Here is a 72,089-nt window from a genome sequence, read left to right on the forward strand (position 1 = left end):
TACCTTTTATTTAGCACCTCCACTTCTGGAAGTTTAGCTTGTGAAATGGCCTGAATAAGAACACGAAGATGTATGTGAGACCAGACAGAACCATTCCAGCCCGTTCACAGAGCTGCTAAACAGAAGGCGAGAAATCTAGTTGTTCTGACAGCTTGTGGTGGTGTTCCAGCGAAGAGGACAGGGGCAGATCTCCATGCCCAGCATGACCCTATTTATGCTAAAAAGTATAGAAGTTAGAGATGTACACAAGTACTTTAGAAGGACCCATGTCACATCCTGGGGAGTAGGCTTGCAGACGCGGTGCGGCGGGGAAGGAGAGGTCTCACATTTTGCCCTACAGATCTCTGTATGTTTTAATTGTGTACGATGACCACACAGTACTTTTTAAAAATCGAGGTTAAAGTCATGTAATAAAAAAACTCACCCTTTCCAAGTATATAATTCATGGTTTTTAGTATATTCACAAAGTTGTGTAACCATCACTACTACCTAATTCCAGCCGTTTGCATCACCCCAAAAAGAAGCCCTGTACCTGCTAACAGTTGCTCCCCAGGGCCCCCTCTCTGCACCCACTAATCTGCATTCTGACTCTGTGGACTTGCTGCTTCCGGACATTTCACATAAAGGGCAAACGGCAGGGGTGCCTGGGTGGCTCAGTCGGTGAAGCGTCCGCCTTCGGCTCCGGTCCTGGTCCTGGGGTCCTGGGATCAAGCCCAGCATCGGGCTCCCTGCTCAGCGGGGAGCCTGCTTCTCCTTCTCCCTCTGCCCCTCCCGACTCTCGTGCACTCATGCTCTCGCTCTCATAAATAAATCAATTAAATCTTTAAGGGAAAAAGAAGGGCACCATACAAGATGCGATCCTTGGTGCCTGGCTTCTTATCATTAAGTCTTCAAGCAGGGATCAGTTCTTTAGCTCTTTAAACAGCCATGCCTGACTTCAATAAAGAAAACAATCTGTAAATAGCTCTGATTAAAAAAAAAAAAAAAAGACACTCGGAAACCGCCTCACCCTTTTGTACAAATCACTTTGTAGAAGCTCAGCAGTTCTAAATCCAATGTCCATATTAAAGCACGGTTTATTTCTATCTTCCTCCTCCTAGCGCTCACTTGAATAGACTCTCTCTCAGGTCCCAGTTCAAAGGTTTGGCCCTTCACAGAGCATTTTTGTTTCTGCCTGTTTATGAGATCATTTATCCCAGCATCATCTTCCCTATCTCCCTGGCACTACCCCCACCCCCACTGTAAAAACACACTTATAGCCACAGAGAGGTAGAGACAAAGGCATAATCTGGGTGTTTATGGACCTCCTATCTTTTGACAAAGATCCAGGTCTAAATGACTTCGGTACACTGACCACGTACAGAACATGGCCGCTTACTTTCCTAAGTGACTTTCTAGTTTCCACCCCCTGAACAGAAATCAAGAATGCATTTTTGCTTTAGGTCCTTAATGTCCAGATGCCTCATTATCTAAACAAGGCAAAATTATGTGAACGTTGGTTGATCTACAAAGCAGCACCGTCTCTGCAGCTGAGGACTCTGATACATAAATAAGGAGGGTTTTCCCTAAAAAGATGGACCAGCCCTTTGCTGGCCATAGAATTTTCCTAAGAAATTCTACCAGTTTCATACGTTAGAATGGTCTCAGCACCTGCTGATGACTGAAGCTGGAAAAGGAGAACAACCCCCCCCCCCAAGGCCCCCAGCTGCCAATAGTTTCAGTTAGCTGAAGAAAAGCACAGAATCTCCCTTCTCTAGGTCTTTATGGTGGTAATAAAAATGAAATAAAGTAATAGGGAGGCCTGCCTGGCTCAGTGGATATAGAGTGTGCAACTCCTAATCTTGGGGTTCTGAGTTCGAGCTCCACCTCGGGTGTAGGGATTACTTAAAAATAATTTCTTTTTAGATACAATCTTAAATTAAAAAAAAAAAAAAAAACGGGGCACCTGGGTGGCTCAGTGGGTTGAGCCTCTGCCTTCAGCTCAGGTCATGATCTCAGGGTCCTGGGTTCAAGGCCCATATCGGGCTCTCTGCTCAGCAGGGAGCCTGCTTCCCACCCCCACCCGCCTGCCTCTCTGCCTACTTGTGATCTCTGTCTGTCAAATACATAAATAAAATCTTTAAAAAAACAAAAACAAAAAAACAAAAAAACGAAACTAAGTAATATATTTTAAGCACACGCACCAAGCACGACTAGGTAATGTCTGCAGTCAGGCACGCCGTCCCACAGTTCTGGTGTTAATCGGAACCTGTTCCGTAATTTTTTTTCCTCTCGAGTAGGAATGCAGGTGAGGACTTTTCTGTATGGAACGAGCACCTTCCACTGACTGAAAACTGCTTTCCGCCCTGGCTACACCTACCTCACTGTACGAGCGTGCTACTAGAAGTCAGCTGCCCATGATAAGGGTTAAATTCATAAGTTGGAATCCCTTCACCCTTATTACCAAGCAGATAAACCACACTAGGAGTTTTGGCTTATTTTTCAAAAGCACCTTCTACCTAGGTTCCAAGGACCCAGTAGAAGCCAGGGTTCTCCCCGAATCACGTAATAATAAGAGCAGCGAGGAGTCACGCACTTGTGCTGTACCCGGCAGACTGCCGGTTCTCTCCATGGTGAAACCTCTGTGCTGTGACGCCTTGAACTGGACTCGAATGCACTTTCTGACCACCAGTTCCTACGCCAACTAGGCATCTCGTCTCTAAGACTAAAGGGAACACCGTCCTATTGTCGCTGTGCGCGTCATTAGACCCTCTCACAAAAAAGACAAGCGTACAAACATGAAAGTCGTAACTCATTTATTGAATGAATAGTATATGCAAGGATACCAAGAAAAGGAAACTAATACTACAAACTACCATTTTGAAAATAAAGCCAATATAACAGGAACAAAATATACATAACATGAGAGGAATGTTTGATTTTGACCCATAATGCATTCCTTATCTTTACAACGAACCTAAATGCCTGTTAGAACAAAACTGCATACCTTGGTCTAACCTTTAGTGCTTTTCAAAAAAGCAACAACATTCTAGAACACATTTCTTTTTCTTTGAGATATTTAAGATTCACACATTTGTTCAAGTACATAGATTCTGATTCAACAGTAGATCTACATAGCTTGTTACTCTCTTAATATCTTGAGTAGCGTGTACTCCTGAGCAAGTACTATCTGAAATTCTAAAATTGCTGATCTTTGAAATAAAATCTATTTCAGCTGTGGGTTTTTAATAAATTGAGATGAAAGTAAAATTCACACCCCACCCCCCCCGCCCCCCAGGAACAAAGAGCTCTTATTAAAGTATAGAAACTCAAGTCTATCTTTCTACGCTAAAGAACATTTCTTACTAACAGTTCTGGTAAGGCAATAAATGCTCCAGAATAATCTTCAATATACGCTTGCAAAGATTACACTGTTGAATATCAATAACGAAAACAGAACAAAAAAGAAGAGGGGGGAAAAAAGGAAAGAAAGAAAAGACGCTCTGAAATTTCAAGCTAAAATATGCGTAAAAGACAGTCATGGCAGTATTTTTTTGAAAGGATGTACATGTTATATACTTATCAAATAATGTCATGCTTATTAAAACTACAGTTAAGGACTTAAGAGATGAACAGTAAATACACTGCTGAGGTCCATTTTCCTAAATATTCATACCACAATGTAATTACTACCCAGAAGATGATGACTCTACTTGGGAACATAAGTACTGTACAATTTTTACATTGTAAGGCACTTTTTACTCAGCATGTGACGAAAACATGGATGGAGAATCAAAGTATTGGAGGTTTACAACCAAAGGTGATTTTTCATGTGACTTCAGTTTACATTTCAACTTTGAATGAAAGACTGTTTAGCCAATCACACCACAGTGAGAAAAATAGGTAGCCAGCCACTTAATTCTAGCCAACCAAAAGGTAAAGTGCTATTCTGGTTGCTAGTGGCAGAGAAAGGGGTGAAGACACCCAGAGGAATTGACGCACTTGATTACATAACAAATCCATTGACTAATAACTACAGTATGTGAAGTCTATGATATGATCATTGGCTGGTCACTATTACCCCGGCACCTTCCATTTTTCCTAAAAACATAATTACAGTAGTTGTCCGAAAATGAAGGTGCCCTACTGTTCCACGGGTAAGTCTATGGCACACAATGTAAAAATGATCAAGACACAGTGATTCGAAGATTTTAAAATAACAGGTTTCAAGCTGTTGTAAGGAAATAAAGTACAGATCCTTTGGGAAAAGTCACATAGCTCGGTAAACAAACATCTAGATCTGTCGTTGCACTTCAAGTCATGGTGAATTTTGAAAATTCATCACATACACACACACAAAAAAGCCCAATGGCATATTTAGAGCAAAAAGAGAAAAACACATAGGGCAACCCCACTAAAGCTAGTTTCCTTCTAAAAATAATAAAAGATGGTTAAAATAAAGCAATCATTGAGTCCCTTGATTGAAGTGAATGTGTAAATAACACACTTGACAAATGTGACCTTAAGGGACTAGCAGTTAAAAAAAATCAGTCATTAAGCACAGTGTAATTTTCCACCTGTTACATTTTAAAAACGCTTCTCCATAAGCTGCAGAATATCATGATGTACAGTCAAGTTAACATATTATTTCTTATTTGCTGATTTGCTTTAATGTGGTAGGTTAACGAAGAATTCAGAAATCAGAGTCCCTACCCTTGGTACTGAGGTGCTATGGTAATATTAGGCAGACCACAACTAAAGTTTTTTGGTTTTGCCATAAAGAAATACATAAATGTGCTTCAGCAGGTACGTGGAAGAAAATATCCCTAGCTGGAAATGCCAGTGTGAAAATCCTTTCTAAACAGCTGCATTCTTAGGCTTCGATAAACAACTCTGATGATTAAGAAAATACCACCGAGCCCTACCAGGAAAAAACAAAACACGTAGGGCACCGAAAGCCTAGTCAACAGATAAGCAAAGCAATGCATGAAAACATGAGAAGTATTAAATAATTTTTTAAAAAATAGTGGTCACAAAATGAAAAATAAATACTGTTTTATGCAGACTTTTTTTTTTTTTTAATTCCAACAGCGGCTGAGACCTCCTCGTGTACTTTGGGCCAATATATGAAGTGTTCCACACCACACGGCACCTGAGAGAAACCAGTTTCAGACATGGTGGCTGAAGTCCTTTGTGAGTGGTAACCCTTTCAATCTTAAAGAGGTTTAATTTGCTGCTGCCAAATCTTAGTTTAAACTTGAAAGGATCCAATCATTTTGCTAGAAGCTCTTTGTAGGACATGATAAGAGAAGAGGTTTACTGTCAAGGGAATTTTGGCGTAAGCACCGGAGCTCACAACTTAACATCGCCAGTCGCCCGAGTGCATGCTGGTCAGTGAGAACAACTTTAACAGGAACGAAATGAAAAGCTTTAGCACACTTCTTGGAAGAGATTTTAGCATGTGCTGTCAAAGCCAAGAGAAAAAGAAGGTTCTCTTCATTTCTAGCCTCCGTGACTTGAGTGTGAAAAAAAAGAAAATCACAAATTCCCATGTGTTGCCCCCAGAGGCGTGTTACTGTAAAGTGAAATTTGCTTATGCTTTCCCTTGAGTATGAGTCCACTAAACAAACTTAGACACTCTAAACAGTAGAACTTTTGTTCAGTCCAGAAATATAGCTTACTTCATTTCAATGTCTGCTTTAACTGTTGACACTATACACAGGGTTAATAGTGTTTCGATTGCTTCCCAGAAACTGCAAACTACAGCTAGTAATATCAACATGTTAAATTCTGCCATCTAGTGAAGGCTCATAAAACAAACAAGACGTTTTTAGGCAGTTCAATGAAGGATCTAAGAGTTGGGCAGTAAAAAGTGACAAACCCTTTTTGATTTTAGAAAACAGTGATAAAAGAATAGTAGTTATGGATGTCTTATTCATTCCCAGTTTTCTAACTCTGTCCCATGAACCTGTTTAAAAGATGATAAAAAATTGTAAAATATGATGTTTGAGGGGAGCACAATAAATAATCAAGTTACTGAGGAGCAAGAACATCTTACTGGTTCGACATTACAGCTACGCTGATTGATAAAGCAGATCGCTTGTTTTTACGGTTACAAAATCAGCTAGTTAAAAAAAAAAACTATGCAAGCCTACACAATCCTTTAGCATTCTAGTAACATGCTGAACTAAACATAATAGCATTAAAAAATCATACTGCATATACCATTACTCCAACAACGTTATTTATCAGCGAGTACTGTATCCCGACAACAGATCCGACACACGTAACGTTCATACCTAGTTTCCATTAAGTTGCTGCTGAGTTAGTTGCTGCTGGTCAATTTCTACTTTTCCCCGGCTTTTACTCTCTCGTTCCTCATCTTCTTCATCTCTCTCATCATTCCCACTATGATTTTTACAGTACAGTCTACAATGAGGAAAGATAAAAATCTCAAAATGTTTTTTCGCTGTTGATGAGAATATATTTATGCCATTAATAGATGAGGTCGGTGCCCACTTAAAATAGCTATGCTTTTAAAGAATGCTACAATTAGTTACAGGTCGTCCATTTCTATCTGAATGATAGGAAAGCACACTATTAATAAGAACGTAAAAAGTTCATCTGAAATAAAACCTGTGGTTTAGGATAAAAGTTGTCGTGTATGCCCAAAGATATAGACATTTCCTCATTTTACGCATTGAGATTAAAAATAAAGCTTCCAGCCTACTTGAACATATAAATTTGCAGGTATATAGACGAATAGTCCAATTCTACATTTCAGATACAGAATTCAAAAGCACATTTTAGGACATAATATAAACTCTATAGATACTGCTGCTTTCTGCTCGTATTACATGAAACACTTTTATTCAAACTCCCCACAATGTCATTTCATCATTTGTGTCCTGGCCCTTCATGAGCCCCCTAACAATTTGGCTCGGTCTCTATTTTCATTCATTCATTCATTCATTCATTTGGCTCGGTCTCTCTTGATCTAGACTGGCTCCTCCCAACTTCTTTTTTCCCCATGACATTGACTTTTAGGGAAAAGTTAGACCAACTACCTTTTCAACTGTACCATTCTGGATTTGTCTAACTGTGGGCCTGTTTCATTTGGTTCTCTCTTACCCCATATTTCCTATAAACTGGAAATAAGGTCTAAGGATTTGGTTAACTCTAGGTTCAACTTTTCCTTGTGAGTCCAGGATATTTGAGAGGGGACCCTGCACACTTCAGGAGGCATGTTAATTTCAGAATGCCCCACTATTAGTGATGCTGTTGGATCATTTGGTTAAAGTGGTGGTGATAGCCAGACTTTTCCATTGTACAAGTAGGTCTTCCTCCTTTAAAATCAGCAAACAACCTCTGGAGTGGTTTGACGTCTGGCTATTCTGACAACCTTTTATGTGGGTATATACACTGTTTATTTGGCATTCATTGTTTTTAATTAAAAAAAAAAGCAATGCGTGTTATTTAGGACAAGGGCGTAGGTAGGCCAATTAATGTATATGTACCAATAGTTTTTATAGTCAAGTGCCCCACCGTAATCAATGGGTGAGCTGACATCAGCTCAGTTTTAGGTAAATTATATATACCAAGACAAGATGGAACAATGCTTTAAAAATGTTCAGTGGGTGCCCTCTTGTGGTCCGCAATAGGTAAGACATTCATATACGAATTCTGACACAAATGACCTAAAACTAGTTTTAACATGAAGAGTTTCTAACGTGTGAGTAGAATAAAAGGCAGGGAGGGGGGTGGGGAGCAACAATAACAACGGACTTCCAACCTAGTTTTGCTTATTTTTAAGTTTTTAAAACATTTTCAATGATTTCCAAAGAACTATGGAGAATCTGTATTCTTCAAATGCTACATGTTGGCAACCACTTAAAAATAAACCAACAGCCTGAGTTCAAATTATCAGGAGTGAATTCCTTTATAGTGTACCTATAAAGAGTCTTCCTCCAAAGTATAACCTGAATTAAGCCTTTAAGCCAACTTGTAAATTACACGATAGAGGAACAAGGTGAATGGCATCATGAAAAGACAAAAAAATCAATCTAGAAGGTGGGGCTTTCACAGGACGACTTAATCAGGGTTCTGCAAAAATAGGGGGGAAGGCGGGATGGAGTGGGGATTGCTCTATTTTGAGAGACTTACCAGACATATTCATTAAATGCAGTGTATGGGCCTTGTATGTATTGAGATTTGAACAAATTGGGTCTGGAAAGGCATTTCTAAGACAACTGGGGAAATGTGAATGTGGACTTGGGAGATGACACTAAGAGCTTCCTGCTGATTTTACAAAGTGTGGTAATGCATAGTGATCCTGATGTATGTAGGGACACACTGACAAGAGGTGTGGGATTCTGCTTCAGCAAAAAGAAAAAAACAGTAGATGAAAGCAAGTGTGGCAGTAACTCGGGAGCTGCTTAGATGGGGAGCGGCTACAGTATCCTATTTTTGTATACTTTTGAAAAATTTCAGTAAGAGCCCTTAGTTGTTAAAACAGATTTTAATCTTTTTATGGCATCACTTTTCACTCCCATAGGCCCATTACGTGTCCTTTGCCAATCTAGACACCAAGACCACAGGTGACATCCTGTCAAACAAGATCCCTGTCACATAATTTACTTTTTTATGGTGGGGAACTCACTTTTTAAACATACATATTTTTAAAATTTTAGTAATACAACAGAGACCATAAAACAGGATAAGCAGAGAAACTATGTATGGAATCTTCCCTCACCTTCTTAAGGAACAAATACATTTAATCTAATGTATAGATTAATGTAATAATTTAATGAATATATTCAGGATCCAGAAGGAGCCAGTAAAGAAGGAAAGCCACATGCCGGAGAGGGAAGCCACTTCATTCAGAAGTATTTCTCCTTGCATTTCCTATTTGTGCATTCTTTTATCCCCAAACTACTTGCACACGGACTCATTTGAACTCAACAGTCTCTATGAACGAAATCTGGAATCCTCACCATAAGCAGATTTCAGAAACAAATTTCAATGTGAAAAAATAAAAAGTAATTCAAATCACTGTGGATTCTGGTGTAAATATTTTCTTTAGAGACGGTCACTGAAACGTGGTTTCTTAATAGCTAAAGATTAAAAACCATCTGAATGTCTAAAAAAGGAACTGATTACACTGATAGACCCGTACAATGGAATACTATGCAACCATTAAAATGGTGATATAAAACTGTTTAATGTCACAGAAAAATGTCTCAGATATAGCAAGTGGAAGACAGATTACAAAAGCATATATAAGATCTTTTTATGAATAAATGTACATACACAATCACATACATGTCTAGAAAATATCCTGGAAGATTTAAAATTCTCTCTGCTGGTAGAATTGAAGTTCACATTAGGCCTTTTCCCCTTATCTTTATTTTCCATTTTTTTTCCCCCCTCAAGGTGAAAATGGGTAAATATTACAGTATGTAAATGGAGCTGAAATTTAAATACAAGAATTTTCCACATATCTGATTTTAGATGTTTAGCACGGGCCTGTTTTTAAATCTTAATGCCACTTTAAATAACGGACTGCTTATAAAAATATTCAGCCACTGAACTATATAAATATAAAACTGCCGAACAGTAAGTTGTATAAAGAAAATTGCTTCTCTCCCATCTCCATGCAGTGAATGAGGTAACAACTGGTAAAGTACGTTTATGAACACAGACACGTATCTTGTACATGTGTGTTTTTTATATGCCAGAACAGGTCACACAACTCGGTTGCTTCACCTTTCTCGACCCCAGAACACCTCTCCATGACTCTCCACATGGATCGACTTCAGTCTTTCATTGCTGCATAGTATTCCATTAAATGCACCTACTAAAACTTGAGTCTCTTGATAGACATTGTTTTGGGCTTGATTTTTGCTGTTGTGGGTTAAAGGGTAAAAAAAATTCCTTTCCCATTTCACCTTTGGTTAACTCTAGCTGTTATTCCCTTGGCAACTGCGCCAAAACTGGCCCGGTGCGTCAGCTTCTTTACTAAGCCGCTCCCGCCCCTTCCACCTGGTAGATGGGAGATGGCTCAGGAGAATTCTACTCTGATGAGCCGCCTCTCTGGCCCTGGGTGGTGTGACCTGAAAATGCCCTAGGCCTAGACGACTATCCCGTAACAGGTGCTGGCTCAATGGGGTAAGCAGCTTTTAAGGCGGGGGGGGGGGGGGGGGGGGGGGGGCGGCGGCGGAGGGATCCCCTGTGGCCCCACCCACAACTTGAATCCAAACTTACTGGGCCCGCCCTACCGCAAGCACTCTCTCGAGGCAGCAGATGTTGCCCTGCCGGCCAGCTGCGCTTCCTGTCTCTATCCCCAAGCTGACTGATGCCATCTGCGCTAATCACGCCAATCTCAGCACAGGTGCGTCAACAGGGTACCCTAGTGGGTAGTGCGGTTATCCTTCACGGGGCAACGGAACTGCGTGCGCATACATCTTTGAGCTGTTTTCTTGCTTCCCTGGCAGAAATCCCTACTAAGCATACCAGTAGCAAAATACATTATTTTCTTAAAGGCCGTGGTCTCCAATGCTAAATTGCTCTCCGAAATTGTAAGTTACATTCTAATTCACTATCAAATGCAAATACCAGGTCTCCAGAACCTGGTCAACAGGTGAATCCTACTCATCTTTGCCCATCAGATAGGCAAAAACTAGTAAGACCTTGTTTAATTTGCATTTCTTTCATTACTAAGGGTGAGTGGCTTTTCACATGCTTATAACCCCCGGCTAGTTCTCCTATAAACTGCCTTTTCATGTTCTTTACCCATTTTATCCCCCCTAAACTGGGTTCTTTCTCTTAAGGATTTGGAGTTCTTTTTAGCCCAATTTTTAATGTAGTCAAAAATTCCAAGTTTCCTAACACGTTTAGAAAGGTCATCTGTACTCAAAGAGATTCTAGAAAATTTCTCCTACATTTTCTGTTTTACTTAGGGTTAGATTTTTAAAGCCCAGGAGGTATTCCTGGGGTACAGTCTGAGGTAAGGATTCAAACTGTTTCCTAAATGGAGCCAATTATATAAACTGTACAGAGATCAGATACTGAATAATCAATCCATCCTGCCTCCACAGATCTAGAACCACCGAAATTACCCAGCAAAGACATGGATCAGTTTCCTGTGATCTTTGTCACTGTGCCAGTACCAGTTTAATTACTGGGTGAGTGGGTTTGATATCTAATAGGTGATCTCCCCTCTTGATCTCATTAAACTTGTTCTTGGCTGCACGTAATAAAGACTAGTCCACAACCCCAGTACCTACTTTCCCCTCTTCCCTTGGTAGCACTGAAGCAGATTTGGGTAGCCTGGTACCCACCAGGGGTGCATTTCCCAGCCCCTGCTGGAGAGGTGACTGAATTCTGGCTAATGAGATGCTGAGCAGAAGTGTGTGTGGAACCTCCTGGAAGGACGATTAAAAACCCATCAGCTGGAGGAACTGCCACTTCGTCCTTCCGCTTTCCTTTGCTCCCACTTCCTCCTACTGCCTCCGGAAGGACACCCCACGGATGAGAGAGCAGAAAGATGGTAATCCGGGTCTCTGATGACACAGAGAAGAGGCTAACACATTGGACTGCACTCCTTGGGACATCTTGCAGGGAGAAACAAATTTCTATCTTGTTTAAGCCTCTAGTTCTTCCCTGTTCATAAGGGAACTTAATCATTACCAGTAGAAAATAATAACCCACTCACTCTTCTAGATTAAAACATCAACATTTTATATTTCATCAAAATTATACTTGATGTATAGATTAATTTGAGAACAGGTATCTTTCAGTGTTGAGTAACTTTCCATCAGGGAACATAATACATTTTACTATCCATTTGGGTCCCATGTAAAACACTGTTTTTTGTTTGTTTGTTTGTTTGTTTTAAAGGTTCAACTGTGGTGTGCGAATGTCTGTGGGGAACGGGTAGAGGGTGACATTTTTCCTTGCTATTTTCTAACTAATTGTTATTGGAGCTGTTTTTAAAACTTCATCTCATAGTCAGCAACCTTACTGAGCTCTTATTAATTTTAGTAAATGGAGTTGGTCCCTTTGGATTTTCTTGGTAGACAATGACATCAATAACAAATACTGACAATTTTATTTTGCTCCTTCATGGTATTTATTAGACATTTTTCTTCCTTCTCTTGTTGCAGCGGCTTAACCCTCCAGAAGAACGCTGAAAAGTAACATTGGTAGTTGGTAGTATAGTGGTTCTCAGTTACAGGTGAACTTGAGAGTAACCTGGAGAGTCATCGAAAAACATGGTTTGGGCCTCAATCCACTGAGTTTAAAATCTCTGGGGCCCAGGCACGAACATTTTTAAAGAGGGCCCTATCCACCCTCAGGTGGTTCGAGGCTCAGCCCTGGTTAAAAACCACTGTCCCTTTAACACTTCACTGTTGTCTTCTCATAAATGCTCCATCAGGACCCCCCGCTTCCCACGGGGACCCTTGGTACTGCACTTTAAAGTTCAGAAATGGGTCTTGAATGCTATGAAATGCCTTTTCACCATCCACCAGGAAGGTGATAGGATTTTTCTTTCTCTGTTGATGGCAATGGATCACATTAATAGATTTCCTAATTCTGAACAGTCTTCAAATTGTTAGAAGACAGCACTGCGTTTGATGTTCTAACATTTTATTAGGACTTTGGTATATTATTTATAACAGTGAGACTGGTCTATAGCTTTCTTATTTGCTTTTGTTTTAAATGCTATCTTTGTCAGGTTTGGTCTCTCAGTTATGCAAAGTTTTAAGGAATGAACCAAGCTAGGCGCTCGACCTATTTAAATAGTACTGCAATTCTCTGTTCCTTAAAGGCTTGATAGAACTCACTTGAAAAACAGCTCTGCCTTTATTATTAAACAGAGTTTGGCAAATTTTATAATACAGCCCTCGCGCCTCATCCAGTTACCCAAATGCATGGCGGCTGTCTGTATAAACTACTTTGTATACGGGGCAGTAGGGTGTTTACTCATTGGCCTACTGCGTCCTGGGAATGTAAGGAAGTGCTTTACAACTCGCAAAGGCAAGTCGAAAAATCCACGGATCCCCACCAACTTCTTGTCATTCAAGCAAACAAATGGAACCATTATAGATGCGCACTGATATGAAAGACCCAGAAAACAGAAGGTAACATGTCATCCCAAATCTCCAAACCTTGTGCCTTCATCACAGGCGTAAGAGGGTCTCTGGCCTTCTGTTTTCACAAATGCACCTGCTTCTAAGCTACCACGAACCCTCACCTGGACCCTGAGCAGGAGCCTCCCAACTCACCTTCCCATCTGCACCCTTGCTTCTGTCCCAACTTCGGGTCTTGGCGTGTGCTGTTCCTTCTGCCAAGGACACCGTCCCAATGCCCACCCTGACCTTCACCCAAGAAGATGAAGCTCTTCAGCTCGAGCTCTATTTCATTAAGGAAATTCCTAAACACTCGGCAGTACAGTCTATGAGTCAGGTCCTCCCTTGCCGGCTCTCTTGTAGTGCTCTGTAATGGACCCTTTCCAGCACTTGAGTAGATTGTAATTGTAGATTGATTTATGTGCTCATTTAATTAATATGTCTCTCCCACTAGACTACAGGCTTCACGGGAACATAGCTTGTGCCTCTACTGATCACTCTATTTTTTTAAAAAAGATTTTATTTATTCATTTGACAGAGACACAAAGAGAGTGAGTGAGAGAGGGAACACAAGCAGGGCGAGCGGGAGGAGAAGCAGGCTCCCTGCTCAGCAGGGAGCCTGATGCGGGGCTCATGCGGGGCTCATGCGGGGCTTGATCCCAGAATGGTGGGATCATGACCTGAGCCGAAGGCAGAGGCTGAACTGTCCGAGCCACCCAGGCGCCCCCACTGATCATTCTTGTATGCCCAGCTCCCAGCACAAAACCTGGCATTTGGTAAGCATGATGCATACTAGCCGAATGAATGCGAATCCAGGGATGTGTAGTCAGAGGAAAACGCCAATCGTAGTACTTGTTTCTTTATATATAAGGGTCCTAAGTATTCTACGCTTGGCTAAATACCACCTAGGAATCATGACCAAGTAAACTAATGCCATCTATTTAAGGGCAATTACTTACTGACAAGTTTAGGCAAATGGACAATTGTTGTTCTCTTACTTGTAAATTCCTCGTGACATATTTTCAATGTATTTAGCTTTGTCTTGTACTCCACAGTGGTAATGGTAAGTCTTAACACAGGCTTTTATTTCACATCCAATAGTAGCACCGGGCTGACTGCAAAGTGTACATTTCTGTTTAAGGGAAGAGAAAGAATGATCATAAGCAGTATTTCAAAGTTTTTGCAACCTTATTTATTCTATTTTAGCCATATTTCAGCCACACATTCTAGTTTACAAAGAAAACAGCCAGTTTTCTACGGAAAAACAGTACAGTGAACTTAGTGTTTAGCAGATCTGTTAAATCATGCCGCAAGTTAAACCATACTTTGATAGACTTTCTGATATTAAGTCCCTCCCTGATGCTTCCATTATTTACCTATACTAACCTTCGAAGATCTGACATCCAAACATAAATAAGACATTCCTCAATACCGCCAAACACAAAAGAATTAGATTCTGTTACTTTAGTGGTTGGCTTCTTCTGCTCCCTGGAACCAGTTCCTTTCCTGTGATGACTGAAGAATGAGAAGACAGGAAAGCAATTCCCCACCAAGAGGGATTGCTACCAAGTAGGTAAAAGGGCAGAGGGAGACTGAAGGGGCTGAAATCTTTTCAAAACATCCCGTCTTGGCCTCGGTCAGCCAGCTTTGCCTCAAGAATGTTCTGAGATTCAAAGGTGGTTGTTGACAAAAGGGTTTCACAGTCAAGTAAGTTTGAGGAATGCTAGTTTTAAACAGACTGCTTGACTGCAGAACTTCTCACAGCCTTTCTGCAAGAAGGAGGGTACAGTAAACAGTTCCCAAATTACTGAACTCTAGATGCCCTTATATTTTTGGACGGGTTGGGGGGGGGCATCTTGACGGACTACTTTCCTTTGGAGCACACTTGGGAAAGTGCTAGTTTGGTGTTTGCATGAACATTCAACCGGGCAGAGGTGAATGAGTTGACCAGAAGGACTGAACTGTTACACTAGTCACCTACTTGGACCGCAGCTGTATGACACGACAACACTGCTTGGTACGGTAAGCCGAAGAGATTTTTCCCTTATATTTTTTTAGGATTCTACATTCTGATTTAAAGGAGTTTCATTATTACGAGAGTAATCGAAGTGTCAAAACAGAAACTGGATTTAAGGGGGACAGATCACATCAACGATCTTCACACCTTCAGAAATGCAGCTCCACAAAGAAAGGGGCATCTCTAATGGATTCAGATAAAGCTCACCAACATGGCAAACCACTAGATGAGACACTGAAGGGGAACTTCACAACAGAGGGGGGAGGGAGTAGACTCACCTCCTGAATCCAAGGATCAGACATTACGACTAGTCTGATGTGATAAAATACGGATGACAGAGTCCTACCCGTGGGTATTCTTACCCCCAAAAATCTTGACACTGAATCTAATCAAGCCTTTACATCTAACTTCCACTTTAAAAGAAAATCTGGTGGATAGAGGGACAAGTTAAATGGCATCATGAATAAGCAGACAGATAAAACATATGGGACATGGGATATTGTCTACAGGACAATTCATTCATTTTCTTCAACAAGCCAATGGCATACGACAAAACAAAAACAGACACAACAAAGACAAGGAGAGAGGGAAGTGCCCTAGGTTGTTACATCAAGGATACAGAACCACCAAATGGAATGGGCGATCCTCCTTTGGATACTGAGTCACACGAATTGACGTTAAAAAGGTACTTTTGAGACAATTGGGGAGATACAAATACGAACTGGGTATTAAATAACACTGAGAACTCAATGTTAATTCGTAAGGTGTGATGACATTGTGGTTAGGTAAGAAAATGTCCAACTTTGAGGAGATACATACTGACATAATGTAGAGGTGAAATGATAAGAAGTCTCAGCTCTGCTTTAAAACACTTCAAGCAACAAGAATAAAAGGCAGAGATGAAGCGAGTGCCGCAAGCTCTTGATAACTGATGGGTCAAGGTGATGGACAGACGTGTGTTACTAGTCTTTCTAATTTTGAGATGTTTGAAAATTTTCACAATAAAAAAATTTTTTAATTCAGGTCATCTCTAGAGACAGTTGAGGTCTTAAAAGATTTAGCATTCCATTGACATTTTATAATATTTATCAACTGTAAAGGAGTAAGTAATCAATAAAGATGCCAATATTTCTTAAAGCTATTTATTAGTAATTCAGTATGTTTAAAAACATGAGACTTAGGCACAGTTTATAAAGAAAACTTTAAAGCTATGGTAAACATTTTAAGAGACATAACTGTGTATGTGAACGTTAACTAAACAGAAGGCTCTGAAAAAATTTTTTCCTTTTATTTGAAAAAAAAAAGAAAAAGAAAAAAAATAATGAACAACATGGGGAAGTTCCCGATGATCTATTAGGATTATGGAACTGTTCTTTAAGCAAGCTGAAATAATATTAACATTTTAAACTTAGTAAGGTGTGTCACATTCACATCTTCATTTATTTTATTAAAAGACTCTCAGATACCCTGAAATATAAATCTCAGTGTAATTCTCTTAGGTACTGAAGTTACATAGAGGAGTAAGTTCCAGAAACATCAGCATCCTTTATTGTATTACAGATAAGTCAAATATATACTTGCTTTAACATATGAACTACTTTAGATTAGATGTTTTAATGACTGGATAAATTTGAGATGCGTTCTAAATTTAAAGCAGAAAGTCAGAAGAGTAACGTTGCATAGCATAAATATAAAACCACAGACCATTCTTTTTCCTCGCTTAATCTCCTGAAGTACAGTTTTAATATCAAAATCTCCAAATTCTGCTCTTGATGTTGTTGTGAGCTGGACTGTGCCAGAAGAAAATAACTAGGAAAGAAAAATGCAGGAATATTTAATGTTCAGAACCCTTGTGAGAAAAAGATTAAACAATGGAATAACAAATGTGTTCTACAACTTCAGTATCCTGAGAAAGAGAACTTTTCTTTAAAAATCAAGTATCAACTCCAGTATTTTTAACACATTCACATGTCTGATTAAAATATAATCCAAAATAAGGACAACAGGGGCGCCTGGGACAACAGTCGGTTAAGCATCCGGCTCTTGGTTTCAGCTCAGGCCATGATCTCCGGGTCATGGGATCGAGCCCTGTGTGGGGCTCCGCACTGCATGGGGAGTCTGCTTTTTCCCTGTCTCTCTGCCCCTTCACGTGCATGTGTTCTCTCTTTCTCTCTCTCTCTAATAAATAAATCCTTAATTTAAAAAAAGGAAAATAAATCAAAACTAATGTTGCCAGTGTGGACCCAAGATTAAATATTTCATTCAACGATGCAGATTTCAACAGTGTTACCCAGTCGTCTCCATTGTTTTATGTTTCCACAAAGTTTTAAAAAATAGTTTAAACTGGCAAATTTCAGTCACAGACGTAGATCAGAATTACCTGGGGATATTTTTTTTAGACTAGACAGTTCTGGGATATACTCCAGGGGTGTGTATTTTGGAAAAAGCTCCCCAGGCAAATCTGATACACATCTCTGGCCAAGAACTCCGGATATAATAAATTCAATTTAAAAAACCTAACCATAAATGGGATGAATAACTGAATACAATTAAATTCAAAAATGTTTATGTATCCTGTAAGTCAGACCCGGATCTAAGGACGCAAAGATCAAGCACAGTTCCTCTCTTTAAGGAATTAAAAGTCTGTTACGGGAGAGGCTCATAAGTGACGGCAGGGGGACAATCACACAGACACGACCTGGGCTACAGGGGAGGCCAAATGTGTATCTTCCATCACAAGTTTATAAAGCGCAAAGGTGTACAGTCACAAAATAGTTAACTGTCATTATCTAGAATATGGGAACTATAATTAGGACTCATTTAGATCTTACTAAATCATAAAGTCTTTATTTTTAAAATCCTAAGGTCTAAGAGGATATGGAACTACAGGATATACTATTCCTAATTCTACACCACTTAAGCTGGAGAGAAAAGTGCCCTATTTGGTTACTAGCTAAAAGCCTTTCCAAAAAACCTGGGTTTAAAAGCACATGAAAAGAACCATGCTTACCATGCACTTATAATGTGCAGCTGCCTTCTTGGCATTAAATATATGCAGCTTTCCTCTTGCTTCGTTTTCTTCCTCTCCTACATGACAAAATCCACATTTAGGCCTGGTGTCACTAGGGCTGCTTCTATGTGGAGACCTATCTCTCTGCAAATGCAAAAGAAAAAAAAAAAGAAAAAACTTAAAAATATATTATCAGTACCTTCAAGCTTCGTTAACATTTCAAATGATGAGCTTTACCTATACACACGGTTTAAGTGAAATACTTGTGGTACAACAAAAAGAACCCCACGTTTTTCTACTTACGTAGGAACTACTTTCCATTTCATCTGTTCCATGGGAGGATGTGGACCTGGTATCTTCCGACAGCCCTTTAAAATTAGTTTTTCGTGGCCTTCCTTTGCGACTTTTCTTTTTACTTTTAGGTGATGAGGGCTCCAATTCATGTTCGTTAAAACTTTCTTCTAAGTCAGCTGCTCAAAAATGAACAAAAACTTGACACGGACTCATCTTAAAATGAACATTTGTTCATGGGTCCTTAGAATATGCATTTCTCCTCAGAATGAAATCCCCTCCAGAGATGAAGGGAAATTGTCTGTGGTATGCTCGCTAGAGCAACCTTAATGTTTCACATAAATGTAACAAAAATTGAATATAAAAACATAGCTTTATTATAATCACTGTTTCAAAACGTTTTCCCTCACACTGTTGGTGAAATCAGAACACTTAAAGAAAATAAACTTACTCTAACTTGGAAAACTAAATGAAAATAAAGCAGGTGTATCTGTGCTGTCCGGTATAGTAGCCGTGAGCAAATGGTGGCTTTTTACAATTTCTGTTGCTTATAATTAAACAAAACCAAACCCTCAGTTTCTCACTCACACTGACCACATTTCAAGTGCTTATTACTGGTCACATGAGGCAAGCTGCGCCTATACCAGACATCACAGATAGAGAATGTTTCTATCATCACAAATATAGTTCTATCAGACATCGCAGTTCTAGCATAGCTCCTGAACTGTCATAAAAATCAGATGATCATATTCAATGAGCAAGTCTTGTACAAATGAACTAACTACTGATCAAGTAATTAAATGGTAAGTATAAAAGGCATTTCTAACATAAATGGTTAAAAAAAAGCTGTGTTGCAAGTTAGTTGTATACTTTAAGAGATTAAACAAAATGTATGCAGAAATTTTACACTACATTTCCCAGCAATTTGAAAAGAATTTCTACCATTAACGGAAGGGTGTTTCATTCACTATAAACATTTACTGAGGCCCTACTGTACGTAAGACAATGTATTTAATGTAAAAAAGTATAAAAACCAAACATTCACTTGTCTTTTAGGGTCCAACTAAAAGTTTTAGGCACAGTTCTAATGCTTCCATTGTTTTTTTCTTTTAACATAAGTCTTCGATTCCAGGGACTAATTTTTCAATGAGAAAGCATATCAACTTCGAATCATAGATGCTAATATATTTCCTAATAAATACTACAATGGTTTTAAATTTTTTTATTGTTTTAGAAATAAAAGCATAGTCATTATGACAAGAAAAGGGTAATTTAATTACTGTATCTGAATACATAAAACTCGAAACGAAAGCATCAGACTGTTTGTGAAACAGTTAATAAAAATTTATATCAATGCCACTTCACATAACTGCAGTAGGGTTTGAAGGAGGAAAAAAGGGGAAAAGGTAGAAGTGGACAGCATTTTATAGGCAACAAGGCAAATTTATATGGCTAATTCCCTGTGAAGACAGAGAAGTCAAAAATACCTTCTGATCTTAACATTATAGCAAATTTCCTATCAGAACACATCACAGACTTTAAACATTCAAACTGACAGCTTCTAAGAAACAGAATTTCATTAGGACTGTCAGAATTACTTGCAGTTGCCCCCAATTTAAAAGTTCTTTAAAATAAAAAATCATAAGCAAATGTTTCAATCATTCTGATGCATGTTATACCATACATGTGATACACACATAATATTGTTACAATGAAAACAAATAATCACTAACACTGTAACACTGCATTCTTAAACACTGTTAAAGAAATTACTTAACTGATTCCATTATCAGACCAACATGACTAGTTTTCCAAATGGCCTTCTTTTTTTGGTCCTAAATATGGAACGATTCGGTGTAAAATTTTAGGGGACTTTAACAGCAATAGTAAAAATCGTAAAAGACTGACAAATTTAATTATATTAAATTTTCAAACTTACATAGCAAAGACAGTGTTAAAATTAAAAGGCAAACAAACGAGAAAAACCTGCTGTAATTGTGAAAAAGGATCACTATCCTTACCATATAAGCTCCTAAGAGATTAACACCCCAACTGAAAAAATGGACCAAACATATGATCAAATAATTCACAGAAAGTAAGTAGTTAAACATAGTTCTATAGGAAATTTGACTTCTCTGGACTCAAAGTGTAAATTAAGTGATATGTCATTTTCATCTATCAAAATAGCAGACTTATAAAAAGTAAGAATAAACAAAAAATGAGTTAGAAATAAAAATCTAGAAGAAGCCCCACAGAAATACTGAGCTACACCATGCCTCTGGACAAACGGGATCAACATCAGAATGTCAGCGCTCACTAACCTAATGAATGCAACTCTGATAAAATGGTTGATCCCACTGTTTTCTCAAAGAGTAAATATATTATACACAAGAATTTTTTTTGAAATCTCAAAATATACTATAAAGAAACAGCAGTTAAAATCTTGGCACAGGAAGAGACCTATATCAGCAAGAGAGAAAGCAAGGTTGAAAATAGACCCATAAGCATATGGGAATTCAGAGTATAATGGTAGCATTTCAGATGCGTGGGAAGAAGACACGATGGCGTAATTGGCTATCCACTTTTTAAACACTGACACTCCTTTCCTTACACCATATGAGAAAAATCTTATCATAAAATAACCAACTATAAATATAACAGAGAAGAAAATGGAGGAGAGTATTTTTTATAATCTTGGGTCAAGTCACCTAAGAAGTCTTAAAGGAAAGGACTGAGATCTGACTCAACATTAGAAACCTTTGCATGGGGGCACCTGGGTGGCTCAGGTGGTTGGGTGGCTGTCTCTTACTTTGGGGTTGAGTCATGATCTCACGGTCCTGGAATGGGGCCCTGCATGGGGCTTTGCACTCAGCAGGGAGTCTGCTTCAGGACTCTCTCCATTTCCTCTCCCTTTGCCCACCCCCCCCTCACCTGCGTGCACGCGCTCGCTCTCTCTCAAATAAATAATAGATCTGTAAACCAAACCAAACCAAACCAAACAAACAAACCTTTGCATGGCACAAGGCACTGTAACAGAAATAGAAGACAAATGATAAACTGGGAAATCATTCCCATTTAGTGACAGGGAATTAATACCCCTATTACAGAAATCACTCACTCACAAATCTATTTCAAAAGGAAAAACCCAGAGAGAAAAATGCACAAAGGACAGAAACTGGCAATTCACAGAAAAAATATAAATGACTGAAAAAAAAAAAAAACTTGAACAGTAAGGCCAACCTTACTAGTGATAAGAGAAATGGAAATTAAATGAGATAACAGGATTTGCAAAAATTAAAGACTGATAAGGTCCAGCACAGAGGCAGGAAATACACTGTTGGTGGGAACCTAACCCACCTGGGTGTGAAAGTCCTTTCCCCAAAGTTAAATGCAAACCCCTTTTTAAAACTTTATCCTATAGAATCACTCGTATAGGTAAGTAAACATATATGTACAAGGAAGATCAATGCAGTCTCGTTTGTTTTAGTGAAACAAATAGATATAAATGATTTTATTTGACAGAGAAATTCTTAAATACGCTATGGTTCTATTTATTCTATGGGGAAAAGAATGAGGTCAACTGATAGGAAAAAAGACAAAATTGCTTCAATGGAAAAAAAGCAAAAAGAATGCGGTCAATCTGGAACCACCAACAGGGAAGGAGGTCTGTGATAAATCACAGAATTAAAAAAGCAAGTAGCATCATAGTATGTACATCAACTATGATGCCACCGTATTTATCAGTAAGTGTGTGCAGACACTAGCTACATAGGTTTGTATGGAGGTAAACAAGGCTCTGGGGAGATACCCACCCAACTGACTACCAATTACTCCTCAAGAAAGTGACTTCAGGGCAAGGCCAGGGCTCACTGATCTGCTTTAATTTAGTATTATTGTACTATTTTCATATGAAACAATGGAAAATGAACTACTTCCATAACTGAAAGAACTTCCATCATCCAAGGCACTGAAAGGAGGGTAAACTCCTCCACCGCTGATGGAAGCACAAGCCAGCACAACCTTCCAGAAAGTGACACGGCGACAGACCTCAGGAACCTTAAGAAGACTCAACCCTTCAACCTAGTGACTGGACTTTGGGAAATTTACCCTAAAAAAAAAAAAAAAATCACTGAAAATGCACATGGAAAAAGGAGCATGAGGCTAGTCACAGCGCTTTTGTTTAAAATTTTCACGGTTACAACAGGTCCACCCCCATTTCAAAAGCGTGAAAATGTTTTAACATTAAATGTTGTTTCCTTCTTCAGTCATAATTATAAAGGAACTCTGCATAAAAAAGGTAAAAATCTCCCTTTCCACCTTCTAATTCTGCCGGCTCGTGGCTTTCTGGCCTCCCCTCCCCTCCTCTCTCCCTCAAGTAACCCCCCCGACTGCTTTTCTTCTCAACCTCAAGGGTTGAGAGCCTGGTTTTGGATCCTGGAACTGCCAGAGCCACCTCACAGGGCCCAAGAATGAACCGGATGAGTCCGCCCGTGTAAAGAAGGGAGTTCAAGAACAGCGCCTGGCCGGTGAGACCGTCTCCGTATCTGTTAGCTGTTTTCCCTGTGTGTGCAAATGGGCTTTTTAAAAGGAGACACGAACAAATGGCATCCTAAGTATCCTATTCTGCATCTTGCCCTTTTCTGTGTAATCTCTAAATTGGAAAGAGCCCAAATCTAAGAGCTCACATTTCAGCTTCTGGAGTTCTGACTGTGCCACATGTGCTCCGCAAATTATACACGCGATCGTGCTGGAGCCTCACCACCTGCCCCGCGAGGTTCTATCCGCCACCGTCCAGATCCCTCATTTTTACAGATAAGGAAAAGTTTGGGAAAGGTCTGATAACTTTAGCCAGGGTCACAAAGCTGGGAAGTGGCAGAGCTGGGACAAAATCTATGCCAGTGAGTTCCGACATGCTTCTAAAGTGGTAATATCCACTGTCACAGAAGTACACCATTTCAGGTGCTCCCATCCACTTGCTGTGAGTACAGCTCCTAAACATCTCTGTCACCTCCGAAAGGCCAGGCTCCTGTCTGTTACCCTTCTGACTGTCACTAGGAGGCACAGCAGTGACCAACTGACCAGGGCCCCAACTCTCCTCCTCCTAGTACCGTCCAGCCTGACCTGTTCCTTTACCAATTCTCTTCTTCCTAATCAGTATTTTTCCCGTCTTCTCACCTCCTGGCTTTAGCTCCATTGCCTTTCCTCCCCAAAGTCTCACATCAGGTAGAAAGGACCCCTGGATAGAAAGTCTGAAGACAGGCACCTTCCAGGTCTTAAAACTTGGTAAAGCTAGTTAATGCCCACGAGGTGAAGTCTCCTGGTGTATCAAAGGGAACTAATGCTCACATCTTCCTGAAAAGGATGCCTTAAGAAAATGTGAAAAATGCTTTGTAAACTAGAAAATTCTATTCAGATGTTAGTTATTATTCTTCTCATACCTTGTGTAGCCTGTAAGCTCTTTGTCAAAGGGCTTATTTTCTAAATTGCCCAATGCGCCCACACCCAGGAGGCACTCAATAAATGTGTGGTGAAATTATTTTGAAAACAAAAGCAAACTGACTAGCATTAAGGCTGGGGGGCAAGCGTCACCACCTCTGCTTTGCATCTATAGGGCTGCGACCACAGGAGGCCTGGAGGTCACTTGCCCTGCCTTCACCCATGGAAACACGATGTGCTTTTGCTCGGCTTCAACTCTGCTTTCTGCTTTGTTGGTAAAGTTGGGAGATAAATGATTTTATGCATATCCATATACAGATGCATATATAAACACATAACATACATCAAAAATAGTAAATCTTAATTAAGTGTACTAAAATGAAATAGGTCTGGAACTTCAGTCCCAATTATCCAGAGGAAGTAGGTGAGGGGTGCAGATGAAACAAGACTGGCCACGAGCTGATGACTGCTAAAGCCAGGTGATGGGGCTTTTTCTCAAACATACTCTTGTGTACGTCTGAAACTTCTGATAACGAGCTTGTGAAGCGTGCTAAGTGAAAGATAAGCATCAAGAGTGCCTAGCACAGCACTCTGCACGGGGGGGTAGTCAACAAAGCTGGTGAATCGAAGAAAAAATAGGGAGTCCGTTCTAGCAGAGGGCACAATGTGAATACATCACTAACATTTTCCAAGTTAAATCCCAAATACAGTGTAAATTCTATCACCTCCCAAGGAAGAGCGCGTGAACGTAGTACTTACTGAGCCCTTGACGATGTCCCCGGAACACTGCTAAGGCCCTTACACATGCTATTTCATTTAATCCTTACGACAGTTCTTCCAGGTAGGGGTTTTTTTTTTTTTTTTCAATTTTACAAATGCAGTATCTAAGGCTCCAAGAGATACTAAATCACTTGCCCAAGACCATGTGACTAGTAAGTAGCAGAGCTAAGATTCAAATATAGATCTGATTTCAGAGCCCATATTCAACCAGTGTACAAAATTGCCTTTCTAGTACTTCCTAAATCTATTCAATGTTACAAAACCTAAAAGGTTTTAAAGACTTTGGTATCATAGTAGAACCTCCCTAAACTTCCATTTGATACAAGTAATGAAGACTGGAAGGTGCAGCACATTCCAGAGAAAACAAACGAAAAGAAAATACTAAGGGAATATTCAAGCAGGCAAAGGCTTCGAATCTACATGGATAACAACACACAATATATTTCTAATGTAACTATGATGACTCTAGTTCTTGAAACACAAATTGAGTTAAATGATTTGACAATATAAACAGTTCCAAACTGGAGGCACCTGGGTGGCTCAGTAGATTGGGCCTCTGCCTTCAGCTCAGGTCATGATCCCAGGGTCCGGGGTGCAAGCCTTGCATCAGGCTCTCTGCTCGGCGGGGAGCCTGCTCCCCCCCCCCCCTTGCCTGCCTCTCTGCCTGCTTGTGATCTCTCTGTCAAATAAATAAAATCTGTAAAAAAAAAATTGTAAAAAAAATAAAATCTGTAAAAAAAAATTTCCAAACTGTCCATTAAAGATGAGCTCTTCCAAGGTTAGGCACAAAAGAGTCCCTTACATTGTCTTTTATGGCCACTGCAAGTAATTATAGCACTTACCACTAAGCTATTTTTTAATTTGATATTTTTTAAAAAGATTTTATTTATTTATTTGACAGAGAGAGATCACAAGTAGGCAGAGAGGCAAGCAGAGAGAGAGAGAGAGAGGAGGAAGCAGGCTCCCTGCTGAGCAGAGAGCCTGATGCGGGACTCGATCCCAGGACCCTGAGATCATGACCTGAGCCGAAGGCAGCGGCTTAACCCACTGAGCCACCCAGGCGCCCTAATTTGATATTTTTATTATTTATTTATTTGACAGAGATCACAAGGAAGGAGAGAGGCAGGCCGAGAGAGAGAGGAGGAAGCAGGCTCCCCGCTGAGCAGAGAGCCCGATGTGGGACTCGATTCCAGGACCCTGAGATCATGACCTGAGCCGAAAGCAGAGGCTTAATCCACTGAGCCACCCAGGCGCCCCACCACTAAGCTATTTTTAAGTAATTTCAGACTTATAAAAATCGATAGAAACAATTCCTTTATACCCTTCACCCAAATGTTAACAACTTACCACATCGGCTTTATCATTCATATACTATTTTCGGAGGGTTTAAGACACAAGCATGATACCCCTTTACTTCTAAGTACTTTCATGTGTCACCACTGTATTTTAATCAGCTCGTCACATATCTGTCACTAAATGATGTCCCCCCCAAAAACCCTAAACCCTGTTTTATTAATTCATCTTGTATACTAACATCCAGTACAAGAGCAATCACAGGCGACAGAAAGGTCACCCCAAAATAAGTGATGCATTACATACCATGCTTTGTTTCAAGCCAAAGGAAAGAGATCACAGATTTCTCTTGAGTGTCCATCCTGAGCACAACATTCTGTACTGGGTAGTTCAACAAAAATAATAAGCCACAAGTTTGGCTACTTACGATGTCAAGAACCCAAACTGAGCTGAGGTTCTGTTTGTGATCACGACTTTAACAATCTACACATTCTTGCTGCAAGGAACTAACACTCAGCCTCTACTCTGCTTCCTATCTCACCACAGATGACTTTGCTCCATGTAAATTATTAAACAGAAAAGCTTTAACCCCTTAATGAAAAGGGTTTTAGAAGAACCACAAGAGGTAATCACAGTTCCTTGTAGGTACTCAAATGTTTACTGATGACGAGCTGTCATGTTTAACTACTTCTACAATTCAGAAACTAGCAGCAGTTACAAGCTAGAACTACATGCTATTGCTAATGTTTGACATTTTTGAAATACCACTTTAGAATTTAGTTCTGGCTTTTCCTGTCCAATTTTAATGTATAAATTCCTATTCTTTTAGAGATTTTATTTATTTGACAGAAAGAGAACACGTTGGGGGAAGAGGCAGAAGGAGAAGCAGACTCCCCACTGAGCAGGGTGCCTAATGTGGGGATGTGGGGAGGGATGCGGGGCTCAATCCCAGGACCCTGGGATCATGACCTGAGCAGAAGGCAGATGCCCAACAGAGCCACCCAGGTGCCCCAATGTATAAATCCCTATTAAGACTAGGAGGGTACTACACAGTTTTTTAAGTACTCAACGACCACATGTGGTTAGTGGCTACCATATTGGACAGTGCAAATAGAGAACACGTCCACTGACACCGTAAATTCTACTAGACAGCCTTGCTGAACCATTAGTTCTGTAGCCCCTTGTAAAAGCCCTGCGCCTGACATCCACGACATTCAGCTAAAGCACTGCTTCTCAAACTTTAACGTGCACACGAACCACCTGGGATCTCGTCAAAGTGGCGATGCTTATTTTGTAGGTCAGGGGTGGGGCTTCAGATTAGGCGTTTCTAACCAACTCCCAGATGATGCCAATTTTGCTGGTCACTGACTATGCTACCTTCCTCCCTTCCATTCTACCCCCGCTTCAGATTTTCTGTAGTGCACAGCCTACAGCTCTTTTCTCCTTCCTAGCCCCCGCTGCATCCTGGGTGACTTCAACAGCCTATGGGACAATCCTAGCAAGTTCCGTGACCTTCAGTGGTGTTCTCCATCAACTACCCAATTCCGATAATCACACCCAGACACCTTCACAATCACCCAAAAATGGTTCTAACCTCTGAAATCACTATAAATCACACACACTTTGGGACCACAAAATGATTGCTTTCCCGAGTACTTTCATTCTCATTGACCTTCAACCTTACCAGGACACCCAATCTATTAACTCCTTCCTATTTCTTTTTTTCCTGCCTTCACTTCCCTCAGATTTTTGCCTTGCAGATATCCTAAACTCCCTTTGACCATTACTTCTTTGTTGAACCCACTTGGCAAAATCCCAATTCTGATCCAACCAACTAACCCCTCTCTCTGTGCTACACAACGGATCCTGAAGTGCTGAAGGAAGTCACACAACCTGAGGGTATCACTCTGTCAATTAATGGTTAACAACCTTAACTGAGCCCTCTATCCACTCGGGAAACTTCTCTAGGCAAACTTCCTCTCCCAGTCTTCACAACTGTTCTTTCAAACTTTCTCCTCCCGCCTTTGATTTCCAACCCTCAGGCCTCACCCTACGTTTTCCCTCACAGAGACAACAGACCAGTAGGGAACCATCCCCCCTCTTCCCGCTCTCCTATTACAAAGGAAATGTTCTCCTATCACAGGGCAATTCTTCTGTTCAAGCACTGAGTCTCCCTCCTTCCCAGACCTTCAATCTCTTCTCGCCTATCACAGCCTCTCTCATAAGCATTTACATATCAACTAATCCGCTGCCCTCCAAGAAAACAGCCAACTCGGTGAAAGAAGCTAACTGGAAAAGGCTACGTAGGGTATGACTCCCACTATATGACCTTCTGGAAAAGGCAAAACTGTGGAGACAGTAAAGAGAATCTCAAATTTAGTATTTCAAAACACAGTTCATATTACATCAAACTCATATGAACAGACTGAATCACAGAGGATTTATCATTTTAAGTATTAGCAAACTAGATGACTGAGCCGACGGCAAATGACCAGGAGATATGGCCACAGGTATCAATTCCTCTCTGTTGCACATACTACCATCCTGAAACACAATCCTAGAAACCCCAACCATAAATTAGAATCATAAATTAGATTTCCTATTAGAGCCCCCTGTTTTCCTACTAGAACAATGGTTTCCTAGTAGAACAATGAAATAGCCGGAAATCTGTTTCTAACAAAGTCCTCAATATCAAGCAAATTAAAGCTAGATAAAAGTGATAAAAGCCAAAAGTCAATAAATACAAACCCTGAAGTATCTTTAAATTGTAAAATTATGCTTCAAGTTCTACAATGTGAGTGTAAACACATTGTTCATACATCAATACGGCATGAGGTCCCATAGTGCTACGAAAGTATACACTGAACCCAAAATTCAAAACAATTATATCATGAATTTGAACTGTAGGAACCTGCCAGTTACATTAAAAAACAATCATCCTGAAAAGTATTAATTTAGATCTTTCTCGGTAAGTTTCTCAAAGCAAAAAGGTGATCAAAATTCTTTTACTTTACGCAGCCTGCAGTGACTTGTCCCTACCACTAGATGGTACTATCAGCTTCAGAAAACTAGAGAATAGAAGGGAAGCCGGCTCCACTAAACATGGTTGCCGCACTCAACTCTCCCGCCCCAGAGCAGCCTGTACTTGGGTTCCTTCAGGGCCTTAACTCTTAACCCTTGCTTTACCATACACATCTGGTCACCACAATCTTAAAGAGAATCAAACCCATTGTTAAAATCTGAAGTAATGAAAGGTGGGCAAGCTTCCTCTTAACCTTTGAACAAGGTCTTTGACTGAATTCTAAAACTGAACGAGGAAAAAAAAAAAAACCAAGAGAAACAGTGTAAAGGTTTCTCAGTAGTACTTTATCACCTCTAAAATGTTCTGGTCTTACTATTTATCCAATCTGTTTACATTAAAGACAAGTTTTTTTAAGTCTACACTACACTAAGTACTGGAACTAATCTAGAGTCCCAAAGTGGAGGATATAGCCACGATCTAAGATATCAAACAAAGAGGGTGACAAACTCTTAATAGGCTAATATGGATAATTAGGTAAACCCTAACATGGGAAACCACTTCCTAAATCGGCAGGTTCAAACCCTCCTAATTCTAAGCAACATGTTCTCAGAGGCTACCAAAAACCAAAGATCTCTAATTTAACTGGAAGGGTAGAACAATCTCAGATTAAATCTAAGCCTTTCTATATAGCTAGTGAAAATATCAAAACCGTATGTTTACAAAGGCGTGAACCAAGTCAGAGTTCAATTTAAGAACTTTCCATCCCTTCCAAAGACCAAGGACAACTTGGCTAACTATTTATAAACACCCCAATGTTGTTTTATATAAGTTTAAGGAGAAATAAACTATAAAGTCATTTTAAAAGTTAACATACTTTAAGATTGATCACTTCTTATGAACATGTCTGTATTTTCAAAAAAAGTACAATGTGTACAACTGTACAAAAGTACAAAAAGTACAAAAAAGTAAATGTTAAAAATTTAACAGTAAGCCTGGTGATCACAAAATGTATCAATAACTCTAGCTCATCCGACAGTAGTTAAGGATCCCAATTATTACCTTTACAATCTACTAACACTTACATGAGCACAGAAATCCAAAATCACTAGCATCCTTTTTTTTCCTAAAGATAAAATATATCTCAACATACTCCTTACAAGAACTTCAGGGGTAAATATTTTCTCAAAAATCCATATCTCTTTCACTATGCACTTAGTTTATCCTAACACTTTTGTTAATTCTTTGAAATGTATTCACTATTGAGATACACCTTATGGTAAAAATTAGTATAGTAGAATTCACTCAAATCTCTTCCTGATGTTGAAAAGTGGCTGCACAACGTACCTTCAGCATTATGTGCAGTTTTCTTGTGTTTCCGGCAATAAACCCTATAAAAAAAAAAAAAAAAACCAAATGAAGAAGTCAAAAATTACCAAGCCAAAAAACTAAACTCTTTTTCAGATTAAAAAAATGAGCAGTACACTTCACCCCATTCACAAGCTGGATTCCAAAAATCTTATTAAACATCCTATGCCATGGGTCTAACCATTCAACTCATTACCAGAAACACCCTTTACAATGATAATGAAATGCTTTGAAATGGGAAAAAAACTTTTACAAAAGCCTAAAGAAAGTAGGACTGCTAAAACAAAACAAAACAAAACACACAAAAAAAAAACCAACTGAAAGAGAAGTTAAATAATTACATGTAAATTCCTTGTGAAGGTTTCTCCCGTATTTGAGCTTTATCATGCAGCGCACAGTGGTAGTGGTATGTCCTGTGACATGTTTTCACATCACAACCAATTGTGGCTCCAGGACAATGGCACAAAGAGCACATCTACAGCAAAACAATAAAATAATGATTATTAGTGTGCGATTCTGCTAAGGCCATGATGGCAGGTTAGAGGCATATCAATCTCTGTCAAGGAAAACAAACTGGTTATTGAAAAGTTTTGTAACTAATAATGCAATTTTTCTTGTTTTCTTGCCTAGAAATAATCTGAATAAAATTCAACTAAGGGTACTTTCTCCCCCAAGATTGAATGCTGACAAAATTAATGAAATATTATTAATGTCTACTGTTTCACTGTGGTCAAGAGAAAATTTGAAATGTTGCGAATCAGGACTGTAATCTGTATGTCACTTAGACCTTTTCACAATCCAGATTTTCCTGGAAATGGGTAACTGTGGAAAATGTCTCATACCAGAAAAAATTTTTCCTTCACATTTCTCCTTAATGAAAATCTTTGGGGGAAAAAAACCCTCACATATTATTGGGGAACTTGGTAAAATCAATTTCAAGTGAACGAAGAAGGATAAAAAATTAAGTAGATATTTAAATATCTCAAGCTCTAAAAATATTTTGTGATGTCAAATTGATTGTGAAAATACACTCATCTATTTTAATTTAATCTATGTTACTTACCTCGTGTTATGAATTCAGGCAGATAGAAGAACAGACTCTTTAAACATATTTTAATGTAATTTACCTTTTGACTTTATTAGATAATTCCTATTGTTTAACTAGCTCATGCTCTCAATTTACGAAAAAGCTCTTTTAAAAAAAAGCACATAACAATGACTGTTAGTGGTTTTGATTAATGTATCATTGTACACGGTACTGAGTGGACTTTTAATGAGCTATTCTCCTGAGCTATAAATGCCATGCCAAAATAAATTCACTGTAAGGCAAATCTTAAAAACTGTTTCTTGGTTGCTAGATACCTCATTCGGAACTGTTCTCCTTCCTCTATTAATTTTAATATAAAGAACACTCACCACCCTAACTTGTGGATTACTTGGCCCCTAAGCAATTTGGGTACACTGGAAAGCTAATATAAATTCCTTACACTTCTCTAAGCAAGTCAAACACTCAACCCCTCATTCAAACTGTCATTTAAGAAATACTGTCTGAGTCAGAAACATTCTCAATACAGGTACATTCCAGAAAACATGAGGGCTAGTGCCATTATTAATATTAGAGAAACACTCCCATTTCCTTAAATACAGAAACTTCAGAGTATTACTTAAAAAGAAATACTGTGCCAAATTATCAAGCAGGAAAAGCTGTTAAACACTTTTGGGGAGCTTGTAAATTCTTGAGAAGGTGCAGCATTTGTACTACAGCTTAATTATGAAGTTTTATCATTTTAGCAAATTATATCTTTCATCAAAAAACACACATTACAGACATTTTGGAAAACACGAAGGCAAAAGAAAATTAAAACAAACAAACAACAACAAACTAACTCCTGCTTACCAGAGATACACTTAGAGTATGTTACAATGTTTACATGCAAGTATTTGTCTATGTAATTCTGTACATACTATTTTACAACCTTTTTTTAAAAAATCTAAACAGGTTGAACATTACTCCACCTCATTAAGAACTCTACTGTAAATAGTTCATCTTGAAATTTCATCAAAAATGGGTTTGCACAGGTACATTTTGAAGAAACGATTATGAATTCAATTAGCGAGCAAAAATGAAAGGAGGGGAGGGACTGTTAAAAATACTGCACTTGGCTTGACGTTGGCAAAAGTACAGTGACACGGGTACTCTCGTATCCTGCTGGGAATCACTATACTCTGCATAGCAGCTTTTGCCATATATATCAGAAAGCTTTTAAAAAGTTCTTATTTCCTGATCCACTAACTTTACTTCTATTAATCTAGTCTAAAAAAATTAGATTCAAATGATTTATATACATATCATCTTCACTGCAGAATTATTTGCAATAGTCCAAAATGTAAAACCACTCATGGAAAACAACTGAAAAATCTTTGAATTATAGCACACCCATAGGCAGAAATAGTCTATAGCCACGCTCCAAAGAAAACTTAAGGGCATGGAAAAATGTTTATGTATGAAGAATAAAGCAGGATACAAAGCTCTGTTAATTATGATCACAGTTGGGTTTATAATAAATTCTTTGGGGGCACCTGGGTGCTCATTTGTTAAGCGTCTGCCTTTGGCTCAGGTCATGATCCCAGGGTCCTGGGATCGAGCCCCGCATCAGGCTCCCTGCTCAGCGCAAGCCTGCTTCTCCCTCTCCCACTCCCCCTGCTCGTGTTCCCTCCCTCGCTGGGTCTCTCTCTGTCAAATAAATAAATAAAAATCTTTTTAAAAAATTTTTTAAAACCCCACAAATTCTTTGAAAATGGGAGGAAGCAAATACAGCAAAATGCTGAGGGACTGTCAGTAGGTGGCTGGTTTTCTTTACAATTTCCCATATTTTCTGATGTTTTTTTCCTACAATGGGCAAAAATACTTTCACATGTAAAAAATTATTCTTGGGAGAATACACTAGCCAATGCTTTTAATACCCATCTGTCAGTTTGTTGAGAATAAGAAGGAAACCAAATGTCCAAAATATATCAAAATTTGTCTTTGCTGGTTCTCAGTTTAAATCTGCCCAAAGTATCACAAGTTAACTACAGTAATTTAGGACAGATACAATTTCTAAGTGAGAAGAAGCTCATTCTCACTTTTGTCAGTTCCTCAAGGAAGAAAGGAAGAAGATGTTCCATTAAAAATGGTTTCCAAGAGTGGAAAATTCTCTTTAAGGTTAGCAGTAGGAATTTTTCTCAATTAGAATTTACTGGATCTATTTTAAGCAGCATTCCTATATAAGCTGAAATACCCACTTGTACATGAAATTCTGGCAAGATGCTAACCAAATAGCAAAAAGTACCCATAAGAAAACAAAATATACAATTTAAACATCATTGTGTGCCTATGAACCCAAAATGGAGACACAACTGTTACCTTGAAGTATACTACACTATATACCTTAACCCCTAAATAATTCTTTCATCTCTAAACTCCAGTGGGACTTAAGATATAGTATTCATTTTTGGCTCTTAGCATTTTACTTCCTTGCGTGGCTAATTATATTTGTAAATGTATAGATTTTATCCATCAATTGTTTCTAGATTGAGTTTTCTGGAACACTGCCATTGTGCTTTTACAAAGTAGTGCTCAGTAAATGTGTTGATTTTAAGCTTCCTGTTACTGAAGATTTTAATATCTCCCAGCATATTTTTTCCCATATATGTTTCTAATGCCTACAGATTTCACAGAATAATCTTTAAACATGCCTACAAATTTAAACAGTCTGATCTAGATTTTGGAAAGGTACAATTGAGAAGAACAGTCCAGTAGAAGGGGCATAGAATGCACAGAAGTGAGACTATTTGGGAGGCACAGATTAGCCCTGTGAGATATAAGGTTGAGAATCAAACGAGAGAAAAAGAAAAATTAAAGAAGTTGGGAAACCAGATAGGTTTCTGGTACACCTAAAAAAAAATTATGGGAGATAAAACAAAGATGACTTCTCTTGAAATAGAGTCACAGGATCATGGGGTCTCCAAAATGGCAAGGCAGCAGTGTGCTGGACCCAGGCAATGTCATACCATATTTTTCTCTCTCTTTTTAAAAAGATTTTATTTATTTATTTGACAGAGAGAGAGAGGGATCACAAGTAGGCAGAGAGGCAGGCAGAGAGAGAGGGGGAAGCAGGCTCCCTGCTGAGCAGAGAGCCCCATGTGGGGCTCGATCCCAGGACCCTGGGATCATGACCCGAGCCGAAGGCAGAGGCTTAACCCACTGAGCCACCCAGGCGCCCCTACATAAAACATTTGCCCTCAAATTTGTCACAGTCCCTACTGGGCTCCTAGCAGAAGGACTGTGAGCTACCATTTCCTATCAAGTTTACACTACCCATGACTCTTGCAAATGTGGGAAAATGAAAGTTAACCTGACAGGATCATGGTGAACTAACTGTGGACCTCTTCCCCCTGCAAAAATGTCTGTCCCACACAGCAGATACTGTGCTGAGGGCTGATTTCCTGCCCCCAACAGAAGTATAAATGTCAACCTGATTTCAAGCTCTTTAAGTAGAGGTGAAAATTTGTTGATAATGATTTTTCTTTTATTTTCCCTCCTCTCTTCAGTTTGCTACCTAGTAGACCTAGTAAGCCTCAAAACTCGATCACCTCTTCTGAAATAGGGAGCCTGGGAAGTGGGGGGGAGGCCCCATCCTACTGCAGATGTTTGCACGTAATCTTTACAGTATGGCCAGAAGCTATACTAACTTTAAAAATTTTTTGCTAAAAGTTATATATATATTCAGGCTATATGGCACAATATTTTAAAAAATTAGTGAAATGCAAGTTAGTACCCTTTAACCAACATGTCTGCACCCTCCCTGCCTGTGGTAAGCACTATTCTAAAACCTGTGAAGCTATCTGACGCTAATGTCAAGCTATACCCAGCAAGCTGAGTCTCAAGGGGCTGACCCACAGATTAAAGAGGAACTAAGTCACACCCGAGAGCCGACAACGGGAACCGAAAGGACGATGACTTAGCTGAAGTCCTGCGGGAGCCAGAGACTGGCATGTACCTGCTCCTCAGTCAGCTGAGCCAGGCCAGGGCTGAGATTCAGTCTGTAACAGGAAGAAGTCCTACGGAATAAAAGGAGAAATACTGCTTTCTCCATAGCTATGGGTAAACCATAGGGAAAACTCATCCAAGGGCACAGAGAGACACAAAGTGAAACTAAAATGAGATTCCCAACTTCTAGGCTGGGCAGAAAGGGGTGGCTTTCAGGGGGAAAAGCTAGAGTCTGATGGCTAGCCAGAGTCACAGGGAAGCGAGGGACAAAGGGCTTGCTAAGACAGCTGTGCCCAGCTTAACTGCTGTGTACAGACCATGTGTATCAGGGACTGATCACCACCGTACAGATATAAATCCTCACGGCCAAGTAGTTACTACTCTTGACATCTGCTCCCAAGAAAGGGCTATAAACCTACGAGAATGCAGAAGAGGTTCCAAAATGAGACCTGTAGGCAAAGAAAACATCCCAAGAGCACTTGGGTTGGGAACAGGCTACCTAGGATATCTGCACAGGAGACGGGAGACAAAAATAAAGTGAGGTCAGTTCACCTTACACCGGTGTCTGTTGTTTTCAGTAACAGATAATTACTACCTCCAGTAAAAACATGGGACAAGGCAGTTGGGGTAAGTTTTCCAAGCTGCCTAAAAAATGCTCCTAAACTCCAGGGTCACTGCTTTAAGTAAAGCAATGGAATCCCTCGCCTATCCAGTATGGTTAGAAAGTTCAGTGACCTCTGAATTATCTGGTTAAGTGACAGCTGTCTGATTTACTGGTTATAAATTCCTAAAAAGAAGCGCCTGGTGGCTCAGTTAGTTGAGCGACCAACCCTTGATTTTGGCTCAGGTCATGATCTCAGGGTCATGGGATCGAGCCCTGCACCAGGCTCCACACTCAAAGCAGAGTCCGCTGGAGATTTTCTCCCTCTGCTCTCCTCACTCCTCCTTCTGCTCTCTCTCACTCTGTCTCTCTCTAAAAATGGATAAATAAATCTTAAAAAAAATTCCTATGGGGTGCCTGGGTGGCTCGGGCAGTTAAGCGTCTGCCTTTGACTCAAGTCCTGATCTCGGGGTCCTGGGATCGAGCCCCATGTTGGGCTTCCTGATCCCAGGGGAGTCTGCTTCTCCCTCTGCCTCTGTGCTCTCTCTCTCTCTCTCTCTCTCAAATAAATAAATAAAATGTTTTTAAAAAAATTCCTAAAAGGAATAGCACTGCGTGGTGGGGAGGAACATGAACTCAGGACTGTTTCTGATTTATGCTAGAGCTACAACTGAAAAAAATAGTCCAGTGTTTTCAAGAGGGTCTTATAAAAACACAAACTTCACATTATCAATAATAATAAACTCTGCATAATAATTAGGTCTAAATGGAAAGCTAGAAAGCAAAAATGACATCTGAAAGTCATCAAAGTCATCAGAAAAAAACACACCTGATAGGGTAGGACCTTAAATCCCAAGTGCTTCTAAAAATCAGGGCTACTGAAAAGCACTTTTTTTTTTTACTAGAGTAACAGACTAAATCTAAGCTTTTACTAGAGTAACAGACTAAATCTAAGCTGCTATTGAACAAATCAGTTCAGAAATCTTTTCAGAACCGGAGGGCCATGAACTAAGTAAGCCTGTCAAGTTCTTCCTTAACCTAGTCCCCTGACCTTGCTGTGAATATCACATACTCCATACTCATACTTTATGAGTCATCACTGATGAGAAATTTTAGTTCTCTTACTGTAGCTTTTGAAGGGTATTTTTTTGTTTCCACCTGAAAACATTCAGACCGAGTTTTTCTGGGCACAGATCAATAGGTTCAGGCTGTTCTCAGGGGTAGGTCTTTCAGGCTGAGGCTACTCTGAACTCTAAACATGCTGCCTGCTATCCTTAATCGGGGAAGAACGTCAAATACACATCCATGTTCAAGTAAGTACCAAGACATCCCCCCAAACCAGACAAACATTATTTTACATTACTGGTTTGGATTCTCCTCCATTAGCACAAATAAATGAGAACTAGTTATGTAATGACATAAATTTACAGTATTCCCAGTTACAAAGAAGTATTTAATGAAGGCAAAGGGGAAAAAAAATTAACTTATTCAGTAATAGTCGAAGACCTGATTTTCTCCATCACTGGACTTGAAGTTTCTCTTTCGCCTTATATTCATTCTCCTTAACCGTCTCCAAAGAAAAGCAAAATTCATTTTAATATAAATGACAGGTAAAATATTTGCACGCATTAAAATTAATCCGCATGCCATAATCTGAGCTTTATAAAAAAAATACACACTTAGAGAAATACGCTCATGATGGATTTACACTTAGTTGCACAGATGACAATAAGGCCAGTGAACAAATCTGCAGGAGGAATTTACCTGTTTTTCCACAAAAATACTCTTGGGCAGGGTTCCTGCAAGTCCAATCCAGCTCACCAGCCATTTCTGTAAATAATGTTTTATTGGAACACAGACATGCTCATTTCTTTGAGTATTGCCTGTGACTGAAACTGAGATAATATAGCTGGCAAATTCTTAAATATTTATAATCTGGCCCTGGACACAAAGTTTGCCAACCCCTCTCCTGAGGCAATGGTCCATAACCAAAAGTGTTCACCAGAAATCATTTGCAGGGGTGGGAGGCAGAGGGCCTGGGAGGCTTAGTTGGTGAAGTGTCTGCCTTTGGCTCAGGTCATGATCCTGGGGTCCTGGGATCTCTCTCTCTCTCAAATAAATAAAATCTTTTTAAAAATTCTTTGGGAACCTTTCTCAAAAAATATATGCCTGCAATCCCCTGCACGGCCCACTCAGATTTCACAGTTGGTTCAGGACCAGTGCTCCTAGGGTTAGTAGCACCACTGACCAATCACCTGGCATCTTCCGCTTCTCTGTATGCAGTAAACAGTCGGAGCATTCTATGCACTGTGGGCACTCCATTTTGCCCTTACTGAATGCTAAATGAGCTATTCACTCTACTTTAAATAGCACTGGCATTTAATACTTACCTAATACTTTTGCCCACTTCCTCCTCCTTGAAACTCTTCCCCCTCTGACTTCTACGGCATCACTTTCCCCCTGGAACACATTTCAAGTGTCACTTTCTATGAAGCCTTCTGACTTCTCAAGTAGAGTTACTGATGGTCCTTTATCCCAGCTCTCCCGTGGCATTCTCTACATACTCCTAAGGCTAAACTGTATGTATTCATAGTGGCACCTACTGAAGTGTCTCACCTTATGCTTGGTACAAAGTAGGCACTAAATTAAATAACTGACAAATGAACAGAGAGATGAATTTTAGACTCTAGGACAAGGGCGTGACAAATTCCATGCCTAAGGAAACAACAAAAATAATACCACACTGGGTCAGGGAATGTTGAAGAAACATGCAAACCCTCCTGGCTGAGGCATATACAGCTCTCCACTGTCCTGAAAAAATAACCAGTAGCACGTTTCCCACTAGATTTCTCCCCTTCCTTTTCAAACCACTAGAGATGCAAACCACCAGAGCACTGATTAACCAGAAAAGAGGCATTTTATGCTCTACCATTACTTCCCTGGCCAATCTACACCTAGCCCGTTATTAAGGTTTCCCACTGTTATCCAACTGAAGCTCTTCTCTCCTCAAATTCAACAATCAGTGAGTGCCCATCTATTTATCAGAATGCTAATGAGACACCAAGGGCTGTGCCAAGTGTCTTCCAAGCATTATCCCCACTTTCTCCTATGCTAGGCCGAAAGAAGTCTCTACCCTCCCAGAGACCAGAATATAGTGGGGAAGAAAGGCTTGCACACATGCAACAAACACAATGCATGTGATGTTAAACTCTACAACAGGGCGCCTGGGTGGCTCAGTGGGTTAAGCCTCTGCCTTCAGCTCAGGTCATGATCCCAGGGTCCTGGGATCGAGCCCCACATCAGGCTCTCTGCTCAGCAGGGAGCCTGCTTCCTCCTCTCTCCCTACTTGTGATCTTTGTCAAATAAATAAATAAAATCTTAAAAAAAAAGAAAAAGAAAAAGAAAAGAAAAGATAGCAGAGACATCCCAGAAGGAGAACCAGTGTGACAGATATGTAAGAAGGAAGAGTTGAAGGTAAAGGATTCTGAAAAAGACTCAGGGTTCAGGGCAGGGCAGATGATGAATAATGGTTCAGAGAGGCTGAGTTTTAAGACGCTGCTGCAGGACATCAATGTACAGCAGACAAACACGCTACCATGATTATTTCATTCTCCGCAGTGACTACTGTACATCCCTTTTCTCCTGAAAACTGCTTTGCCCATCCCCACCCCCACCTACCCAAAGTGAAACTCCTGCCTACGGTTTAAAGAACCTGCCATCAACTCAATTCCATTACTGCAGGTCTCAGTGACCCATTCTAGTATTAACCTATTTTCTGGACTCACCCCCTCCCCTTTTTTTTAAACTTCACCAACTCTAGGAAGCAGTCTTACCTAATAGGCAAGCCTCCTCCCACAAAGAAAAAGTTGTATCTATGAATTGTCATATACACAGATTCATGGCATACCCAATATTTAAATCATAAACTCTCAAAATTAGATACCCCATTTCTATAGGGCACCCAGCACTCCACTGGAACCATGTCAAAATGGTCTTCCCATTTTTAGGGGCCACAAAAAATATCTTGAGGGTAGCGAAGAATCAGAATATTCTTACCTAGTACCTATATAAGATTTCTGTCCTAAAAACAATGCTATTAATACATACGAAAAGGTGTCATATTATACCCTAAATCCAGTAGTATTTCCATATTTGTTTAAAAAAAAACTACTAAGCTCTAATATTTACATTTGTTTAAAATCTGATTTGGGGTTGGGTAGCTTAAAAGGCAGTCTAGTATAACCTGGGGTAATCAAGATTCTAGCTGGGCAGCTCACTGGCCCTGAAGGCGAATGGCAGCTCTGCCACTTACTAGTAATAGGACCTTAGTCATCTTAAGTCGCCGGCCTCAGCTTCCTCATCCCTAAAGGGAGAATTAAAACTTCCCATCTCACATTATGATGGTCAGGATTGTAAAGAATCCTGTATTTAAAGTACTTTGCCACCATATTAAGTGTTCAGTAAATGTTAGCTATTTCTATTATTGGGGGGGGGCAGGAAAAATGTTCAGAGGATTTCTTTAGACCTATAAAATTTAGTCCAAAAAGGGGAAAGCTTAGGAGTGACCTGAGTATACTCATCAAGTATATGAAAGATTTTCCAGTTTTATTAAAGAAAAAACCCAAATCTTGCCTTTAATGGAAGGAGAGAGTCCTAGAATTAATGGCTTAAATTAAGCGAGATAATTAAATTATAAAGAAGGACGAATTTCTCAATTCTGAAGAGTGTCATGTAATTACGGTCATGATTCAAGCTGCTTGGGTAGAATCACCACCTCTGGATATATTTAAGAATAGCAGAGATGAAAATCTTATGTTGGTTGGCTTGGAGGCAACCTTGCATAGGGGGTGGGGAAGGTGAACCAAACGGCCTCTGAACTCCTGTTCTCAGAGTGATACATCTGACAGTTACCACTTCCAACAGTAACTATTATCCAGCGTAGATACTGCTAATGATTTCACCACCTAGTTTCATCCAGAAAGAGTATGTTCTTCAAATATACTCCTCCCAAGTATCTCCTTAAAGAAAATGAAAACGGTGACGATGATTCATATAATTTTACTTGGAAATTCGCGTTTCTTGGCTAGATGGCTGGAGAATTAAGAGTAGATGGTACAGATGTGGCGTCTCCATATGGCTGCAGAAGAAACTGGAAACCATTCTGGAAAAATACGTATCTGTCTTAACTGCAAAAACAAAGACTCAAATGATAAAATCCTTAGTACCCTGGCAAATTCTTCCCAGTCCACCTTGGAGCTCAAAGGTAATGCAAAAGAGATGAATTTCCTCACACAGAATAACTTTCCTCCCCTGATCTTTGCGACTGACACGAAAACCTCCGAAAACTGCCTGTGGCAGTAAGAAGACAGACACCATATACCTGTACCTCCTGTTCTGTGACCTCTCACTCTCTCAAGACTCTGACCCATCTGGTTACCTAAACACCTTCACCACAAGCCCCAGTCTCATTTCTCTTTATTTTTCTTTGGGGCGAGTGGGCACCTATCTTAAGCCAACACCAGGTATAGCCTGGAACCTGACTTGAAAGCACCCGGGGACCAGCACTCCTGTTTATTTTCGACAGGTATTCATGACCTACTTTTCACCTAGAAGTCAAAGTTAAATATATGAATGCTGCTCTAGCCCTATCCCCTATGTAACTGATTTAAATTCTGACAGCTGGGAGAAGGGAAAGAAGCAAAACTACATACTAGGCTCAAGAGTTCTTTCCTTTTGACCCTATTCCTTACTACTAGGTGCCCATAGCCTCAAAACAGCTTTTTAAAACACCTTTCCTAGGGTAACTCACTCTGTCTTTTATAGAACTGGTTAGCCAAGGGACATCGCTGTTTAATAAGTGGTGATACAGCATTATCTGTTTACTACTGGCAAAAAGACAAATAAGTTAACGACCTAGCTAAAGTTACATAATGTGTCAGTAGCAGAGTTATTTAAAAAAAAAAAAAAAGCCTCATGACTTTCCCAGCCCAGCATGCTTTTCATTAGCCTACAGTGACATCAGCAGGATATTATTATCTATAAACAATAACTACAGTGGTAGCTAGCATTTATCAAGTCCTAACCACGTGCTAGGCACCATGCTAAGTCCTGTCCAGCCTCTCTTTTAATTCTCACAACAGCCCTGTGAGACAAGTCCTGTCTTTTTAGCAGGAGAGGAAAAACATGGCGCAGAGAAGTAGATGACTTGCCCGGGGTCTTAGCTAGTCAGTGACAGAGCTAGGAGTCACATCCAAGTCTGTTACTTACTATAGCTTGTGGTCTGCACCTCCAATGTTCTTCCACTTTCTAGATCAAGGGACAAACTTAATCTTTATAACTCACTACACTTGGGGAAAAATGAATTCCCCCCACCATACCATTAAAAATTAAGCAAAACAATTTATATTAGTGAAGCTTGTACAATGTTCTGATGCTGTCTTCACAAACACATCCAAATAAATGAAATGCCCGCTGGATTTACCAATGCTGCCAGATGTACACCGCTGCTTCATGTAAAACCAGGCACTGCGTTCGTTAATAATAAGTAACATCAGAGACCAAAACTGCTCCCTTTTGGACCAGAGCAGCCATGCCAAGTGACAAAAATGCTAACGACTCAGGATGTAGATGCATTTCCAGGCATATGCATAATGCCAGGGAATAAATAATGGGGTGATGAGGTTTACAGTACAACCACTTTCTGGTAAGTAGTATTCTTTCTTTACCTCTGAATTTGTTTTTAAGGACTAGGAAATAAAAACATACTGCTCTGGTTCTCAAAAATCAGCAAGCCATAAAAACATGGAAGAATTCTGAAACCACCAAATAAAAATCACACTAAAAAAAACGAAGCATTCAAAAAAAAAAATGAAGCATTCTATAGTTACTACAGTTTTGGGAGTGGGGGGGAGAAATACTTTCAGTTAAGGTCTCACTACCACAAAAACTGGCCTCTGAATTCCCATTTGTGCCAATACTGATTCTAGGGTTTTAGACTATTAATCCTAAAGCCAGTCTCAAATCCTTGAACTTCTTCATTTGCTTTTTTTTCCCTGCTACTATCAGACTGACAACTTCAAAAAAAATAGGTTATTCCTGGTCATCGACATGACAGTTCCTAGCTCTCTGCTCCTCAAATTCTTTGTGAAACATGAGATCATCCAGCGCTGAAGAACACAGCTTTGTGTTCTGCCAAGCCCACCTTTAAAATAATGCAGCACTTAATAGTGAAGCAACTGAAGGCACATTTGCAGACATAATTTCAACAAAGGGTTCAAAGGGAAAAATAATAACCAAATGAAGAGACGTTGTTTCGATGTAAACCATAATGGATCACAAAGGCCAACTGAGATGAGGTTACTTTTCCAACAGAGCAACATAGTATCCTGCCCACCTGGTTGCTGGTAGAAAACAATTACAGGACCATTCAGTGTAACAGAGCTTCAGACAAAGAGTGCAATCCGTCAAAAGTGATACTAAGTTATAAATGTGGGGTTATATAGCTGAACCACAGTCCAATACAGCAAGGGCTAACATATTCCTGCTGAAAGGGCAGGGTCATCCTCATTCATGATGACCACAATGACTTTATGAGAGAAGATGAAAAAGCATCTGGTTCATGAAAATTTTGAATGAAGAATTCAACACACGATATATTCAAATTAAGCAAACTGCTTGTTTTTTTGAGTCAACACAGCCTCCAAGAACATTTTGACTCTTTTTGAAAAGGAAAAAAAAAATTTGAATAATATAAATATTGATTCGCTCCTTTTTTGTTGCGTGGTAAACAAGTTAAGCCCAACCTTGGAATTTCTGGTTCAGGGGGTGAAAAAAAAAAAAAAAAAAGAAAGACTGCAATTGAAAATCATAATGTTAATAAAGCAATACACTGTAAACTAAGCAATTTCCTCTTTAATGAGCTTAAAATAAGTTTTATTCTCAAGAGGCAGAAATACCAACTTACCAGCTTCGTGCCTCTTTTAATTTCCTTTTGGACATCTTCAATAGAAAATCCACCAAGACTTTCGTTATCAGAGTGTGATGATACCAAAGCAGATGAAAAGAGCTATAAATTACATTTAAAAAAAATTAAGGTTCACATTTAAAGAAATTGCAGTGCAACAGTGAATAAGATGTTAACTTTACAAGGAAATTTTCTAGTAAAAATGGCATAGCATTCGTGAGAAACCATCTCTTTAAAAATTTAACTGAGTTTTTTCGTATTCGGAAATATTCATTGTCAGGATTCTCATGGTTTCAGGTGTCTTGGTTGCCGGCCTATACTTACCATGCACTTATGGTGTGCTGCCACCTTCTGGTTTTCAGATATTAGTAACTGTCCACATTCCTTGTCTCTATTTGACTTACAAAAGCCACATTTGCGCTGTCTTGTAGGCCCCTTTTTCTGTTCAACTGAGCTTGACATGATTTTTAAATTGCTTTTAGAATGCCACTTTAAGCCTCAAGAAATGCTACAGAGAATAAAAAGGGCAACAAAATGGTTAATTTCACTTTAATACCCATTTGCACAGTCATGTAAGTTGTTTAATATTTAACCTAAGTTTTAACATATGCATTTTTAAATGGCTATTTAGTATAGACAAATTAATATTAAAACCTACAATGCTTCTGTAAGGAAAAAAATGAACGTATGCATAAAGACAAGGTAATGAAATAATTCAGGAAAATCAAACTGCTTCCAAATTAGGGGATATGTGAAGTAATTAAAAAGATTTCTGTGTGTATCGATAAAAAAATGTACAATGTGTGATACTAAAACAACCATCTGCTGACATAATTAATATAAAATATTTTTAAAATATAGCTAGATGCCTCTTCAAGGAGACAAAGAATTATGTATCTAAGAGCAGAGCAGAAACTTCTAAGAGAAGGACACAATATGCAGAGTGAACAGAATTCTAAAATTGCACAATTCCTTAAAGTTCACATAGTGATAAACCAACAAAAGACAAATGAATGCACTTAACCGTGACTCTGGAACACTTACTCTAAAAAATCTGAATTATTTTTTAAGTATAAAAAAAATCATGTATATACATCCTTAATAAGTTTTGCTATTGTAGTCCTTTTTAGAGTAAAGAAAAAAATTAAGCTTATAACAATCTATTCCAAAAAGCACACTTTAGGAACCAATTATTTATTTTTAACAAGCTATATTATCTGACTCTGGGGCTTACTCCACAAGCCTGCTTATCAAATTAAAGCTACAAACTGACCGTGGTGTTCTAAATGTGGTAACTTCCACATTAAATTAGCAATATTGTCTAAAAGGAAGGAAAATTTTTCTGAATGACCCTTAAATCTAGTCAAGTTATAATTATAGGTAGCAGAGTCAACCCCCCCCCAAAAGGAGGGGGTGGGGGAGAAAAGCTCTGACATAGATGGTGTCAGATTTAGATCATCAATCTCAACAGGGATTCTTAAGAATCTAAACAAGTGTAAAATCAGTGATGTGACTTGTGTGGTTTTCCCAAATCGACCAACCTAAGCAGTTCTGGATCCAGGCTGCTACAACACACAACACAATCAATAACATCTCCAATTTTTGTCTTAAAATCCCCCGAAATTCTTCCCATTTTTCTGTATACTCAAATGCTTTCATGATACTATGTTGAAAACTGGACTCACTGATGCTACCTTGTAGCTCTCTGAAAGGCACTTACTCCCCATCAAGAACAGTAGCTGCCGGATGCCAGGAAGGTGGAAGATGCAAGCCAGTATTTTACAATATAAAAATGCAGACACGGGATTACAGTTTAAGGTGAAGCCACAAAGAAACGGGTCTTTTTTTTTTTTAAATCATTTTATACCTAGGCCTTGACAGTCTTCGCATTGATGGGTTTAACAAACTCTTAATGCTATCGACAATTTTAAATACCTCAGTCTTCCAAATGGCATCGGATACTTTACAACAGTACTGTATTCATAGCACTGGCTATAAACCATGAAACTGATTGAAAACAGGCAGCAAATACTTTTAGGATTAAAGAAAAAAAGACATTAACAGAGAAACAAAAGAAACAAAAGGGGAAGTGTGTTTGCATTTGTACAGGCAAATATGTGTTCAGTTGCTTTATCAAGAATATAGCTGCCAAATCTTTAGAATTAACCATGCGAAACACCAAAATTCACAAATAGCACTAAAATTTGCTATGTGAGTTCTAAATTAGCTTTCTTTACTACTATGCAATGAAGAGTAGGCACTCTGAAACCACTGTAATGCATTCAGCATTTCTCCCGGTCATCCCTGGCCATTTCAAAGGATGGCACATAATGAATCTAATATGTACAGACATCTTTAATGTGTAATTTCTGTTCAATCCTAGCATATGCTATAAAACCAGTTTAAGGTTTTTTATAAAGTCCTGGAGTAGAAAAGCACTTTTTATTCTTGAAATTAATCCTGAAAATGGTGTCCCTCAGATTCTATCTATTGAATTCTGCCTCTTTGAATTTAGAAACAGGTACATTTGTCCTCCTAATTTTGAGAATTTTTCTTTTCCAGATATCAAAGACCCAAAAATCTAAGAGAGAAAAAAGGTATGCTTTATTTTACATTCAAAAATATTCTAGTGTCTTAATCAGTATAAAATGGTAAAGTGAACAGAAACACAAAAAAAGTGCATCAAACCAATTAAAAACTTTCCCCAATGTACAATGACTAAATGGATTTTTCCACTAAAATTCAAATAATGCATCTGTGCATATCTTGCTAATTTTTTACAGCCTCCTAGTGAAACATGAAGTGGGGAACATCATGGAAACAATGACTCCTAACAAAAATGTCTTTATCATAAAAATACAGATTTTTATCTAATGCTGTCTCATTTGTGGTCTCTAGTTAGGGAGAATAAGGGCATTCCAAGGACCAATATTAAGAGATTCATAATGATCCACACAGCAATATGGCCTTTTAATTTCAGTCTAAAAGGTTTTTCAGCGCATGCAGAGATCAAACTTTGATGCTTTCGCCCAACAATGAAACCTTTTCCTTAAAAGAAACAGAATATTATGGACAGTGTTATAAAGCAGAAATAAAAAAGCAAAGGTATCTGCGTGAAAAACATCTAAATATCTGGCAAAATATAAAAGCTCGATTAGTTACGCTGAAGCCATCAATGCGTTCCTGATTTTACAAGATGCTGTAAAGAACCAAGGTAGAAATAACCTGAAACATCAAGGAGAGCATTGAAGAACCAAGTCGAGAGCTCATTCAATGTCTCGTATCTGAAAGACCATTTTCACAGAAAAACAAAACAAAAACTGCAGTTCCGGAAGATCAAACAATCCCGCACGCAATCAAGCTGAAATACACAGTTCAGAATACATAAACGTGATCCTCAAAGAAGCAGTATTTCTGTCAGGAAAGTTAGAGCGGAGAGAAATAAACGAATAAGAAATGAACCGGAAGGGCACCTGAATTTGGTTGCACGATATTATTACATGCTTCGCACTGCTTTTTGCGGTTATTCAAAAGGAAACTGAAGGAATTTTCCAGTTGTTTCAAACCCAAGGGTAAGAAAGAATTTGAACTGTATGAATAAGACCTGATATTACGTAGTAAGCCGATGAAAAGACAAGGGTTTTCAAAAATAAAGGATTTTTCAACTTCCACGCAGGATATCGAAACGAACAAATTTCAGAAGAATGCCGTGCTGTTCGTCCATATAATAAAGGACGGTACACATAATGTACCGGGTCCTCTCCCCGTTATTTATTCCTCAATACACACTAGACTCCACGACCTCCCTCTAATCAAGCGCTAGATCAACTCGCAAAACTATCTTCCTCTAAAACACTTTAGCAGGTCCTTGCGGTCGGCAAGTCAGGGTCCCCTAATCGTCCTTTTCCAATCCTCCCGAATCCAGGCAAATATCCCACCACTTTCTTTAACCCTCCTTCCCCAGGAGTTCGCCCTCAAAGAGTCTCCGTTTCAGATCTCAGTTTCGCCCCTAATTCCCCCCACCCCAGAGTTTTTTTCTCATTCCGTAAAGCTAACCCTCTTGCCATCCTAACCATTCTTCCTCTTAAGCTTCCCAAACTGGGAGTCTCCCTCCTTCCCAAATATGTCCTAAGCGATGGCAAAGACTAAAAATTCCCAGTATTTTTTCCTCCCTAAATGCTGCGCCCCCTCCCCCGAAGTCTAGGCTTAAGCCTAACCTCTCCCTTAGCTCCCCCAAAGCACTTTTCTCAGCAGCCTCTTCGCCAAGCGCCTTCAACGAGCGGCGCTTCGGGGGTCCTTGACAATAAAGCGAGACCACCAAGAGTCCCCCTTAACAACGGGCAGGGGCGGCGGCCTGGCCACCGCCATCCTCCTTGTCTTCTCCCGCCGGGCAGAGAATGGGGGGCCCCAAGCTACCGGGGGGACTCACCGGCGGGGCCCGGAGGCGAACGGCAGCGGAGAAGCGCCAATGAGGGGAAAGAGAAAGAAGTCGGTGTCGGTTCTCCGGCAGCGCCTGGGAGCGGGGCTCTGTCGCCGGAGGTTGTTTCCTTTCATTCGAGGAGAGACGGGCTCGCCGAGCGCCCTTACGTCGCCCCCCTCGCACGCAACGACTCAACACAGCGTTAATACGTCCCGAGCGCGCCGCGAGCCCCGATTGGCTGCACGGCCGGGCAACTGAAGCCTCAGAACCACGGCGCATGTGCGGAGGCCACCCCCCAGGACAGATCGGGGCGGCAAGCTCCGCCTCCTGCTCGCGCGCGTACCTTCTATTCTCCGGTCCGCCGCTCAGCCAAGTGTTTGGGGGCAGGAGCCGAGGAGATAGAGAAAGAGGTTCAAAGATATCGCTGTGGGTCGGACGGGGAAGGGGCAGGGTTGGGACTAGAAACCACTGGACAGGGGCCCTGGGTAGCCAGTTTTCAACAGTGATTGAAGTGGGTAGGCCTGATCCTTGCACTTGTTCACCGAGGCCTTTTCACATCCATTATTTCATTGTACTCTCGTGGCATCCCTTTGAGGTCCTCCGTTCTCTCATCTTACTGCCAGGAGAGACTGAGAAGCTCGTAGTGGAGTCAGTCGGCCCGGATTTCAGTCCTCGGGCTGATCATTTTCATCTCTGTACCTGAATGATTTTTTTGGGGGGGGGGGGTCTCTAAGATGGGGATTAAAAATAGGATCTCACGGGTTTATTGTGAAGAAGAAATGAGATAATGCAAGTTAAGCGTGTATGAGCGTCCCTCGCATATAACAGGCCCTCTATAAATGCGGAGATTATCATAATCAGAAAAAGATAAGTGATTTCCTTTGTAACTCAACATAGGTAAACGCGACAGCTCACGGAGCGCTTTCCTTTTTGATGTATGGAGCCTGACTGCTTGGGTTTGAATCCCAGCTCCCCCACTTCTAGTTCTGTGACCTTGAGCACGTTGCATTACCTCTCTGTCCCTCAGTTTCAGCATGTCCAAAATGGAGATCACAATGGTAAACGTCTCAAAGAGCTGTAAGAGAAATGAGTTAATACATGTAAATCATGTAGAATAACACTTGGGGCACATAGTATGCCCTTTGCAAGGGTCAGCTTTTGTTATTTTCTTTTACACTCACAGACTAAATGCCAGTGGTTAAAAAAAAAAAAAAGCCCTAACAAACAGATGAAAATTTAAAGATGTCTTTTATGTAGCTATTTTTCCTGTAAAAGAGGGGAGGGGGGCGTGGTGGATTTCCATTGTTGCAACCCAATGTTGTTACTATGCTGTTTCATCATTCTTTTTATTTTTCCCTGCAATGTCAACGTTAAATTGTAATCCTAAAGAAAACAGTAACCATGTTCATGTAACATTGTATCCCATACAAACAGGTATCAAATAAGGTTGGACAAAGCAGTGATTTAGCTGCACAGGACCCTTAGCCCTTTTACTCAGGCCCTCTACAGTGAAAGGGAGAGGCTGGCAATTTACATAAGATCCATAATGTGTGTTCCAAACACCAACAGTATTTATAAACAGGTTCCCCAGCATTATTTTCACCAGTTTTACACACCTACTGGTGTCAGAATGAGACTGATGATTGTGAAAGTGACAAAATGTAGTGCCTGTGCAGTATGTCCTCTTTTTAGATCCCTCCCCCAGAATCCTGGCATTTTGCTATCATTCTTTCATTAATGCACTCATTTCAAAGATTTTACGGAATACACATCTGCGAAACTACTAAGTTTCAAACACAAAAGAGACACAGATCAACTCAATCCCTAACCTCAAGGTCATTGTCTAAAAAGGGAGACAAAGAGGCAAACAAATAGGTTATAGTGAAATAAATGCTACAGAAAGGTGTGTGCCTGGTACAGCCATCCTCCATCTACCACGTACAAAGCGCTATGCGAAGGTACAACACAACAGTGAATTAGCCTTTGCCCTCAACTATTTACCATCTAACAAGGAAAAAACAAATGGCTATGATAGGAGATGGACTGCAGCACGTGCCTTAAGAGGTGGAAAGAAAGTGCAGGAAATGTTCCAGAGAGGAAGAGCTCAGCAACCCTTGTGAGTTTCAGGCCCCAGGTCTGCTAGCCAGTTTCAGTTAGCATGACTAGCATGACTAGATGCAGCCTGTCATTTCAAGGGCTACAGAAGAGTCAGATTGTGATAACACGCTATTAACAATGCCTGAGGATATAGCAGAGGATCTCTTCATCTGTTATAAACCCACCAGCATGCTCCCACTGACACTCTTCCAGTCCCTCTTCAGGCTCTAGATCCCACTTTCTGGACCTCATTCTCAGCAAAAGCCTTAACTTCCTGACATACTTAGAGTTGGACCATCTGAGCTAAGTGACTTTGCCTTGAACACCCACCCTTTATAGCTTCCTTCAGAACTCAGGAAGAATTGTCCTTCCAGCTTTTTAAAGCTAAGGCCGTGGTTTTAATCATGTCTCTTCCATGCTCTAGACGAACTGCTTCTCTCCTTATTCGCTTCTCTTGTTTGCCCTCAAACACTTAAGATGCTGCTACCCTCACTCCCAGACTGTGTTCTCAGCCTCCGATTCCTTCCCAATCACACGTTCAGCGGGCACACTTATTCTCTTTACTATGGCAGACACTGGAGATTTGAAAAGAAATAAGAAACAGCTCCTGCCTTCAAGGAATTCTCAGTCTAATGAGGATGAAAACCTGGTATTTCTAACGAGGAAGAAAAACCGAATTTCAGTACAAGAGACAAAATGTTCTAATAGAATTACATACTACGAAGATTGACGGGCTCTGTCCAGCGGAGCAGGAAATACATCCTTGGGGAGGAAATGTTTTGAGTTGGATCTTGAAGGACAGGTCCAGGCCCAGAAAAATCCGGATTCCATCTTCACAACTTTTCTCTATCTTCATTCTTGACATTTGACACTTTGGGAAGTTTCCTTATTCCTAAACTGTCACCTTCTTCGGCCCTTAATGGAGACTCATGACTCCTGCTCTCTGGCCATGCTTCCAGTCAGTTCCTGCAAGGTTTCCCTTCTTCTTACCTTACAATGCAGACTTTTCCCTAGTCAGAGTCTTAGACCTGCTGCAGGTCTATTGTGATTCCAGCCCAGCAATTCTCAAAATTTGGAAGTGAGAATTACCTGGAGAGCTTGTGAAAAATGCAGAAATTTTTGGCACCAGCCCCCCGCCCCCCCCCCCCCGCCGTCCCAGCCCTGGGATGCTGTAGTGGGTTCAGGAAGATGACTTCTTAATCTTCCCAGATATTCTGATGCAGATCTGTTGAGGATCCACACATTAAGAAACTGCCTTCCATTCTTTTTTGTAGAATTGAAATGGTATCTAGACTTCACCTTGTAAACAACTCCATCTGCTCTTCTTGGATTGGTCCTGCCTTTTAGCTCAATCACTAAGTCCAGTACAAGCAAAGTCATCCTTTCCAGCAACTAAAAAGTAATTCCTTTTCCCATCTTCAGTTTTTCTGTGTAAGATACCTCTAATATTTCTACTCCTGCCTAAAACAAAGGCTAAATTCAACTACATGCCTGTGACCTCTGTTCTAGCTATGATCAACACCAGGGGATCATTCATTTATTCATCAAGTTCATATTGATCACCTACAACATGTTAGATGAAAATGGATGTAGTCCGTTTTGGTGTAGTGGTGGACAGACCTTAATCAAGTAATACAAACAAATGTAAAATTACAACCGCATCTTGTGCAAAAAGAATTCAATGTCCCCTATATGGAACTGAAGTTTGCATTTTGTATATTGGATACGTTTTACATTTCTTATTTTTTATTTTTTAAAGTAGACAGCTTCTGCCTTTTTAAAAATATTTCTGTGTAGGAGCACCTGGCTGGCTCAGTTGGTGGAGCATGCGACTCTCAATCCCAAGCATATAAGTTCGAGCCCCACTTTGGGGGCATAGTCAGAAGACCTGTGTTTGAGTTGTTGGCCAGTCACTAACTAGCAGAATGACCTTGGCTATTCTTTTTCTTTTTAAAAGATTTTATTTATTTATTTGACAGAGATCACAAGTAGGCAGAGAGGCAGGCAGAGAGAGAGGAGGAAGCAGGCTCCCTGCTGAGCAGAAAGCCCGATGTGGGGCTTGATACCAGGACCCTGGAATCATGACCCAAGCCCAAGGCAGAAGCTTTAACCCACTGAGCCACCCAGGCACACCAGATCTTGGCTATTCTTTTGACTTCTCGGAGACTTAGTTTACACATCAGTCAGATGAGACTGGTATTACTTGCAAAGTTGTCATGGAGAACAAGGACAGATAATGATGTACATGAATATTCTTGCCCCAACCCATACGAAGGATGGTTATTTTTTCTGTGTATCCCTTAACTGCCATATCATCTGATTGATCAACTTGCTAATGTCAGCGGCCAGAATTTGGTCCCTTATGCTATTCTACTTAGTTTTTGTTGTTTGTTTATTTAACTTCCACTGAGTGTATTAGTGAGGTTTTAGAACACCCTTTACGTAGTCCAGGCTATGGAGCTACTCAGGTACCTAACTGAGGAACTAGGAGCCTTGGCCAGCTCTGATGTTTCTCCTTGTTAAGCAGTTTGACGTTGAGTATGGTACAGAATCTGCCTAGGAAACCAGCGACCTGTGGCAGAGGGAAATGCTTTAGAGGCACGTGGACATCACTAAGACATTGTTTATTGGATGTTAAATAAACACAGAAGCTGACATAATGTATCGATGGCAATATTGGGGAAGTAATTAAGCTTTATAGTGCTGATGCTTGCAAAATAATGAGTTAACTGACTTCCGCGGACAGTGTACCAGGCACTCTGCTAAGTGCTTTATGCACGTTATCTTATTCAATCCTTACAACAGCCGTGAAGGGCAGGGAATATTATTAGGCCCATTTTACAGAGGAAGAGACTGTTGAGCAATTAAGTAACTTGCCCTAGGAAGAAGAACCATGTGTCAAGCATACATCTGTTTTGACTCCAGAAGCCAAACTCTTAATCACTAGGTAGCACTTCTTCTTTATTTGGTTATGTGTTTTTTATCTGTCTCCATTGAGGCAGGGGCTTCGTTGTGCCATGTTCTCTGCTCCATCCCCAGCCTGGAGAACTCTGTGCCTAGAGTAAATATGCAATAAATATTTAATGAGGGAAAAACCATGGAGAATGGGGAACGGAAAAGAGGAGAAACAGAGAATGGGGAGGGGAATATCATGAAGAATGGGGACAAGTACATTTGGAATGTAATGAAAACATCTCAGAAATTGGTGAATAATGCAGCAGCCTAAGCCCTACAGTGACTCTGGCACAGACATGAAGTGGGGTCCAGCAAATTTATTTTTGACAGGCTCCCCTGGCAAGACCGCAGTATGCACAAAAGTTTGAGAACCACTAACCTACAGCCTTCAAACAGAAAACGAAAATAAACTCTTACCTCCTGGGCATTTTGTCAGTTACATCTGCAGGCCTGAGAGACTTCCTTCTGATCAATATCATTCTTCAGCATGTATCTTAGTGAAGACAGGTGCCACTGGGTCCTGGGTGATCTTGAGCATCTTTGTTCCTTTTGGTCCTACTTTGGCTGTTGGTTAAATAACAAAACCAGAAAGGTCTACACTAATCTCAAATAGTATGATAATCAGTCCAAAATCTCAAAGAATTACACATGACTAAGATTTGAAGGAGCTAATACTCACAATGAGGTGTAACTATACTGGGAGGTAAAAACCTGAACGGCCTGGGCATGAATCCTGACTTCAGATTAAATTCTTAGTGCCTTGATTTCCTCATCTGTAAACTGCGAATGATGGAAGTAACTTTCTCAAGGATTTTTTTTTTTTTGAGGATTACATGAGATAATCCACATACTGCACTTAGCACGTTTTCTGGCCCACAGAGCACAATAAATAATAACTACAAGAGCTATTTTTATAGGAGGTGATACAGAGTGGTTTTTTTAAAATCTTCTATCACTTACGAGAAGCTAATAATGATCTCCAGTTTTTCTGAGAAGTGGAATAGAGAGACAAAAAGCCTTTGTTTCTTTTTTATTATTTCAATAAGCTTGTCTTTCTTTCTTTCTTTTTTGAAGTATAGTTGACACACAATGTTCCATTAGACTCAGGTGTATGACATAGTGATTTGACAAGTGTATACCACAAATGTAGCTGCCATCTGTCCCCAAACAGTGCTATTATGATACCACTGACTATCTTCCCTATGCTGTGCCTTCCACCCCTATGACTTATACATTTCATAACTAGAAGCCTGTACCTCCCACCCCCCTTGACCCACGTTGCCCCATCCCCACCTCCGTTTCCCTGGCAATCACCAGTTTGTTCTCTGTATTTATGGATCTGTTTTTGCTTTGTCTATTTGATCTGTTCTTTAGATTCCAGATATACGTGAACTCATAGGATATTTGTCCTTCTCTGTCTTATTTCACTCAGCATAATACCATCTAGATCCAGCCTCTGTTTCTTTTTTCTTTTAAAAATTTTTTTTAATTTATTTGTTTGTTTGTTTGTTTTCATCCTCTGTTTCTTCACTCGTACTGTTCTTGCCTCCCTAGACTCCTTTACAACTCCTTTTGGACTAGCCAGGATGTAGCAGCCTTCAGGAAGCCCTTTAGGTGTCAGCCCTTAGCTTTTCAGAAGCTTTACTCACACTTCGATTGGGTAAAGCTTACCTCCAAGGCTTCCATAGCATCCTGGCCAGACCTCTAGCTCATCACTTGAAATTACACATACTTCTGACTCTCCCACGAAGACAGAGAGCTCTTTGGGACCTAGCCCAGTGCCCATCCAATAAACATCTGCTGAACTTTCTCAAAGGAACATGTCGTGGCGCCAACGGTGACTGCTGTCTGAGGCCCTTGTCTTCTACTCTGGGCCTTGGCTCCCATGCCTCTGTTGCACAGAGAGTCACGCAGTGCAATTCAGCAGCTCATCATATACTGTCTACTATATATTATTCTCTAATTGCTTCTTTCCTCTTCCTTCAAGCATGGAGAAGAAAAGATGACGAATGGAAAGCAGACGAGACAGCTGTAAGCCACACCCAGTTGTCAATCAACTCTGCTTATTGAATCCTACTCTTCATCACCAGAGGCAGATGCAGATGGAAAGGGAACGTCATATCATAACAGCCTAGAATAGTGCCTTCCCATAGTAGGCACTCAGTTAATATTTGTTGTCTAAATGAATCCTTTTCAGTGAAAAAGAGTAACATACTTGGTTAGGCGTGAAATCAGGAGGCCTGGCTTCTAATCAGATCTCTATCACTTCATTTTGAACTTGAAAAGTCAGTTCGTCTTTCTGGGACACGCTTTTACATTCTGAAAAACATGACGGAATCAGACTAGATGAACTTTAAGGTCTCTTCTGATTTTAATATGCAATTCTTCCCACCAACAGCTTGAAACTTCCTCAAGAGTAGGCACAGTTGATATCCCTTACCTTCTCCATAGCACCCAGCACAGTGATAAGCACACAGGGCTTGATAAATACTTTCAAAGTTAGAACCATAAACCTCCATAGTCACCCTTACCCAGAATTTTAGGCATAACCAATGGACACCAAGCATTGCCCTGAAACATACAACATCTATAAAAATAAGACTTAAAGGAAACGTAGGAGAAAACCTAGAAATCTCTTCTATTTGTTGCATTTCAAAATCTTTAAAACCTGGGTATCATTGCCCATCAAGGAATCTCTTTAATCCTGATGAAAACTTGAATGCAATGGGGATTCGACTGTAGCTTGATCTTGGGTCCTATCCTCACTCTCCCTCATAATCACCCACACTCATCACTTTATTTACCACCCATGGACATGGTAACACACTCATCCATCTCTCTTGCCAACATCTGTCTGCTGAATTCTAAGACAATATAGCCAACTGCCTATTTGAAATTGCTTCGTCATCTCAAAGGCATCTCAAACTTGATATGTCTGAAAGAGAACTCATGACCTTCTCCCTATAAAGCTGGTACCCGTCCACCATTGGCTAGCTGACTCACTGCACGGCCCCTCTATTCACCCAGTTCTGCAGGCCAGAGATCAAGGAGTCATCCTTGATACCAACCCCCATTCGGCTCCCTACCCCATCACTTCTGCTCATCTCCACTCTATCATTAATCATGGCAATTGTGTCTCCTGGTCATCTCTAAAATCAGTCCACTTTTCCTAATCTCCTCCAACATTTCTACCAGCTCTAATCTGGACCACTCCACTAGCTTACAGACTTGCATATCTGATTCAGTTTTCCCCTCCTCCAAAGTAGTTTCCATACTCCTGCAAATATCATTAATTCTTTTATTCATCAAGACGTTTACTGTAGAACTATTTGCCCACAATGTGCTAAGCACAGGGGATAGAGCAGTAAACAAAACACACAAAGCTCCCTATTGCCATGGAGTTTACATTTTAGTAAGAGAAAGACACACTCATAATACGTAAAATACACAGTGGGAGCAATTCACTTCTGACACAATGAATGAAGGAGGGTAACAAATCTTCTCCCAAAAACCACTAGAATGCTGAACAAAACTATCAGAAACAACCCTTTCAGTACTCTGGAGAGTTACCAAAGGTATAACAGAGTGACCAACCATCCTGATTTCCGTGGTACTGTCCCAGTTTCAACACTGAGAGTCCTGAATCTTGGGAAACTCTACACCAGGACGTGAAAAATCCATTTTTGGTAATGGTTGCTCATGTCTGGGTTGCTCATGAAAGGTATGAAACCCAAACCACGGCTCCAAATATAGGAGTTGAAAGCAACACTCTTTTTAGTGTCAAATAGATATAGCCTAGATTATCTATCCACAGCCACCCTCAACCCTGACCATGACTTCCAGTTCCCGATAGCAGATCATAGCTGTTGCTGCTCCCTTGAAAGGACGCAACTTAAGTTTGCAACTTAAGAGCATTGCCAGCGTGAGTTGTGACATTCTGTCTTGGACTGCCTGTGGATTAGTTCTTGTGATTTGTGTGGAGATAGTGTTACTTTAATTTTTAATGTTATGGATATTGTACATGTATTCTAAGTATTCAGATAAAGAAACTGAAAACAATCACAATGCCAACCCCAGCTTGACCCAGAAAGCTTCCAAAGCGAAAGCTAAATGACTATGTCATTTTGATGACAGATGGAAGAATACATACAATTGGATTAGGGAGGTAAATAACCAAAACACAGCTTTCTGAAAAAAATAAGCTGAAAAGAACTAGGGACTAGGCATGCCAGAAAAGGGGATGTGAAGGCCCATACAGAGCCTGAATGTCAGAAGTTCTGGATGAGACTCATAGGACTTAAACATCAATCTGAAGTTTTTAGTCTCCCAAAAAGAACACGAAAACTCAGTCAACGTTGGCGGCCACTGATTTTGCTTGGCATCCCACAGCAACAAACACCCATTATTGCGTCATTCTCTTGATTGCTCTTTGAATAACGTTAGATTTCCTGATTCGGAGGTCACAACGAAAATGTCCTGTATTTGAACAAAAGAGGAAATTTTGCTCCAAGAGCTGATTCTGTCAGACCTTAGCAAGGATTATGCTTTCTACAGTCTATCAACTGATGGGTGAAATCACAGCAACTAAAAATGTTCCTCCTGGCTTTCAGATACTTTGATTTGAAAAGCAATTTTAAATCATTTTCTTGATTTCTACAAAGATCATAATGAAACTGCAGAAAACATAAAACAAAAGATTGTGGATATCTTGTATAATTTTGCTCATCTATCTACATATTCAGCCGACAGTGCCAATGTAAATTTTGGAAATCAGAAGGCTTTAGACATCAAAATAAAATGTCACCAGAAAAGGGCAGTCAAATTAAACAGGACTTTCTCAATTTCTTACGAAAACTCTAACTTATTTGGATCCAGTTTTGATTTTGCAATTTCGAGTTACTGCTGTGCTTTCAAACCATTTTCCCTGAGGAAAAGGGGGTTGACGTATAATGATGACCAATATATTTCATGGTGTTCCAAACTTATGGACATTTTTGGGGTACCTGGATGGCTCAATCAGGTAGAGCATTTGACTCTCAATCTCAGGGTCATGAGTTCAAGCCCCACAGTGGAGCCTACTTTAAAAAATTATGGTCGTTTTGGGGGCACCTGGGTAGCTCAGTGCATTAAGCCTCTGCTTTGGCTCAGGTCATGATCTCTGGGTACTGGGATCAAGCCCCGCATTGGGCTCTCTGGTCAGCATGGAGCCTGCTTCCCCCTCTCTCTCTGCCTACTTGTGATCTCTCTCTGTTGAATAAATAAATAAAAATTTTTATAAAAAATTATGGTCATTTTAGACGTGAATATCCTTTATGATGAGTTCACAGATGCAAAGGACCTGTTTGGCAAACAGCTGGTCTACCAAAAGTAACTTGAAGATACAAAGTAAATGTACATATTTGGGGAAGATACAAAGTGACTGTACATATTTGGGGAAGATACAAAGTGAATGTACATATTTGGGAAATTGGAAACTAATTCTTACAAATCTGAAAACCTGATGTTTTTACTTTGTGAAAACGTATGTATTCCATGTTCAACAGTTTTGTTCAAAGGATCTTTCAGCTCTTACATTTAAGTCTTTAATCAATTTTGAATTAATTTTTGTATATGGTGGGAGGTAGGGGTCCAAACTATTCTTTTGCATGTAGATAGCCAGTTGCCCCAGCACCATATGTTGAAAACAGCATCCTTTCCCCTACTGAATTGTCTTGGCAACCTTGTTGCAAATCAGTTGACCACAAATGTGAGTGTTTAGTTCTGATACTCTTCCATTGTTCTGTATGTCTACCCTTATGCCAGCACCACATTCCCGTGATTATTACAGCTTTGGAGTAAGTCTTGAAATTAGGAAACGTGAATCCTCCAACTCTGATCTTCTTTTTCAAGGTTGTTTTGGCTATTCTGGGTCCTCTGAATTTACGGATGAATTTTAGGATCAGCTTATAAAATTCTTCAACAAAGCCAGCTGGACTTTTGATAGAGGACTGTCAAATCCTTGCTGAATTTGTACACTGATTTGAGGAGTATTGACCATCTTAAAAATACTAAGTCTTTTGATGTGTGAATATGGGATGATTTTTAATCTTTTAGATTTTTAATTTCTTTCAACAATATTTGGTAGTTTTTGGTGTACAAGTCAGCACTTCTTTTTTTTTTAAGATTTTTTATTTTATTTATTTGTCATAGAGAGAGAAGCGAGAGCAAGCACAGGCAGACAGAGTGGCAGGCAGAGGCAGAGGGAGAAGCAGGCTCCCTGCCAAGCAAGGAGCCCGATGTGGGACTCGATCCCAGGACGCTGGGATCACGACCTGAGCCGAAGGCAGCCGCCCAACCAACTGAGCCACCCAGGCATCCCACAGGTCAGCACTTCTATTGTTAAATATATTCCAAAGTTTTTTATTCTTGATGTTTTTATAAGTGGAATCATTTTCTTTTTTAAAAAATATTTTATTTATTTATTTGATAGAGAGAGCGAGCACAAGTAGGGGGAGCAGCAGACAGAGAGAGAGGGAGTAGCAGGCTCCTGGCCGAGCAGGGAGCCTGATGGAGGGCTTGATGCCAGGACCCTGGGATCATGGCCTGAGCTGAAGGCAAACGCTTAACCGACTGAGCCACCCAGGCGCCCGTGGAATCATTTTCTTAATTTCATTTTTGGTGTGTTCATCGTTAGCGTATAGAAAGACAGATGATTTTTGTACATCGATCCTGTGTCCACAACCTTGCTGAACTTATTTATTAGTTCTAGTATATTTTTAGTGTGCTCCTTAAGATTTGATATATACTATCTGCAAATAGAGATAGTTTTATTTACTTCCTCATTTTCCATCTAGAGGCCTTTTATTTTTTCTCACCAAAGCCTTGGTTAGAACTGCCCATACAGGGGTGCCTGGGTGGCTCAGTGGGTTAAAGCCAGTAGGGAGCCTGCTTCCTCCTCTCTCTCTGCCTGCCTCTCTACCTACTTGTGATCTCTATTTGTCAAATAAATAAATAAAATCTTTAAAAGAAAAAAAAAGAACTGTCCATACAATGTTGAATAAAAGTGATATGGTTTGAGGGTGAAAACTTGCAATTAGTAACTAAATAAGTCCTAGAGATCTAATGCTCAGTATAGTCAATACAGACAGCAATATTGTATTATAATCATCACATTTACTAAGGAAACCAGATGTTAATTATTCCCGGCATAAAACAGAAATGATTACGTGAGGTGACAGACATGCCAATTATGGCTACAATGGCAATCATATTACAGTATATGAATGTATCCAATCAACATGCTATACATCTTAAATTTATACAATGTTATCTGTCAAGTATGTTTCAATTTTTAAAAATATTCAATAGTGACAAGAGCAGAGGTCCATGTTTCATTCCCGATCTTTGGGGGAAAGCTTTCAATCTTTCACCATTAAGTATGACATCAGTTGTAGGTTTTTCACAGATGTCCTTCATCAGTTTGAGAAAGATCCCTTCAATTCTTAGTTTGTTGAGTGTTTTTATCATTCAGGGATAATGAATTTTGTCAAGTACTTTTTCTGCATGTATTGAGCTCATTAGGCAAGCTTTATATTTTATTCTACTGATATGGTCTATTACATTAATTGAATTCTGGATGTTGAAACAACCTTGTAACCTTGGGGTGAATCCCACATGGTCATGCTGTATAATCCTTTCTATATGTTAATGGATTTGGTTTGCCAGTATTTTGTTGAGGATTTTTGTTTTTAGTAGTTTTTTTTTAAGATTTTTTTCATCCATTTGAGAGAGAAAGAGAGAGAGAGTGCAGGGGGAAGGGCAGTGGGAGGGAGAGAAATCCTCACGCTGACTCCTTCCTGAGTGGGGAGCCTGACGCAGGGCTTGATTCCAGAACCCTGAGATCATGACCTGAGTCAAAACCAAGAGTCAGATATTCAACTGATTTAGCCACCCAGGCACCCCTTGTTTCTAGTTTTATAAGAGTAATTGGTCTTTAGTTTTCTTCACTTGCTATGTTTTTGTCTGATTTTGGTGTCAGAGTAGTATTGGCCTTATAACATGAGTTAGGAAGAGTCCCCTCTTCTATTTTCTGGAACAGTTTGTGAAAATTGTTATTTCTTTTAAAAATATTTTTGTAGAACTTTGTAGAAGTGAAGCCTCTTGATCCCAAGCCTTTCTTTGTGAGGAGTTTTAAAATTACTGATTCAAACTCTTCTTAATACAAGTCTGTTCAGATTTTTCTATTTCCTCTTGTGTGAGTTATAGTAGCTTGGCTTATTTATTTATTTATTTATTTATTTACATTTTTTAAAGTAGGACTCCATGGCCAAAGTGGGGCTCGAACTCATGACCCTGGAGATCAAGAGTTGTGCTTTCCTTGCACTGAGCTAACCAGGCACCCTGGTTATGGTAGTTTGTGTCTTTCTAATAATTTTTTCTATTTTATGTAAGTCATCTAACTTGTTAGCTCATAGTCATTCATAGTGTACACTTAGAATCCTTTTTATTTCTGCAAGTTTGGTAGTGATGTTCTCTCATTTCTGTTTTTGGGAAATTGAGTCTTTGCTCTTTTTTCTTGGTCAGTTGAGCTAAATACTTTCCAGTTTTGTGAGGGTTTTTTTTTTTAATCTTTTCAAAGCGATAAATTTTGGTTTAAATAAAAATAAAATAAAATAAAATAAAATTTAAATTTAAATTTTGATTTTTCCCTATCCCTTTCCTATTCTCTGATTCATTAATTTTCACTCTAATCTTTATTTTTTCCTTTTAGTTCCTTTGGGTTTAGTTCATCCTGCTTTTCTAGTTTCTAAAGGTGGAAGGTTAGGTTATTGGTTTTAATCTTTCTAATGTAAGTGTTTATAGCTGTCAATATCCCTCCACTTCAGCTGTATCCCATAAATTTTGGTATGTTGTGTTGACATGTTCATTCATATTCATCTCAATGTCTACTGTAATTTGTCTTCTGATATTTTCTTTGGTCCATTGCTTAAGAAGGTGTTGTTTAGGGACACCTGGGTGGCTCAGTTGGAGGAACGTGCAGTTCTTGATCTTGGGGTTATGAGTTTGAGCCCCACAATGGGTGTAGAGATGACTTAAATAAATAAACTTTAAATAAATAAATTTAAAGATATTATTTATTAATTTATTTGACAGAGAGATTGAGAGAGCACAGGCAGGGGGTGTGGCAGAGGAAGAGGGAGAAACAGGTTCCCCATTAAGCAGGGAGCCCAATGGGGGGCTTGATCCCAAGACCCTGGGATCATGACCTGAGCTGAAGGAAGATGTTTAACCCACTGAGCTGCCCAGGCAACCAATAAATAAATAAATAAATAATATATATATATATATATTTTGTTGTTGTTGTTGTTGTTTGTTTGTTTGTTTGTTTGTTTTAAAGAATGTATTGTGGGGCACCCAGGTGGCTCGTCGGTTGGGCATCTGCCTTCAGCTCAGGTCATGATCCTAGGATCCTGTGGTCAAGCCCCACATTGGGTTCCCTGCTCAGGAGAGAACAAGTTTTTCCCTCTCCCTCTGCTACTCCCTCTGCCACTCTCCCTGCCTGTGCTCTCACTCTCTCCTTCTCTGTCAAATAAATAGATAAAATCTTTTTGAAAGTTAAAATAAATTAAAAAGAATGTGTTGTTTAATTTCCACACATTTGTGGATTTCGTAATTTTTTTCTGTTATTTATTTCTAATTTCACTTTATGGTGGTCAGAGAACATACTTTGTATGGTTTCTATCGCTTTAAGTGCACTGAGGTTTGTTTTGTTGCCTCATAGATGGTCTAGCCTAGAGAATGTTCCACGTGCACTTGACAAGAATGTGTATTCTGCTTTTGTTCTGTGCAAGTGCTTTATATATATGTACCTGTTAGCTCTAGTTGGTTTATAGTGCTATTCAAGACTTCCATTTCCTTTTGATCTTCTGTCTAGTTCTTCTTTTTATTATTACCATTAGGGTATTGAAGTCTTCAACTATTATTGTTGAATTGCCTAATTTCTCCCTTCACTTATGTCAGTTTTTGCTTCATGCAATTTGGGGCTCTGCTGTAAGTGTATGCATGTTAATACTTGGTATATGCTCTTGGAGTATTGACTTTTTATCAATATATAATGTCTAGAAGTCATTTTTGTCTTGGTGTCTCTTTTGTCTGATATTAGTGGAGTCACTCCAGCTTTCTTATGGTTGCTAATTGCATGATATGTATTTTTCCAACCTTTGACTTTCAACCTGTTTGTATCTTAGAATCTAAAGTGTGATTATTCTCATCGACAACATGGAGCTGGGTCTTGTCTTCTCTTGTCCTGACATTCTCTGCCTCTTGATTAGATTTTTTTTTTTTAAGTAAACTCTACTCCCAACGTGGGGTTCAAACTCATGACCCTGAGATCAAGAGTTGCATGCTCTACCAACTGAGCCAGCCATGCACCCCTAATGCATTTGCTTTAAATTTATTATTGGTATAGTCATATTTACATTGCTATTTCCTTTTTGTTTTCTATAAAATCTCATGTCTTTTATCGTCCTCTGTTCCTCCTTTACTACTTTCTTTCACATTGAATGACTGTTTTCTAGTATAATGATTTAATGCTTATATAATGATTTTTTATTCTGTTTTTTTTTTTTTTTAGGGGTTTTCTTTGTGGTTGCTCTAGACCTTCTCATATATGCTTGAACTTATCAGGATCCACCTCACATGTACACTAACCTAGTTTCAGCAACATAGAGAAGTACTCCTCTACAGCTCGATTCCCTCTTTCCCACTCTGTGCTATTATTGTTACACACGTTACATTTACTATGTTACAATTCCAAACATACGGTGTTACAGTTATTGCTGCATATAATTTTATGTCTAGTAAATAAGCTGAGAAAAGAAGAGGCCAAGTATACATTTATAGTTTGTTGTCTTTGCCTTCTCATTTACCATTTGTTCCTTCATTTGTTCCTGTAGATTTGAGTAACCATTTGGTACCATTTCCTTACTCCAATACAATTTGATTTCCCCCCACCACCTGTTTTGCACTCTTGTTGTCAAATATATTACATTTTTTAAAAGATTTTATTTATTTATTTGACAGAAAGAGATAGTGAGAGTAGGAACACAAGCACGGGGGAGTGGGAGAGGGAGAAGCAGGTTTCCTGCTGAGCAGGGAGCAGATGTAGGGCTTGATCCTAGGACCCTGGGATCATGACCTGAGCCAAAGGCAGACACTTAACGACTGAGCTACCCAGGTGCCCCAATATATTACATTTTTATAGGCTATAGGCACAATGATACAATTAACACATATTGTTTAATGCACTTGCTTTTTAAATTACGAGGAGAAAGGAGATGAAATACAGATTTGTACTGTCTTTTATAGTTACATAGACCTTACATATAATTTATAATTATACGTATAGTTACATATAATTTACAATTACCTTTACTGGTGCTCTTTGTTTTTCTTGTAGATTTGAGTTATCATCTGGGGTCCCTTGCTTTCACCCCAAAGAACTCTCTTTAGTTTTTCTTGTAAAGTGGGCCTGCCAGGGACACCTAGCTGGCTCAGTCAGAACAGCATGTGACTCGATCTCAGGTGTGTGAGTCTGAGCCCCAGGCCGGGGGTAGAGATTACTAAAAACAAAACAAAACAAACAAAACAAACACACAAACAAAAACTTTAAAAAATCATTTAAAAAAAAGGAGTGTCTGGCTGGCTCAGTTGGTGGAGTGTGTGACTCTTGATCTCAGGGTTATGAGTTTGAGCCCCACATTGGGTGTAGAGAATACTTAAAATTGAAATCTTAAAAAATAAAATCTTTAAAAAAATTTTTATGAAAATAAAGTGGGCCTGCTAGACTATATCTTGGGTCTTAAAACAGAATGACATTTTCTCTGACCATATGTAATTACACTAGAAATCAGTTCCGGTAAATCACAGCAACAGCGAAAACTTCCAAGCTCTTAGAAATTCAGCAACTGATTTCTGTATAATCCATGGGTCAAAGCAAAAACCTGAAGGTAAATTAGGAAATATTTGGAAAGAGCTGAATAATAATACAATATATCAAAATCTGTGGAATGTAGCTGAAATGGTGCTAAAAGGAAAATGCCTGTTTAAGCATTTTGCCCATTTTTCTAGAATTGCCTGCCTTTTTCTTAATTGTTTATAGGAATTCCTTATATATCTTGAATAAAAGCAAGCCCTTTGTCAGTTATAGAATATCTAAATATCATTTCCTACTCTGCGCCTTGCTTTTTACTGTTTTTTTTTTTTTTATTTGTCAGAGAGACAGCGAGCGAGAGCGAGCACAGGCAGACAGAGAGGCAGGCAGAGTCGGAGGGAGAAGCAGGCTCCCTGCAGAACAAGGAGCCCAATGTCGCTGGGATCATGACCTGAGCCGAAGGCAGCTGCTTAACCAACTGAGCCACCCAGGTGTCCCGCTTTTTACTGTTTTAATAGTGTCTCTCCATAAGCAGAATTTCTTAAATGGATGTAGACCTGTTTATCAACTTGGTCTTTTATGGTATATGGTTTGTGCCTTTGGTCTTTTTAAAGAAATTGTTGCTTTTGCAAAGGTCATAAACATATTCTCCTTTGCTTCCTTGTGGGCCTTTTGTTGATCTACCATTCTCATTTCGACCCACAATACATTTTGGCTCTTTTTGACCCTTGGTATCTCTGTATAAATATCATAATCAATGTGTCAATTTCTTAATGGAAAAAAACAACCTATTGGGATTTTGATTGTTACTGCATTGAGTTCACAGATCAACTTGGAGAGAATTGATATCTTTATCATTTTGAGTCTAGTAATCCATAATGATGGTATAGCCTTCTATTTTTATGTCTTTGAATTTTCTCAATATTTTGTAGTATCCAGTATAAAGCTCTTGGGCATCTTTTGTTAGATTTTGTTCCTAATTAATGGATGTTATTTGAGACTATTGGAAATGGTATCTTTAAAAACTTCCATTTCCTGTTTATTTGATGCTGGTTTATAAAAGTACACTTGATTTTTGTTTTCATATATACCCATCCAGCAGCTTGTTAAATCTGCTTATTCTAATAGATTTTCTGTAGGTTCTTTTGGATTTTTTTTTTTTCAAAATCATGTTGTTGTAAATAATGACGGTTTTATTTCTTCCTTTTCTGCCTTATGCTCTTTATTACTCTTTCCTGTATTATTGTACTGGATTCCAACTCTGATATTGAACAGGAGTGATGATAACAGAATTCTTTGCCCCATTCTTTTTTTTTTTTTTTACAGATTTTATTTATTTATTTGACAGACAGAGAGATCACAAGTAGGCAGAGAGGCAGGCAGAGGGGAAGTGGGAAGCAGACTCCCCACTGAGCAGAGAGCCCGATGTGGGGCTGATCCCAGGACCCTGGGGTCATGACCTGAGCTGAAGACAGAGGCTTTTACCCACTGAGCCACCCAGGCGCCCCTCTTTGCCCCATTCTTGATCTCAGGGGAAAAATTTTCAGTAACTCATCATTAACCATGATGTTTGCTATAAATATTTAATTTTTCATAGGTGTCCTTCATAAGATCAAGAAAGTTCCTTTCTTTTCTTTTTAATTTTATTAACATATAATGTATTATTAGGTACAGGTCTGTGAATCGCCAGGTTTAGAAACCTCACAGCAGGGGCACCTGGGTGGCTCAGTGGGTTAAGCCGCTGCCTTTGGCTCGGGTCATGATCTCAGGGTCCTGGGATCGAGCCCCGCATCGGGTTCTCTGCTCAGCGGGGAGCCTGCTTCCTCCTCTCTCTCTGCCTGCCTCTCTGCCTACTTGTGATCTCTATCTGTGAAATAAATAAATAAATAAAAATCTTAAAAAAAAAAAAAAAAGAAACCTCACAGCACTCACCATAGCACATACCATCCCTAATGTCCATAACCCAACCACCCACCCCTCCCCCACCCCACCGCCCCCCCTCCCCCACAACCCTCAGTTTGTTTTGTGAGATTAAGTCTCTTACGGTTTGTCTCCCTCCAGATCCCATCTTGTTTCATTTATTCCAAGAAAGTTCCTTTCTATTACTAATTTGCTACAGATCTTTTTTTCTAATCATGAATACATGATTATATATTATTATTATATATTATACATATATATATTTTTTCAGACAAAAAAGCAGAACCTTTACTTCCAGCCCACTCCCTGGACCTCTGTCAGAGGCACTGTAGGTAGAAGGCATAGTAAGCCCTTCTCAAGCATTCCAGAACCCAGCAGGGACCCCCACGCCTGTCACTCTTTGTGGCACACCAGAGAGAATGGGAAGCCAGACACGCGGGCTCATCTCTGTGCATTAACAGAGGCTTGTCGGAGAAGGCACGGACATCCTAGACATTCAAATCTAGAGAACGGCTTTGTCCGGGGAGGTCCTCAAGCCTTTCTTTAGAGTCAGGGGTGACAGCTGGAGCAAGGTGTAGGGCCCAGACCAGAGAGTGCCCCTGGGCCAGCTGATGGCCTCCCTGAAGTCCCCACAGCCCGAGAACACCACAGCCCCAGTAGGCTGAGGATTTTGCTGTCATCTTGGACCTGCATCTCCTGGCTATCAGGAGGTGGCCGGGGCGCCGGGGAAGGGAGCCGGCTTTCTGGTCGTGCTCCATTCTGTCTGCGGACATGTCTGACTGTCTCTGCCCGCTGCTGGGATGCGTCAGGTGCGCGCTGGGCAGGGCACCCCCAAGCCATTCCCGAACCCTGACTCTTTGCAACGTGGCTCTCCCTGCTCCCCATCCCAGACTTTCTAGGAACAGGACCCTACCCCGTCCTCCCTCCCAGCTTCTCAGGGCAGGTTTCATGCTTGCCCCACCTTGGGAAGGGTGAGGCATAAACCCCCATTTTTTCCTGGACAGAGCTGCAACCCTCCCCCCACTTGGTAGTCCCAGAGACACGACCAGATTCCTCAAACACGGGGTTCTTTGGGATAGAGCCAAGCACCCTCATCCCAGGATCCCTAGGATGGGGACCAAGTTTCCCTCATCTTGAGCTCCTTGGGTCAGTACCAGTACCCTTGGCCCAGATTCCTAAGAATGAGACTGAGCACTCCTCACCCCAAATTCTGGAAGGTAGGGACCAGGCCCCCTCCCTTCAGCGCCTCCTACACTCCAAGCTCCCTGAGACAGAGCCAAGAGCTCTCATCCAAATGCTCCTCAAAAACAGAACTGACCCCTTCTCCTACACTCCAGGATCCCTAAGACAGACCCCAAGATTCCCACTGTCGATCTCCCCAACCCAGGTCACTCAGAAACTCAGGAAGAGACGCTTGACACAGAGGGCTGCTTGGGCTCCCTCTTGGGGTTGGGTCCCTGACCCAATCAGCCTCGGTGGTCTCTACCGCCATAGTCTGCCCCCGAAGTCCAACTGGCCACAGGCACCTCCTGCCCCTTGCTGGGTTCAGGTTCTCACCACCACAGTCATCACCCCTCCAGCTTGATCTGGAGCCAAGGTGGTTCTTCTGAATGTTATACGAATGTTATATTTTAAAACATTTTTCTGCATCTACCAATATGATGATGATAAGATTTTTAAATTTTTTTCTATTTATGTGGTGACTCCATTTATTCACTTCAGAATATTAGCCTTTAGGTTCCTAGAAAGAAGTCGTTTGTTTCAGGCATATTACTCTCTGTATATAGTTCATGATTCATTTGCTAATACTATATAGTTAAGAATTTCACATTTATGCTCGCAAGAGAGGTTTTTCAGCAATTTTCCTTCCTTAGAATCCCTATTAGGTTTTGTAACAAGATTATTTTGGCCTCATAAAAAGAATTTAGAGATGTTTCACTCTTTTTCTATTCTCTGGAAGTGTTTGTGAAGATGAGCTTTTTCCTTTTTTTCTTTTCTTAGATGTCTAGAGGCATTCACCGGTTCAGCCATCTGGGTCTTGGGCTTTTCTTTGGGAAGATGCTTAACCAGATGCTTCAGTTACTATAATAGATAACAGATTCTTTAGACTGTGTTCTGTTTATTGTTCTGTCACTTTGGTAAGTTGTGTTTCTCGAGCAACTTATTGTTTCGTACAAGTTGTCAAGCTTGTGCGCTTAAAATGCTATTCATTGTGTTCTGATATTATTTTTTTGTTCCCGTTACTTACCTTCCAAGCCGTTGAGAATTTCGGAGTCACCTGTGTGGTACAGATGTGCAGCTTTTATTGTGGTGAGAGAACATACGGTGAATGCTTTGAATCATTTGAAATTTGTTGAGGCTTGCTTTGTGACTCCGTATATGGTCAATCTTGGTAAGTGTTACATTTATGTTTGGAAAGAACACATATTCTGTTATTGTTGGGTAGTGTTTTTTATATATGTAATGTATTTACATACACTATGTATATATATAAAATATATGGCTAGATACCTAGATGTATTGAATTTGCTAATGGTGTTATTTAGATCTTCTGCCTCACTAATTTTTTGTTTCCCTATTCTATCAGCTATCGAAAGAGGTGTGTTCAAACTTCTTACTGTGGTTGTGGATTTGTCCATTTTAGTTCCCTCAGTTTTGCTTTATACTGGTTATGGGTACATATAACTCTACAATTTGCTGTTTTTTCCTAGTCGATTGATTCCTTTATTATTAGTAGTACAGCTATATCAGCTTTCTTGGGCTTAGTGTTTGCAGGATACATCTTTTAACCACTCTTCTACTCTTTTTCTCTATTTTTTTGTTAAGATTTTATTTATTTTTTAATTTTTTAATTAATTAATTAATTAACTTTTTTTTTTTTAATAAACATGTATTTTTATCCCCAGGGGTACAGGTCTGTGAATCGCCAGGTTTACACACTTCACAGCACTCACCAAAGCACATACCCTCCCCAATGTCCATAACCCCACCCCCCCCTTAAGATTTTATTTTTAAGTCATCTCCACACCCAACCTGGGACGTGAACCCACAACCCTGAGATCAAAACTCACCCGCTCCACTGACTGAGCCAGCCAAACACCCCCACCATTCTTTTACTTTCAACTAATATTTTTAAAGATTTCCTTATTTGTTTGAGGGGCCGGGGAGAAGGGGTAGAAGGAGAGGGAGAGAATCCTCAGACTCCACGCTGAGTAGGGCTCGATCCCAGGACTCTGAGATCATGATCTGAGCCCAAATCAAGTTGCCTGTTTGACCAACTGGGCCACCCAGAGGCCCTGTGTAGTTGGGTTTTGTTTTTTATCCAGTTGGACAATTTTGACCTTCTGGCTGGTATATGTAGTCCATTCACTTTTAAAAGCAGCTTTATTGAGAGGTGTAATTCACATACTACACAAGTCACCTGTTTAAAGTGTATGTTTCAGTGGCCTTTAGTATCGTCACAGAGTTGTGCTGTCCTCACCACAATTAATTTTAGAACATTTTCATCACCAGCTCATTTGCTTTAAATGAAATAAGAGGGGCGCCTGGGTGGCTCAGTTGATTGGACGTCTGCTTTCAGCTCAGGTTATGATCCTGGGGTCCTGAGATTGACTCCCACATAGGGGCTTCCTGCTCCGTGAAGAGCCTGCTTCTACCTCTCCCTCTACCTCTCCCCTCTGCTTATGAGCTCTCTTTCTCTCTGTGTCAAATAAGTAAATAAAATCCTTAAAAAAAAAGAAATTAGAAATATATTTGGGGTTTTAATGGCCACCTTTCCCCCACATTTGATTTACTTGTTTCATGTTCCTTTCTTCTTTCTTCTTGGTTTTCCTTTAGATTTACCTTTGATGTTGTTATTCAAATTTTCTACAAGCTTGGTTGACTGTATATTCTTCTGTTATTCTTTGAGTGGTTACCTTAGAAATTACATGTGCATCCTTGACTTGCTGCAGTCTAAAACATATTATTTCTTTTCCATTTTCCCAGTAATGTTATCATCTTAAAGCTCTTTAACTCCATTTATGCTCTCATTTTGCATTATTGTATCCATGCTTAAAAAAAGAAGGAAGCTGGGGCACTAAGCTGGCTCAGTTGGCAGGTAGAGAATGCAGCTCTTGATTTCGGGGTCGTGAGTTGAAGCCTTACATTGGGTGTAGAGCATACTTTAAAAAAAAGAAGAAGGAAGCTAATACACATAATTGCAAATTCCAGAGACAGGACTAGTTTTAGTATGACTAATTCCAGGAGCTTAAATCCAAAATAAACTTCTTTCTTTATCCCCTTTGTTTCCTTGGGTTCTGGATACATTTTAGATGGGCCATCCCACTGTTATATTAAGCCTTGGAATACTCACAATACTTTCGACCAAAGTTTCAGGGCTGGTACATGCTGGTTTTTATGAGTCCATCTTTGGTCACATACCCCTCACTTAACTAATCACCATGGTATTTTATTGGCCAGATCTGTATCACATCCCGAACTCTAAAGTTAGGTATTAGGATCAACCGCACTCAAACTTCATGATGTCATGCATTTTAATTGTCTCTCTCTTTAAATATGTAGAGATATCTACATATCTCTCTGTATATATAAATATCTATAATAGCTCATATCTACAATTCTCTCTCTCTATATATATATATATATGTGTGTGTGTGTGTGTGTGTGTGTGTGTGTATGGATATACATATATATATATATATTTAAAGATTTTATCTTTAAGTAATCTGTACACCCCGTATGGGGCTTGAACTTACAACCCTGAGATCAAGAGTCATATAGTCTACTTACTGAACCAGCCAGGTGCCCCTAAATCTCTCTGTATATATTTTAAATGCTACTAAGCATTGTTATTATTGTTTTCTAC

General features: G+C 39.8%; 1 protein-coding gene across 4 annotated transcripts; it reads right to left on the reverse strand.

Moving 5' to 3' along the window:
* Positions 1 to 894: 894 nt before the first annotated feature.
* Positions 895 to 48,543, reverse strand: PHF6 (PHD finger protein 6). 4 transcript variants are annotated; one of them, XM_082717655.1, is made up of 11 exons: positions 48,349 to 48,532; positions 44,244 to 44,427; positions 43,920 to 44,021; positions 30,665 to 30,798; positions 30,303 to 30,346; positions 18,440 to 18,606; positions 18,137 to 18,280; positions 16,831 to 16,935; positions 14,108 to 14,241; positions 6,279 to 6,408; positions 895 to 913 (listed from the first exon to the last, which is right to left on the reverse strand). In XM_082717655.1, the coding sequence occupies exons 2-10, from the start codon at positions 44,379 to 44,381 to the stop codon at positions 6,279 to 6,281; spliced, it is 1,098 nt and encodes a 365-aa protein (XP_082573781.1). In that variant the 5' UTR covers positions 44,382 to 44,427; positions 48,349 to 48,532; the 3' UTR covers positions 895 to 913. The 4 variants fall into 4 exon arrangements, with proteins under 4 accessions (XP_082573781.1, XP_082573779.1, XP_082573780.1 ...); XM_082717653.1 differs by lacking the exon at positions 895 to 913 and adding an exon at positions 2,781 to 5,947 and having other exon boundaries at positions 48,349 to 48,543; XM_082717654.1 differs by lacking the exon at positions 895 to 913 and adding an exon at positions 2,781 to 5,131.
* Between the last annotated feature and the right edge of the window lie 23,546 nt (positions 48,544 to 72,089).

Source organism: Mustela nivalis (genome assembly GCF_964662115.1).
Source record: "Mustela nivalis genome assembly, chromosome: X".
NCBI lineage: Eukaryota > Metazoa > Chordata > Mammalia > Carnivora > Mustelidae > Mustela > Mustela nivalis.

Excerpts from the sequence above, each read along its gene's own strand:
- PHF6 (XM_082717655.1), bottom strand. The coding sequence starts at position 44,381 with ATGTCAAGCTCAGTTGAACAGAAAAAGGGGCCTACAAGACAGCGCAAA. Across the intron at positions 16,936-18,136 it reads CTGCACATTATAAGTGCATG|TTATTTTCTTCTGGCACAGT; the intron begins GTAAGCATGGTT and ends TTTCTTTCCTAG. Across the intron at positions 6,409-14,107 it reads ATGTCACGAGGAATTTACAA|ACTGTACTGTAAAAATCATA; the intron begins GTAAGAGAACAA and ends TCCTCATTGTAG.